The 68,998-nt window shown below is 37.2% G+C and overlaps 8 protein-coding genes and 1 long non-coding RNA gene across 14 annotated transcripts in view; 6 read left to right on the top strand and 3 right to left on the bottom strand.

The window, feature by feature from the left end:
* Window positions 1-481, bottom strand: part of arhgap17a (Rho GTPase activating protein 17a) — a 23,170-nt gene extending 22,689 nt beyond the window's left edge. The window contains exon 1 of the mRNA XM_057357717.1: window positions 1-481. This exon is cut by the window's left edge and continues 219 nt beyond it. The gene's annotated coding sequence lies outside the window, so the exon portion shown is untranslated.
* Window positions 482-790: 309 nt separating this feature from the next.
* Window positions 791-9,463, top strand: lcmt1 (leucine carboxyl methyltransferase 1). Of its 4 annotated transcripts, none has more exons than XR_008964741.1 (12): window positions 791-1,376; window positions 1,668-1,759; window positions 1,850-1,971; window positions 2,133-2,209; window positions 3,516-3,548; window positions 3,907-3,968; window positions 4,059-4,161; window positions 4,947-5,067; window positions 6,114-6,215; window positions 7,390-7,481; window positions 7,548-7,670; window positions 7,788-7,813. XR_008964741.1 is itself a non-coding variant. In XM_057357721.1 (12 exons), coding segments are annotated over exons 1-12 (927 nt in total). In that variant the 5' UTR covers window positions 801-1,071; the 3' UTR covers window positions 7,811-9,463. The 4 variants fall into 4 exon arrangements, 3 of the variants coding, with proteins under 3 accessions (XP_057213704.1, XP_057213702.1, XP_057213703.1); XM_057357721.1 differs by having other exon boundaries at window positions 801-1,073; window positions 7,573-7,670; window positions 7,788-9,463; XM_057357719.1 differs by having other exon boundaries at window positions 803-1,376; window positions 7,573-7,670; window positions 7,788-9,459.
* A 178-nt stretch (window positions 9,464-9,641) lies between these two features.
* On the top strand, window positions 9,642-11,900 carry aqp8a.1 (aquaporin 8a, tandem duplicate 1). The gene is made up of 5 exons (XM_057357722.1): window positions 9,642-10,473; window positions 10,681-10,807; window positions 10,944-11,158; window positions 11,334-11,468; window positions 11,719-11,900. Exons 1-5 carry the CDS (start codon window positions 10,211-10,213, stop codon window positions 11,759-11,761), a joined length of 783 nt encoding a protein of 260 aa, XP_057213705.1. The 5' UTR covers window positions 9,642-10,210; the 3' UTR covers window positions 11,762-11,900.
* Window positions 11,901-12,064: 164 nt separating this feature from the next.
* Window positions 12,065-15,477, top strand: aqp8a.2 (aquaporin 8a, tandem duplicate 2). Its single transcript, XM_057357723.1, has 5 exons — window positions 12,065-13,022; window positions 13,903-14,029; window positions 14,162-14,376; window positions 14,460-14,594; window positions 14,687-15,477. The coding sequence occupies exons 1-5, from the start codon at window positions 12,772-12,774 to the stop codon at window positions 14,727-14,729; spliced, it is 771 nt and encodes a 256-aa protein (XP_057213706.1). The 5' UTR covers window positions 12,065-12,771; the 3' UTR covers window positions 14,730-15,477.
* Window positions 15,478-15,898: 421 nt separating this feature from the next.
* Window positions 15,899-17,995, bottom strand: hbae5 (hemoglobin, alpha embryonic 5). Its single transcript, XM_057358191.1, has 3 exons — window positions 16,531-17,995; window positions 16,237-16,444; window positions 15,899-16,122 (listed from the first exon to the last, which is right to left on the bottom strand). Exons 1-3 carry the CDS (start codon window positions 16,623-16,625, stop codon window positions 15,994-15,996), a joined length of 432 nt encoding a protein of 143 aa, XP_057214174.1. The 5' UTR covers window positions 16,626-17,995; the 3' UTR covers window positions 15,899-15,993.
* A 9-nt stretch (window positions 17,996-18,004) lies between these two features.
* Window positions 18,005-19,514, top strand: LOC130568932 (hemoglobin subunit beta-like). The gene is made up of 3 exons (XM_057358189.1): window positions 18,005-18,106; window positions 18,210-18,432; window positions 18,773-19,514. The coding sequence occupies exons 1-3, from the start codon at window positions 18,015-18,017 to the stop codon at window positions 18,899-18,901; spliced, it is 444 nt and encodes a 147-aa protein (XP_057214172.1). The 5' UTR covers window positions 18,005-18,014; the 3' UTR covers window positions 18,902-19,514.
* Window positions 19,515-19,621: 107 nt separating this feature from the next.
* On the bottom strand, window positions 19,622-23,051 carry zgc:163057 (Hemoglobin subunit alpha-D-like). Its single transcript, XM_057358192.1, has 3 exons — window positions 21,327-23,051; window positions 20,688-20,892; window positions 19,622-20,523 (listed from the first exon to the last, which is right to left on the bottom strand). The coding sequence occupies exons 1-3, from the start codon at window positions 21,416-21,418 to the stop codon at window positions 20,395-20,397; spliced, it is 426 nt and encodes a 141-aa protein (XP_057214175.1). The 5' UTR covers window positions 21,419-23,051; the 3' UTR covers window positions 19,622-20,394.
* On the top strand, window positions 20,909-34,577 carry LOC130568935 (uncharacterized). Its single transcript, XR_008964767.1, has 3 exons — window positions 20,909-21,108; window positions 32,846-32,909; window positions 33,788-34,577. It is a non-coding gene; the product is annotated as an uncharacterized LOC130568935 (long non-coding RNA).
* A 2,400-nt stretch (window positions 34,578-36,977) lies between these two features.
* rhbdf1b (rhomboid 5 homolog 1b (Drosophila)) lies at window positions 36,978-66,413 on the top strand. Of its 3 annotated transcripts, XM_057359276.1 has the most exons (20): window positions 36,978-37,234; window positions 48,336-48,483; window positions 48,639-48,781; window positions 50,568-50,681; window positions 54,967-55,180; window positions 56,993-57,199; window positions 57,885-58,007; window positions 58,972-59,135; window positions 59,277-59,331; window positions 59,419-59,528; window positions 59,961-60,072; window positions 60,147-60,221; window positions 62,448-62,609; window positions 62,704-62,804; window positions 62,893-62,956; window positions 63,059-63,153; window positions 63,367-63,442; window positions 63,644-63,744; window positions 63,889-64,042; window positions 65,680-66,413. In XM_057359276.1, exons 2-20 carry the CDS (start codon window positions 48,364-48,366, stop codon window positions 66,097-66,099), a joined length of 2,610 nt encoding a protein of 869 aa, XP_057215259.1. In that variant the 5' UTR covers window positions 36,978-37,234; window positions 48,336-48,363; the 3' UTR covers window positions 66,100-66,413. The 3 variants fall into 3 exon arrangements, with proteins under 3 accessions (XP_057215259.1, XP_057215258.1, XP_057215260.1); XM_057359275.1 differs by having other exon boundaries at window positions 59,277-59,528; XM_057359277.1 differs by lacking the exon at window positions 50,568-50,681 and having other exon boundaries at window positions 59,277-59,528.
* The last annotated feature ends 2,585 nt before the right edge of the window (window positions 66,414-68,998 follow it).

Genomic DNA, 68,998 nt, shown 5'->3' with positions numbered 1-68,998 from the left:
CAGTAACGTTAGTGTGGAAAAAATTAGCTCCGGTAAAAGCGGTGCTCGGTTCATGTCACTCCGTGTTGCAACTCTTCTCATAAGTAAGAGTGAGGGACGTTTTCCACATATGCCAGCCCGTGACATCTACGGGAGACGGTGGAAGTGCATGGCAGCGGGCTGATCACTCCAACCGTGTCGGGTAGTACTGCGTTTCACTGCTCCATGATGGCATTATGTGGATATAGGGGTTGTCTCAAAACTAGTGCGCTGACTCAATGGATTGCATTTAGGAGCATCGAAGGCGCGTTTCAAGTCAGCTGGTTTGGAAAGCGTCTCCGGTGCTGCCTGTGTAACTTTAGACAGCTTCTGAAAGTGTTGTTCGTGTAGGCAGCTCAGCAGGTTTTTAGACACAGCCAGGAAGTCTACGTCGAGTTCTCAACTCATACTACCTACTGTAATAACCGTACACTCCCTATCTTTTCTATTTATAAAGTCTAGTGTAAGATTTTACATCATATTGGGATGTGTATTAATACTAACAAACATACAGATAAATATTAAATGACTTTCACCCCATCTAAATTTGACAGCTCGCACAAGACAAACCTTTCTTTTTCAAACGCGGTTAGCACTTTCTCAAGTTATACAGATAGTACTTTAATAGGCGTCTAAATGACAATTTAACTAGAACTATAAGAGAGATACTAATAATCCTTCTTTAGACACGTTTTTATTTCTCATTTTGTAACCCCTTATTAATAAATCTGTGCTAACGGAACGTTTTCCGTTATCAGTGGCATGACTGGGGCGTATAGCTTAAAACCGAAAGCAAATATATAAAACATTAACATGGTATTTATAAAATAACTGTTTCTAAACGACGTGCAGAATCAACAAGGGAATATATCTGAATAACCAATGCGAAAGTTACACACAAATGTGAATTAAATTTAATGTCATGCGCAGTCAGGTCTCGTCGCCACCTCGAGGTGCATTATGGGAAAGTCACTCACCGGAAGTAAATGTAAACGTGATTGTCATCGAGAGAGCTTGTAGGAGTGTTCTTTCTGTTGTGCGGCTGTAAATAAAATGTATGTATTCCGTGTTAGTAAATGTGATTGAAACGTATTTAAAGAATCTGCTAATGCCTGTGCAGTGAAATGCTGATCCACAGCTGCGTTTAGCCTGCTCAGTTTAGCTAACATTTAGCATTGGCGTTTCAAAGAATAAAACATGAGTCACTGACGTGCTGTGTTTAACAGCAGTGATTGTCCAAGATTTCTTTTTTTGCTTTAAACCGGAGAGTTTATGGCATCCAAGCAACCATTTGCAGATTCTGACACTGCTGATGAAGCTGTCAGAGCAACATGCGACGATGCATCTATATGCAAAAGGTAGCACGACGTACAAACACAATATAAAGCGCATTTTGATAGAACGAATCGTTATAGTTTATATTTATCGTTTATAATTAATAGTTTGATTAATGCTTATTATTTGTTACTGTGTTTCATTCATGGCATTATATCACCTGCAATTGATGAGCATTTAAAATACCATCAAATGGGCAAAATATTATTGCTGGAGTAGTTGTAATGGTTTCATGAACATAATTTAGTATTCATTATACTGTTTGCAATTGGTGACATTTTGATTTAATAGATGATTACTGGTTTGGTCCTTAGGTTTGCTTCCAGTAAAGGTTACTGGACTGACCTCTACCTTCAGTATTTTGTGAGGCAAACAGGTGAGCGTAAAGCGCCTGAGATCAACAGAGGTAAGCATTTTTGTTCAAATGTCTCCCCCTACTGGACAACGTTTCGTTTGTTGTAATTTAATGTAAAACATTGTTTTAATGTTGTTGTAGGTTATTACGGTCGTGTTAAAGGGGTTAATCATCTTCTTGATGCTTTTCTGAAGAAGACACAATGTGACTGTCAGGTGGTGAATCTTGGGGCAGGACTGGATACTACTTTTTGGAGATTAAAGGTTTTTCTTGTTGTAGATTTTTTCTACATATTGCATGATAAATATTTTACAGTGTAATGTATAATTTTTGGGATCCAAAACGACAACAGTGTTAGTTTTGGTTTTATGAGGGATAGGTGTGTTCTTTTTCACATGGAAAGCCTTTGTGTTTTCAATTTTAGGATGAGAACATTATGCCGAAAAAATACTTTGAAGTTGACTTTCCAATGATTGTTGCCAGAAAAATACACCACATCAAGTAAGGTGTACATGCCTCCCTTATGTCATATATTTTTTTAATTGCATGTTTTAATCAATTGGTCATAACATTAATTTTATGTGCACTGTGTTGTTTAAGCCACATTCCTATAGAGGGCGACAAAGTGTTAACTGACTCGTTGGCATGTGTGATACTGCTCGAAAGCACTGTTTGGATTTAATATAATAATAATATCTGTGATTTTTTTCGTAAAGTTTTAATTGCTTCTAGACATCTGGCTTGAGGCATTTTTAGAAGACAGTATATAGTCCGTTCCTTTTATGTTACATTGACTATGGATGGACCTCTTATTTTGATTTCTAGAAATTGCCAAAATATAGACCTCTTAAAAGTGAAAATGACCTATTTGTCAGGTATGGTGACCCATACCCGAAATGTGACCTCTGCATTTAACCCATCCAGAAAATAGTGAACACACGCACGGCAAGTGGTGAACACACGTACACCCGGAGCAGTGGGCAGCTATCACTCGAGGAGCAAGTAGTAAGGTGCCTTGCTCAAGGGCACCTCAGTCGTTACCCGCCGGCCCTGTGAATCGAACCGGCAACCTTCTGGTCACGAGTCCGACTCTCTAACCATTAGGCCTCCGAGTTCTTGGACCCTATTGACTACCATAGTAGGAAAAATACTTTTTTTTAACACAAAAGAAGATATTTTGAAGAATGTAGGACAGCAAAAAGTTCTGGGACACTTTTGACTACCATTGTAATTTGTCCTATTATGGTAGTCAGTAGGGTCCAAGAACTGTTTGGTTACAAGCATTTGTCCAAATATCTTTCTCTGTTTTCAACCAAAGAAAGAAATTTATAAAGGTTTGGAACAACTAGAGAGTGAGTAATTCATGACAGAATTTTCATTTTTGGGTGAACTATCCCTTTAAAGTTCACGTTTGCCTCTTTATCGCCATCTCTATTTGAAGCATAAAATTGCAGGTTGCTTTATGTCATGTATGTGTTCAATTGACGTCAAACTGATATTCACCTTGAAACCGAACCTGACAGCTCAATTTATGAATTGTAATCCTAAACTTATTTTTGCAAATGGGGTTAAAGTGATAGTTCACCCAAAAATAAAGATTCTGTCATCATTTACTCACTGTCTTGTCATTTCAAACCTGTATGACTTTCTCTGCAGAACACAAAAGAAGATATTTTTAAGAATGTTTGTAACCAAACCATGGTACCCTTTGACTTGCATTGGTTTTGTGTCTATACAGTAGAAGTGAATGGGGACCGTTGTTTGGTTTCCAACATTCTTCAAAATCTTTTTTTTGTGTGTTTTGCAGAAGAAAGTCATACATGGTTAAAATGGCAAGAGAGTGAGTAAATGATGACAGACTTTTCATTTTTGGGTGAATTATCACTTTAACAAAGTTTTTATGTACTGTACTTTTTAATTTTCAGCCATAAAGAGTTATGGATTGCAGGTTATACTATTGCAGTGATATTTGGAAGCAGACGGGTCTTTTGGTGCGAATGTATATACAATAGAGTTTATAATCTACTTTTCCTGTTCCTCAGTCAGTGCAGCATTACATTGACTGTACAAAGACCAGGAAACGCACACACTGCACAAAATGTATATCTTGAATGCATTGCAAGTGGCTTTGAATAAATGTGTCTGCCAGATGGATAAATATAAAAACACTCTCTAATTATTATTTTTTCTTTTAACAGGGCAAAACCTCCACTGTCAAAACCTTTAATAGAGACTCACTCCAACGATTCACTGCTTCTGGGTACTGCAGTCAAACTGTAATGTTGCATTTGTTTGTTGCTGTTGTGTATAGTTAATACTACAACCTCTCCTCTGTATGTTGCTTTGATAGAGGGCCACAATCTGGACTCAGACAAGTTTTGTGTCATCAGTGCTGATCTAAGGGACCTCTCAACTCTAGAGGACAAACTGAAAAAGTTTCATATAAATCCAGTGTATGTCAAAACCTTGTTTTAATAAAGAAAAAAATGGAATTATTATTATTTGAAACCATACATTTGAATTCTGAGCATCCTACATAGGGTTTATCCATCCTGTTTGAGTAACTAGCATCTATTGTTTTTTTTGTCGTGCATCTCTGTTGATGCCCTTGACAACAATAGTACACTTGGGAGCATTCAGAGGTTCCTTAGATGCGTCAATAAGTCCTTGTTTTTTTTGATGTGAACTGATGAGACCTGAAGGAAGTTACCGTTCCAGTAGGTGTATGACATCAATAGCGTCATTTTCAAGGTCCTTCACCTTGAATTTTTTTCTTTCTTGCTTTCCTGTTGCGTTAATGTTATGTCCACCCTAACTTGGCGCCTGGATTGCCAGCTTGCCTGCAAATCGCATCAGTGTCTCAGATTCTAAATAAAAACCAGTCTGGACCTCATTGTCATAGCGTGCAAACCTGATTTCCTACCATGTACTTCAGTATTATGCTACTGGTTTTGTTTTGGCTTCCAAGAACATCTTTTTTTTAATGCATATAAGCTAATGGAATCATGATGTTCCCAATATGTGTAAAAACAGCCCTTGCTCCATTTTGAAACTGATGCCAAATAGCTAGTATTTCAAATGGTTGTTCTTTCATGCAGGAAACGTCATTTCGAGTTAAGTTAAGTTTAGCTTTCCTTCAAAAGGAAGCCACATCAGAAATGAGTCACTGGACACTTTCCCACCATTGATATGAACTGAATTATGTATATCACTCTTTTATCTGCTTCTTTTCACCCAGGTTGCCCACTCTGTTTATGTCTGAATGTGTGCTGGTGTACATGACCGCTGAGCAGTCCTCGAAACTCGTGCGCTGGATTGCAGATACCTTCCCCACTGCCATGTTCATAAACTATGAACAGGTGAGGCACTTACACAGTTTTCATTAATTATTAGAGTGCTAACAACCCTTTATACCTGGTCTGCGAATTTAGAGCTAAGCAAAAAAATAGTGTGCTGCTCAACATTTACATTAGGAAGTTTCACAAAATCTTAACTACTTTATTCTTCTGCTTGAATGTGTCAGTGAAAATATACATTTTGTATTTCCAAACAATAATTCAATTAGAAAATCATTAAATGGATAGCTTCTAATGATTCAGTATATTGATTGACACGGTGTTTGCATCAGAAATCACTTTTATCCTTTCAGTTGTAATAGACATTATAAAATTACCGTAAACTTTGAATAACACAAATGTAACTATGAGAATTATGTTGACTAAAAATGCAAAATAAATCAAAACTTTGCAATATTTTAACATCTTCAGTGTAGTCAGCCTTTTTTAAAAATCTTGGCATTTTATCAACTTGTTTATTTTATCTAATGCATCACCCTTAGATGGTTTTAAAAAGTATTGAAGAAGTTCCCATCTATTGTGGGCTCTTGCTGGGTGCTTATAAAAGATATTAAACACAAATGTTGTTTTGTAAATATTTGTATATGTTAATCATAATGCATTAATTCACAATTTAAACATTTAGGCTTTTACTTTCAGAGCATAAGATTTGTAAGATTATGAGAAACATTTCAGTCAAATGACCATAAACCTAAAAGAAGGGATAGTTCACCCAAAAACTACAATTCTGTCATCATTTACTCACCCTCAAGTTGTTACAAAACTGTATGCATTTCTTTGTTCTGTTGAACACAAAAGAAGATATTTTAAAGAATATAGGAAACTAGTTTTTTCCCTACTGTGGTTGTCTATAGTGCCCCAGAACTGTTTGGTTGCGAACATTCTTCCAAATATCTTTTTTTGTGTTCAGAACAATGAAATTTACACAGGTTTGGAACAACTTGAGGGTGAGTTAATGATGACAGAATTTTTTATTTTTGGGGGAACTGTCCCTTTAAACTTCAAAGTGTATTGTAAGTGTTCAATCCTAACTGTCCATATCACTTCAGGTAAACATGGATGATCGCTTTGGGCAAATCATGATCGAGAACCTGCAGAGACGTCAGTGCAATCTGGCCGGGGTGGATTTGTGTCAGTCTCTGGACTCTCAAGTACGACATTCAGGCGTGCCGCTCGCGTTCTAACTCATTGTTCAGATGTATATAGCACTGACATTCTACAGAACATACCCAACTGTTAAACTGCTGTTACACCCCATACAGTGAAGCTAGCACTATCTCAACATTACACAGGGTATTGCTCACAAGTTGTTTTCCTGCTCGACATACAATAGGTGATCAACATTCAGGAAAACAGCGCTGTTAAGCCTTCAGTCTTTGTTTACTGCAGCCGCTGCCCGAACTGTTTAATCTCGCATGTAGTATCAAGTCTCTCAAGGTCAATTTAGACTTAAGCTATGATGACCTAACGTGGACACCTTTTAATAAGTACAGTGCAGTGACAAAGTATTTGGCCCCACTTGATGCCCTCTGTTTTTACATCAAATGTTTATATAAGATGGAAAAAAGCATAGTTTTTAATCATTGTTTTTATTACGTAACAAAAAAGATACTTGAAATTTACTCAACTTTAGGGGACTAAACGCAGGCAGGATTTACCACAAGCAGCACTTTTGAGTTAAAATTACACTTAAGTTGACCACAAAATTTCTTCAAGTACACAATGCTACAATCAAAGGAAATTCCAAAACAGTTGAGAAAAGTGTTTCAGAAACATCAGTCTAGAAAGGGTTACAAAGCTTTTTCTATGCTTGTTTTGGATACTAATGACTAAAGTGCAAGCCTTCAAATCTAAATGGATGAGACTCAGAGCAGTGGTGGACCTTCCCAGAAGTAGCCAACCGCCCAACGTTTCTCCAAATAGCTCAGCGGCACCTCGTCTAATGTTTTATAACCGCAGCTTGCCAAGATTGTGAAAGCTCATCTCATGTTTGCTAAAATGCACCTGGATGACGGCTGAGATGAGCTGGATGATATTTTATGAAAAGATTTTATTTATTTATTAAGTTTTTGCATTTGGACCTGGAAGACTTGGAAGGATGCAGGAATGCTGATGTGTTCAAGACAGTTTTTAAAGAGACAACCTTGTGATGGGTTTTTTCAAATAGGCAGTAATAGAGAAGATGTAAAGGGTCAAATACTTTTCACTGCAATGTGTTTGCTCTACATATCTACCCTTATGGTCATTATATTAAAATATAGTGCAAAACTTGCGTTCTTTGCTTGAATTTTGCCTCCAGTTCAAGTTGACAGTGTGTTTCAACAGAAAGAACGATTTTTGTCGACCGGCTGGGAAAGCGTAAACGCACTAGATATGATGGCGGTCTACAGCATGCTTCCTCAGGAAGATGTAGCCAGGTATGCACATCATTGTTTTAAAGTTGACCTTTATAACCGGAGGATTTGGCATCAGCATCTTTGCAGTGACCTGTGTGATATACATTAACAGAATTGAGCGGCTTGAGTTTTTAGATGAGAAGGAACTTCTTCAACAGCTTCTGCAACACTACTGCATCTGCTGGGCTGTAAAAGATAAACTTAATTTAGGTGAGGCTTTCAAAGTCATGTTTTAATTGTGTTTGGTTGGATTCAAACAATTTCACACCTTTTCATCTTTTACAAAACAGTATATCACTGTATCTAATAGCAGACTTCTCTTTTCAGGCCTCACGCAGATCGGGTTTTAAACGCCAGTAGGGACTTTTAAAGTTTGCTTTGAGACGACAGGATATAAGGAATCTAAGGAGAGAAAGGGGAAGTCATTTTTATCTGTTTTTCCATCGTTGAGCCCAATAAAAATAAAGACTACTGGCATCAGCGTCTTTTCTCTTCTTTTCTCGGATCTACCATGTGATCAGCATGTTTTGCTGAATTGTTTATAATATTTTGTAAATGGGCAATTCCAGCGTTATGGACGTGACATTTTGCGTTATGGACGTGACATAAAAATGCTCAGAGAATGAATTTGTTGCGATTATATTGAACCATCTGTTTATATTTTACTGAACCCTTGTTGATAGAGTCTAAACATCAAAAAATGTCACTCTATGAAAAAAATGTATATTTAAAAAAAGGGAAATAAACATGCGTTATGGATGTGACAAAAAAAGGACGCTGTTTTTGGGAGACGATGAACTTTGTAGGATTTCTATAAAATAAAATGCACAATTCTGAAGCAATAATACCCAATGAATGGAGAAGGGATGCCTCTTTATAGAACATAAAATAGTTACTTTATATTCAATTTCATGTGTCCATTTATGAGGAATATGTAGCGTTATGGATGTGACAATCCTGAAAATGGCACTTACCTGACTATGAAAAATCATGCACTAAAATGAAAACAAATGCTTTACAAATTTGAAGAGAGATCTCACATGGTTATTTGAACCACCAAATGTTAAAATCTGTGCTGTTACCATAGTAAAAACCGCTGGTAAAAACGTAATTTTTTCGTGGTAAGGTTGACATTTTCACGGAATTGCCCAAATGTAACACTATAGATGTCATTCAACCATCATCAAATATTTTAATGATACATAAAACACAACTTTATATGAAAATACTTTGTTATCTGCATATGGGCTTGGAATGGTGATGATAAATAAAGACTATTGTGAGTATGTGCATGATTTACTGGTGCACTTTAGAATGCCTTTGATCTTAATTCTGTTATGCAATGCCAAGTACATTAAAATTGCGTTTTTGATAAAGATAAACAAATTGTGGAGGTCATACAACCGTATGTCATATTCTCATTGGAACGAAATTGCAAAGTGTATTGATACTTCATAATAGATTTATTTATAAAAACATTTATTCATAACAAAGCAAAGCTATGACCTTTTAATGTAAAAATACACTCAAATATTATGCGTCACTCTTTATCCTTAATTTACATTTTTCCCCCAAAAATCAAGAATACTACAAATCTGAGGAATATCTCAAATGTAACTATATGGAAATATGTTAGGACCAAATAAATGAAAAATAAATAAATCAAAGCTGTTGTATTTTAGCATCTGTAGAATTTGTAAAATGCCATTTTCTTGGGAATGGCAAGTTCTTACCTTGGGATGCTTTTTAAACCGTACTGGAGGAGTTCCCATCTATTTTGGACTGCTTTTTTCTTTATTATTTAGTCCAAATCATGATTAATGAAATATGTATAGCAGTTTTGTTTTGAAATGGAAAGTTTGAAAAACTTTAATGGTAATGTGGCTACTACTCAATTAACTGTATTACTAGTATAACATGTCAAGGACTATACATTCTAATGGAAGGATACAAAACATTTCTGTGAACAAGTCGTTATTTTTTTAATATGTGGTAACTGTTTTATATAAGCAATAAGGCATTCAAGCCATTTTATAATATAGTTACAATTGTGGTTACATAAAATATAATTTGATTATATAAATTTAAATAAGTATTAAAATAAAGTGGCGTCGTGTCTTGGATTTTCTTCTGATGTTTATTTTTTTCTGAAGTCGAAAATAATCACCAGGAAGTAGTTTTGGAAAACAAAAGGCGATTAAAAGACACAAAAAAAGGAAACGTTTCCTTTTTAGCCATCAGCCCCAGGCATCCTGCAGTCTCTCTGTGTATTCCATTTTGTCACTGAATCCCTCTAGAGAAACATTAACCCACAGCGACCTTGTGTTTTTATTTACTGCCGCAGGATTTCTAAATTACTTCATGAGACAACCACACAGACAAATCTATAATATGCCATTGCAAATAAAAAGTTTGGGAGACTGCATTAGGGTGGATCAATTGAATTACATAAAACAAGCGAGAAGACCTTGAGTGACATGAGTTTTCGCTACACAAATTTTTTATTCCCCTGTTGTGTAATAACAGGCCGGTGGATGATAAGCAATATCCTGGACCCGTCACCCCTTAAACAATGCCCTACACTACTTTAATTGTTAAGTGAATTTTCCCAAGCCGCCGTGAGTGACGAAGGGGAGGGGAGTCAGTCCGCCTCATGACCACCCCACCCCATCCTCCGTACACCTTTATCAGTACAAATCTGCAGCGTTTGTACTCTGGAAAGAGTAGAGGACGAGTGACAGACTGGCAAAATGACTTCAGCTGAGTCAAAGTCAGAACTCTTTACTGTAGCCACAGGGGATGGAGGAGACAGCCATCAGAATCAGCCCAATAAGTTATCTTTTTATGAGCACTACATTCAGCCGTGCCTGGCCGAGATACTCGGCTCCACTCTCTTCATGTTTGTGGGTTGCGTGTCAGTCATGGGCAACGTGGGCATCAGCGGGAGCATCCAGCCGGCACTGGCACATGGACTAGCACTGGCTATTGCAATTGCGATTTTTGGAGAAGTCAGGTAATTGTGAAACATTATTCAGTGTGAATTGAATATTGTGTGCTTATGCATTTAATGTGAAGTAACTTTGAGTTGTAACTTGACATTTTAAAATTGGTTTATTCTTATGTTTAAGGAGAATGCTTTTTTTCCAACTTAATGTGAGTTGGAGTAAACTAACTGTACAACACCTATATTCAATTTTGATTCTCTTTTGTCATTTTCCAGTGGTGGTCACTTCAATCCAGCTGTGTCTGTGTGTGTTTATCTCATTGGAGGAATGGAATTCATTCTCTTGGTGCCATACATGATCTCACAAATGCTTGGTGGGGTGATCGCTGCCAGTCTGGCCAAAGTATGTGTTCCAAAGAGCATAACACTATATCTTTTATTCGCCTTCATTTTTTACTACTCAAATGTATGAAAATGAACACACATTTACACTTACAGCAATATATTAAAGCATTCTCTTTTATATTTTTTATTTTCAGGCTGTTACTACAGAGATGGCATATGGGAATGCAACTGGAGCAGCATTTGATGCAGTTCTATCCGCAGATGTTGTTGGTTCAGCGACTCTGGCCGAGATGATAATGACCCTCTTTTTGACTATAGTTGTCAGCATGGGTGCCGTGAACGGAAGGACCCTGAGTCCACTCGCTCCTTTCTGCATCGGACTGACTGTGACTGCAAATATCTTGGCTGGGTGAGTAATGGTTATTGCGTGCCAAAGCACAAACATAGTATGTACTATTTACACTTTTCTTAAATGCAGTTTTACTTTACACTTATTCATTTTTGCAATTCTCATAAGAAGTATAGTTTTGCAGAGATAAAGATCAGTTCTTTCTTTTAAATATTTAACTCATCTTTTTAAACAGAGGAGGAATCTCAGGAGCATGTATGAATCCGGCACGGGCTTTTGGCCCAGCGATAGTGTCCGGTCACTGGACCTACCACTGGATATATTGGGTGGGACCTTTGACTGGGGCTCTGGTCACTGTCAGCATTGTCAGGTATTTTGCTTCTCATCTTTTCCACACGTGATTTATTTCTATTATGTATTAGAAAATAATATTATGTCATTAAATTATGTCATCATCATTGCCATAATTTTATTGGCTGTAAATATATTGTAATCCATATATGCTGTGTGTAGACGTTAGATTGTAGACTGCTAAAATTTTAATAGATATTAATAATGTGATTATAATGTGAAAATCCGCTGTTATGTTGTTTTCTTATCAATTATGTGATTTATTTTAGGTTAATAATGGGTGATAAGAAGATCCGTGTTGTTTTCAAATGATGGAGATAAGACTTCAGATGATCCCAAGCTTTTTAAAATTGCATGTAAAGCACTGTGTAATATTGTTAAACATTTATATTACTGTTGTTATTTTTGATGTATTCTAACGCTCCGTAGTCTCTTTTCAAAATGTATTTGTTGTTTTACTTTTAAAGCTTTCTATTATGTATTCTAAAATTTTATTTAATAAATAGTCTTTTGTTACTCTGTCTGAATGTATATGATTTGTTGTAGTATGTCAATATGAAACCCCTCAAAACAAGAATGATGATGTAAGTTTTCGTATTGAATTATCATCATTATCACAGTTTCGGAACAACATAATATAAGCACTTCTAGCTATTGTGCATGAGTATTCATAGGTCATATCATAACTTTCCTTTTCATTTATTATTTCTGCAACATTAACACTTCATAATTCCTCAATCAACACATAACAGGTGTCAGCACAAAGTTCACCCTAACAACTGAGCCATGTGCTTAGTTTTATCATGTAATTTGTGTTGACAGCATGCACTCAAGGCCAGGCACTTATGATACTGCAAATCAATAACAGAGTTAATCTGATAAGGGAATAAACATTTATCCATGGGATGGGACTTCCATCGTTAAACATATAGTATACTTCATAAATAACATTTATGGATTAATTGCTGCTTCAAAAACATTGCTGGCCTCAACCATATGCTGTGTTTTTCCACGAAAGTGTTATCTATTGCTCATGTTTTAACATGAATGTCAATATGTGAATAACCTTCCGTTTATTCCTGTTATAACGTCGGGGTCCACATTAATCTGACCTAAGGTGTCCAGGAGCTTACATAACTGGCTTGTAGACATTGTTTGAATGTACCTTTTATTACTGAATCATTCATAACAATCTACACAGCACTGTATCACGTCTGCAGGTGTAAACGGGTGATTTATGGTGTTTACAAGTTCACTTGATTTTCTTATCATAAAAGGAAGCATCTACTGCTAAGTGACTTGCATTTGTGCAAAAAGGAAAGATGACGACGGAGGAGAAAGTAGAGCTTGAAGAAGTGGACAAAACTTTACTAAAGAAGACAGAAGCTAAGCCGGTGGGCAAGTATGTGAGAATATTTCAACCCTGTGTTGCTGAGTTGGTGGGCACAACGTTTTTTGTCTTTATTGGCTGCGTGTCTGTCATTGAGAATGTGGAGGCGGCCGGCAGACTTCAGCCGGCGCTGGTACATGGATTGGCAGTGGCTGTGTTGGTAGCATGTATGGCAGAAATCAGGTAAATGTAAGGGTATTTGAAGAGTTTGGTTCCAAAATGAGATAACTCCGTTTTTAAAAAAAATCATGTTTTTTATGTTATCATGTTTTTATTGTGTTAGTTAGCTGTATGTTTTTAGTTATTATGGCTTAAATCAAAACAAACCAACTGCAGTTTGATTAATATTTAGTTATCTCATTTTGGAACCAAACTCTTAATTTTTTTGATTATTTTGAAAATATTTTAAATGCATTAGCCTATCTAATAAAATGCATGATGGTTTAATTTCAGTGTTTTTTGCTTGTCTTACGATTGATTTCGGCTAGTAAATTGATTTGATTTAATAATAGTTATTATAATTATTTATTAATTAAATAAATAATAATTATTTATTATTTAAAATAATAATATATAGGGCCTATATAAATAATAGGCTATGCCATGTAAATAATAATATATGATTATAGCCTATAATTATAATTCATTATAAAATAATTTAAAAATGATAATATAATTTCACATTGTAAAATGTCCTTCTCCTTAATATTTTCATGTTTTTTTATTTTACACCCAACTTAAACATTTGCAGTCCTTTTTTTAAATTTGACGTGTTTTTATTGCATTTCAAAAATACGTGAAAATTCGGGAATTTTATTAATATTGAAGTAGTAGTAGTAGTAGTAGCCTAGTAGTGGTTTTATTTAGATTATCATTTAAAATTGCGTGTAAGCTAACGTGCAAGCGTCATTCCAAAACTCAAGGTCGCTTTACAAAATATGGGTAAATAAAACACAATAAATTTTATATTTTAATTAGTTAAATAGAAAAAAAATATTTTACGTGCAATCTGAAATATGACGACTTCTTACCATAACGTAAATAATTTGTGACTTTTTTGCAGCGGTTCACATTTCAACCCTCCCTTCACCATTGCTATCTATCTATGTGGTGGAATACCGATGCCAATGGTCGTTCCATACCTTATCAGTCAGCTTATCGGAGGTGTGCTTGGGGCCGCTATGTCAAAGGTGTGTGCAAAAGGCACGTATTTTAGAAAGACAGAAAACAATGCTCTTTCAGCACGAGACAGGATGTAGTACCTACACTCTGCATTTTTAACGAGACGATTGCAAGACAATAAAAACAAATATATTTTGAAGGTTATGACATCACATGAGAACTACGAGAATGCCACTGGGGCAACATTTAATATTCTTCAATCTGATGACCAACTTGGGAAGGCTGTCTTTGCTGAAATCTCCATGACGTGTCTGATTACTATGGTGGTTCTGCTGGGGGCAGTAAATGGAAAGAGCAAAAGCCCTATGGTGCCGTTTATGGTGGGCTGCACTGTTATTATTAACATTCTAGCAGGGTGAGTCAAGAACACAATAGACCCTATACAGCATAATGTCGTTTATTAATTTTTTGAAACTGTGTCACTCACTCTTTTTATAGAGGTGATATTTCTGGCACGTGTCTGAACCCTGCAAGAGCTTTTGGGCCTGCATTGATGACTAACTACTGGACTTATCACTGGGTGTACTGGGTCGGTCCAATCACGGGAGGTGTGGTGGCTGCTGCTCTTGTACGGTCAGTTTCAATTGTTGCTGTCAAAATGTAATTGTTTAAATGTTTTTTCTTGTTATTGTTGCATAAATATTGTTACTTTACTGTTTTAACAGGCTTCTGCTTGGAGATGAGAAGATGCGAGTGATACTAAATTAATATAGGATCATTTTAACGTGTAAAATTCCTCTGTCCATGAGGTCATCTGTAGTTTTAAAGGTCCTAAATATTCTATATTTTGAAACTGTGTAAGTCACAGAGTCACTACTTGGTTTTTATGATACTGCATAAAGACTGATGTCACCCAGAGCCAACCAAAATGTTCGATGTTTTCCAGTAGATGTCAGTAAAGTACTTCATTTGGGCATATTTTTATTTTTGCATAGACAGTTCGTTGAATGAATCGATCATTATATGTTGAATGAATGTTGAATGAATCGATTAGAATATAACTGGATACGTAATTTTAAATGATAATCTAAATATAATGATCTTCGTGAAGTATTTGTTTTTCTTATTTTACTTTAAATAAAGTTTTCTGCAAACCATAAAAAAAACATTTATGAATGCAAACTTTTACGGCAGCCCAAAGCAGATTTCTGAAAATGTGTCGTACATTTGTTGAGAACGTGGTGTTTTTAATTTAAGCATAATTACATTCATAATGTCATTCACTAAATAAATAAAAAATAATGTGCTGCTCTAAATGTTTTTATTATTAACATTGTTGTTAATTGAACTCGGCATGGTGGTGTGGCTGCTGTATAGACAATCTCTCCTATGAAAAGAAAAATTATAAGGAACTACCAGAAACTGTTTAAGACATTGCACCCGTATGACGTCACATTAAGACGTAAATAAAGTTGTTTGCAAATGCAAAGACAGATTGTAGATCAATGGTTGTGCCTCGTCTTGTGAGAGTTTAGTTGACAGAATTGATTAATAAAGGATTTTTATTAGTAAATACATTTATCATTATACTTTTTATTAAGGCCGTTTTGTAATTAAATTTGAGGAAATTTAAACTGTTCATCATAAAATACCCCCCCAAACTCTTTTATCGTCTACTTTTTAATATATATTTTGTAACATAAAATAAATAAATCTAGAAGGTATTATGTTTGAGCATTCTAAGAAGCAGAAGGCTTAATTTTGGGGAATTCTGTCTGCAGACGTTTTTATGTTTGATCGGAGTTTGCATCGCTAAAATGATCATTTTGAGAATTCTTAAGGAAATGTTCCGTGTTAAAGATTGTGTAGGTCAAAGAATTATATTAACCAAGAGTGTTTTATATCGGATAATAGAAAAGCACATTTATGGAGGTGTCCATATTTTTATCATTTATTTAGGTCATGTTGTTGACCAAATCAGCAAGACAGCATTCAAGCTGGTTCTCAAGTTGTCAAACAACAGTCAAACTGGTTAACGATATTTGTCAGACAGAGCCAGGGCCACTCTTGTAAGGAACTTGTCCATGGCCATATGTGCTTCAGGTGTGAAGTCGTCAGGGAAGAGCATGGCAATCACCACAAGAATACAGTGGGACAGGATCTGTGAAAATTTAACGAGAATAAGACTTTTACGCAGTTTTGAGCAAAACCTAATCTGACTTTAAAATGTCAAGCAAGTTTATCAGGAGTCAAACTCAATATACTGTTTGTTTACCTTGAAGTTAGCAGGATCGACTCTCAGTTGAAAGGCATGCAGCTCGCTGAGGGTGAGCAGTCCGCCGAAAAGATCGTCGATTTTTTCAACAGCCAGGCCAAGTCCTCCAATGACTTTCTTTCCATGGTTCCTCACGGGAGCAGAGCCGGGTGTCAGGTCGCTCCAGTGAGAGAAGTAGGTCTTGGTCTGAGGATAAACCACGAACAGTCTGCAAAATGGGGAATAGGTACAATTTAGACAAAGTTTTTGAAAACCTACTATAGAGAAAGACTCTCAGAAAGGCCTATGACTTACCTGGACAATGCCTCATTGCCAATTTCAGCACCTTTTGGTGCGATCTTAGCCCAGAGGGCCTTCACGGTGTCTTTGTCTTTAGCAGAGAGGCTCATGTTGAGTGAACAGATGTACCAGGGTATAAGATGACTTGCCCATCTAAATGTTGGCCCTCTTTTAAAGGGTTTGAAGCTGAGTGGGCACACCCAAGATAGGGTGTAATTACGTGTCAGATTACATTTTTTGCCAGTAAACGTTGAAAAAATGTTACATTTTAGGTGAAAGTGACAAAGGTTGCGTGCACAAATGCAAAATGATATCAGAGTCGAGCGGGTTTAGATCCCAATCACCCCAAGTTTGCATCTTCAATATTAAGTAAAAACCCACAATTTGAATTGAATTATTGTCTTTAAGAATTGCTTTAACGCTGTTTTGACTACTAATTTAATTCTTAGTGTGTTAGATGGATGGCCCAAATTCACTCATGTAACAGAATCATAGATTGAATACGATAAATATAGTTGCTAATTGTTGCAAAATTATGGCTATTAATAATTTTACAAACTTTTTCAAGTACACTATAAAGTCATCAAAGTTTAAAATGTTTCGCGTTCAAAACTAGGAAACATTAGGCTATGTATGTTCGTGCACGTTTAAAACTGAAAACATTGGTTTTATGTGTAGAATTTTCTGATTTAATTTTTCAGAATTGATTTATAAATCGCACATTTCATTTATTAGGTTTGGTTGAAAATAGATATAACAGCCACGCCCTTTTCAAACAGGGTTTTGATGGACAGTTTTTTAATAAACGGGCCAATCTTCTTTATTCTCTGAGTGCACGTAAATGAGAGTCTGGGAATAGAGATAAGCGTTTTGAATACGTGTGCATGAGATATAACCAACAGCTGAGATCACAGCAATAAATTATTTCACGTATAGGCCATTTTGTGGAGTCATGTTACAGAAAAAAAATGAAAATCTAAAACAATTAAGCCACGATATAAAACTTTAGGAAAAATTTCTAACATTTTTTTTGTTAGCCTATATAAAGCCATTGCACGCTATTGCAATAATCATATTTCAAGGTTAATCAATGCAAAGACATAATTAATAGTGAAATGTAAAATTCAAAAGTAACTTTTCGCTCTTAACAAACATTCACGTTTGGGACTTTTACTATTTCTCCTGCAAATCCATGAATGGTTGTCTTTGCTTTTTGAGGTTATAGGCTATAGTCCATGCATTTTCTTTATTCGTTAAAAAACATGTTGTTCATTAAACAATGGTGTTTTTACACCTAGATCAAAACTATGTCAAACATCTAGAAAAATACAGACGTGACATTAATCGCTACATCTTTTGTGCCCCGCCCATGCGAAGTTTTAGCCATTCAGGTGAGCCCAATACTCTTAGCTTTGTAACCCGATGACATAAACACTGTCGACAGAAGAAGAAAAGTATGATTCTTATTCCTAAGAAAGAAGAAGACATAAACTGACAACATGGTTGTGTGGACCGAACAAGAGCGTGCCTTCATCCAGGAGATTTTTGGCAAGCTTAATTATGAGGAGGCTGGTCCCAAAGCCTTGAGCAGGTATTGTCTTTGAAGTCTAATGTCCAATGTTAATATTCAACATATGTATTTTTACATAATTATGTACTCTCATTTAAAACTAATTTTGCATTGTTTATTTTAGGGTCTTGATTGTCTATCCCTGGACTCAGCGGTACTTCGGCAGTTTTGGAAACTTGTGCAATTCAGAGGCCATCATTAAAAATCCTAAAGTCGCTGCTCACGGAAAAGTTGTGCTTCGCGGACTTGACAGAGCCATGAAGAACATGGACGACATCAAGAACACCTACAAAGAACTGAGCGTGCTGCACTCCGAGAAACTGCACGTGGATCCTGACAACTTCAAGGTAAGCAAATCACACAGTCAAAAGTGGAGTTACTCCCAACACATTTTCGAATGCATTCATGTCGATTCAGTCGAATTAAATTCACATTTTGACCTGATTACATCCAGCCAATTTTGAGGACAATAAAATCCCTGCCTTGTTTCAAAACGCAAAATAGGCCATGAGTAGAATATAATAAACCCAAAGCGTTGGTTGAAGTTAACCTTGAAAATATTTGTAAACATATTGGAAACAAGCAAGCATTTTAGAGTGTGTACATGCATATAAATACAGACACAATTTAACATTACATACAGTACAATACCAGCTGACTGGTGACTCATTATTTCTGATTTTTCAGCTGTTGGCCGATTGCCTGACTATCGTGATTGCCACCAGCATGGGTACCTCCTTCACACCTGAGAAGCAGGCTGCCTGGCAGAAGTTCCTCGCTGTTGTGGTCTCTGCTCTGTGCAGACAGTACTATTAAGTCCTCTAAACATATGGACAAACATTGTCTTCGTCTAAAGCTTTGTCTCTAAAATTAATAAAGAGGACTTGATGTGCAACTGTGTCATGTGTTTCGACTAAATATGGTTAGAAATCACTACTGTACCTTCACATCGGGAATTTGTTGAATGCCTCGATTTATTAGATTCCAGGGCATTTTCAATAAAAAAAAGCTTAGCGAATATCAAGACTTTTTGACCAAAATACTTTAGCACTAGTTCAGGACCAGACAGTTCCGATCGGGGATTATAGCATCTATTCACGAATCAACTGTTTCTTGTTTTTCACTGACATGTCTCTTAAGTGTTGAGGACTAGTGCTTCTTTGAGCCTACATTCAGTATGAGTAAAATACTCAAGTACTGTTAAAATCAGATACTCTAAGACTTTTACTGAAGTCGTTTTGGAATTGGTGACTTGTAACTTGTATTGGAGTAATTTTCGCTGCAAGGTATCTGTACTTTTACTTAAGTATGGTTTTCAGGTACTCTTTACACCTCTGTCAATATCATACATTTGTATGTGTACTGAAAACAATAACTTAAAATATATAAATATTATAATTAATAAACGAATGAATGAATAAATAAATAAATAAATAAATATTGATTTTGATTATTTTGACGCCCAATTAAATGGTTCACAAACTATATCTCTAAATGTGATTTATTTGCTAATAATCAATACGCTTTAAGTGAAGGTTAAATGACGGGTTGAAGGTTTTGTATAGCCTTTGCCCTTTTATCATTAGGAAGCAGCGGAAGTTTGAGGCCGACCACTTCCTTCCCTTTTCGGACAAGAGTTAAACAAGTAACTCTAATACTTTGCAACATAGGCCTATCGATAATACAAATGCAGACATGAACTCACTGAATGCACAATTAATAATGCGTTGATGATTTCAGCACAACGGAGAGCGCCGTCCATTTCGATGGACAAGGTTTCAGCACTTAACTGGACAGCACCACACCTACAGTCTATTAAGCACGTCACTGATGAAAAAAACTCACTGGTTGTTTTATTCATATATTTATTCACCGCATTTTAAGTACGGTTCCTCTAAGAAGTTGACATGCATTTGGGCACCAATTTCGCAACGTCAAAGTCATCGATTAAGAAACCCAACCGTTCTACAAAAACAATAATGTACGTTTATTCATTTGTTTGTTTATTTAAAAAACGCATTTATGCATACCTTAATCTATCTTGTTTGCCACCTTGCCTTATTCTTGAAACGTAGCAGTGAGATACAGACGATGTAGGCTAACTCTTGAACTGCATTTATTGTGCATTGGCAAACCGTCCAACAGAGGGCGCAATAAGAGAGGCTTTCAATTAAGGTTTATTGGCTTTATGTTCTTTATTAAATATAGCCTACCATGGCATTGCATTCAAGAATAGACAACGCGTAAAAGACACTCTTCAATTTGATTAAATTAAGTTCGCAGAACCATTTCATCGTCTTCTGAGGTCTTCATCGGAATTTCTCAGCCAAAACTGCCGAGAAAGCCGAAAGAAACTTGTCGATGGCCGCGTGTGCAACTGGAGTGAAGTTATCACCCATTTTGCAAGCTAGCGTCACAAGTATGCAGTGATTGAAAAGCTGGAAACAAAAGTGACAGGTTAACGCTTAGGCTGAATAATGAAAATGTAACAGCGTTTTGGGTACGCTGACACTGCATCAGTTAAGGTAGCCCAACTGGCAGTCAGCACTGAGCAGTAATAATGAATGACATATAAAGTAAACTCGTGATATGCAAGTGTCACCTTGAAGTTCGTCGGATGTATTCTTAATTGATACGCGTGAAACCTGCTGAGGTGTGCCAGCGTAGTGGTAAGTGTGCTTATATTTCTGGCACCTTCAGCTAAAGCCTGGATGATTTTCTTCCCGTGGCAGCGTAAATGCTGTGAACCGGGACTGATGTCTAGATGATTGAAGTATGTCTTTGTTTTAGGGAACGTTGTGAACATCCTGTAAACCGATGAACAACGGAGAAAACACAAACGCTTTGAGGTTTATGCAGAATGCAAGAGAACGCAATCTCCTCCCACTCCCACTGTGGCTGTGCTTGCGTAACTACTCATGAACAGCTGCCAAAATATGACAAGACCATCAATCAAGACTTTGATATTACAATATCAGAAAATTAAAACGACGAACTATCAAGGATCCACCAAAAAGCCTACTGTAAGTCCGACTTTAAATTCTTTGATAATTTTTCAAAATTGTAACTTTTTAGCACCAGCCTAGAGACGTTTAACAATGTAATAGTTCAGTACCAAAATGTGAGATTTAAGAGGAAAAACATTTCAATATGAAACTTTAAATACGTACAAATATTCGAATAATTATTACAGTGCTTTATTGGCTATAGACCTATAATGGTTTAGTCAATTAAATCATACCTTAAAAGAGCTTCAGATCCAATATCTTCCGCCACTGGAAGCATTTTTTCCCAGATATGTACAATAAGCTCTTTTTCGGTTTTTGAGAGCATTTTGAGACGTCGTGACCCAAATGCAGTATATGTTACCTGTGACTATTCCAAAACTTGTTACCTGAACAAAACGCAACTTAAATTGTCGTGTGCGGTTCCTGGACCGTTTTTCCATGCAGTTTCGATCACATATTAAGCATGAAATAAAATGATACGCACCCCAACTCGTTACAAAATTACTAAAACGAAAGAAAATGGTTGAAATGAGTTTCTGTCGGTCCGTGTCTTCGACTCACAGGCGATCCGGAGTTAATCACGTGAGAGTCGATACTGCGCAATACTCTGCAGAGGCAGCAAATTCTCTGCGTCAAACATATCCTACTGGCAACAATTCATGAAAACTTATGCCACAGTATCTTTTCATTAATTACACACAATATATAATGCAGATTTATATTACATGGATTATAACATAACATCTATTCATTTTACAATAGCTTGGATTTACAGAACCAGTAGTGTACAAATCTTAAATTAATTTTTGCACAGTGTCAAAGTTGTTTAAATACTTTTATAAAACTATATATACTGTGCAAAAGTCCCAGGAATTTAGTATTTTCACCCGCCCCAAAATAAGAGTTATTTTATCTTTTGCTGCAGTGTGTCAGGAAACATCATGCAGTTTCCAAACATTCCTTTTGCCTTTATTTGTAATAATCCAACTCTACATTGAGATCTGGTCTTACCATCATTAGGACTGTCTATTATTACATAAAGAAAGATAAATGAGACAGACTAAATCCAAAAGAACTGTGGCAATGTCTCCAAGAAGCTTGAAGAAACCAGCAAAGCTGAAAAACTATGTGACAAAAGCAAATAAGGGGTCACACCAAATGTTGATTTGATTTAGTTAATAGAAGTTAATTGATAAAAAAATCGACTTGTGGCATTGTTTTAATTTGAAAGCATTCCCACATTTCTAAAATTTTACCTAAATATGTTTATTAGTAGCAGCTTTGCAGGTATGTGTCTTTAAAGGATATAAATAACTGGCTTAAAACCATTTTGGGGGTAAAAATACTAACATTGAATTCGGTAAAATGTTCTTAAAAGATCCATTTATATTTTAACTTTTTATAATCTAAGGCACCCTTTTCAAGGAGCCTTTTGTGAAACAAAAAGGTTCTATGTTGAAGGTTGTTTATATACACCCAAAAAGGGTTCTTATATGGCACTGTGAAATAGAACTTCTATGGCATCTGGTGAAACACTTTCACAGATGAAAGTTCTACAAGGTTTTTGATATTAAATATCAGTGACTCTTCTTTTGGCTATGTATGAGACACGTCTGTAAAAGGGAGGGGTCATTGCATTGGTCTGATAATGATAGCTGTCCCTATCAGTGGCTCAAACTGGGGCTTTAAAACGGGTGGGAGCTGAATGACGGTATGATCACATATCTCATTCCTGCCCCGCCCTCCTGCTGACATACATCATATACAGCTCTGCTTCAAGATGAGCAGGAACATAATGACTCAGCTAAATTAAAAAGGCCAACTCTTCAAAATATGTTTAAAATCATTTTATTTTTTCTGGTTGCACACATACTGGTAAAACAGAGCTGTAAAGCACTGTAAGTCATTTTGGATAAAAGCGTCTGCCAAATGTATAAACTGGAGATTTAAAAGCTTATTTACACTTCCATTCATATACCAGAAGTGTCCAGGTCCCACCGTCTTGTTTATGAAATTCTAGTCGTGTGGTGGGATCGGGGCAGAGTTCTTGGGTTTTATGTGGGAAGACCATGAGATGTTTATGCCTCTCGTGTTTTTCCAGTGTCTCGTCTCTGTTCCCGCCATCTCGTTTCCTCGTTATCCTTCCCTGAGTGTTTATTCCACACCTGCCCCTGTATTATCCTCGTTTGTCTTCCCTATAATACCCTCTTGTTTCTTTGTCTTGTGCTTTAGTATTGCGTTGTGTATGTGGTCTCGTGGTGTTGCTACCCGTGCGTACCTGTTCCTTGTCCTGTTCGTGTTTTGTGAGTTGTTCATGTTTATTTAGACGTTTTCGTGTCATTTAGTTTAGTTTTATGTTCTTGTTTTCGTTTTGCCCCCTGTGGAAGTCTTTTGTTTTCTGTTTGTTCTTAGTTTAGCTCTTGATTCATACCCCCTCGTGGGTTTTTGTTTTGTTTTGTTTAATAAAGTCATTTGTTAACCCCTTCACTGCCTGCCTGCATTTGGGTTCTTCCCCTACCATCGTGACAGAATACAAGAGCCTTCTACTGAACCCAGCAGGTATGGACAGTTCCCTGCGAGCCCGCCAGACCCGGTTATTGGTCGGACTTCGCCAGGGAGATCGGGGGGTACGGGAGTTTGCCCGTACCTTCCTGGATGCGGCGGCAGAGACGGGGTTCGGTGAGAAGGATCTTACCATAATTTTTAACAGCTGTCTCACCGAACCCCTCAAGCCCAGCGAGATGAGGATGCTGAGTCCCCTGTACTTTGGTGACATGCTCAGGTACGTGGTCAACCGGGACGAACCTATGGCCTACGCCATCCTGGGTATCCTCTCCGCTGGCTACTGTCCCGGAAGACCTCGTCCTGGCCACCGTGACCTTGGGGACTCAGCTCCGCCCACCTCCAGCTCCGCCGATCCATCTCACCGTCCACGACCCTCCGTGGCAAGCGAGGAAGGAGGGCGTCCGGGGAGGTGTCTACAGACCCTCCGGTGCGGAGCTAGCCACCCCTCCACTGCTGCCTCGCAGCCGACCACAGGCCCTGCGGTTCGGTTGACGAAGAAGAGGCAGCGGAGGGGGGCGCGGACTCCAACCCAGCCGGTGCAGCCGGCATCCCAGTCCGGTGCGCCGGCGTCCAGTCCGTGCACCTGCGTCGTCAGCCGAGTCCAGTCCGGTGCAGCTGGCGTCCAGCCGGTGTCAGCCGGCGTCCAGTCCGGTGCAGCCGGGTCCAGTCCGTGTCAGCCGGTGTCCAGTCCGTGTCCAGTCCGGTGTCCAGTCCTGTGTCCAGTCTTGTGTCCAGTCTGTGTCCAGTCCTGTGTCCAGCTGTGTCAGTCCTGTGTCCAGTCGTGTAGCTGTCCAGGTCGTGCCAGCGCGTCAGTCGGTGATCCAGCCGGCGTCCAGTCCGGTGATCCAGCCGGCGTCCAGTCCGGCTGTCCAGCCGGCGTCCAGTCCGGCTGTCCAGCCGGCGTCCAGTCCGTGTCCAGCCGGCCCCTGGGAGACTCCCAGGGCAAAGACTGTCCTCCCAGGACTTCCTAAGTCCCCCAGGACTCCGCGCCCTCGAGCGCAGCCGGGGACTGGGACTTTCCCCACCCCCATGGACTGCCCCCTATGGGCCCTTGTTTGGCCCCACCCCCCTCCCATGTTTGTTATTTTTGATGTCCCACCCCAGTCCTGTGTCTTGTTTGTCCTGTCTCCCCTTGTCTTGTTCACCATGTTTGTCTGGTTTTTGTCTTTGGTCCAGTCTGTCAGGTCTTGTTAGTCACCCCTTGGTGAACACCTGGAGGTGTTCATTAAGGGGGGGGCTCTGTCACGGTCCCACCGTCTTGTTTATGAAATTCTAGTCGTGTGGTGGGATCGGGACAGAGTTCTTGGGTTTTATGTGGGAAGACCATGAGATGTTTATGCCTCTCATGTTTTTTTCCAGTGTCTCGTCTCTGTTCCCGCCATCTCGTTTCCTCGTTATCCTTCCCTGAGTGTTTAATGTCCCACTCCTGCCCCATGTAATTATCCCTCTTTTGTCTTCCCTATATATACCCTCATGTTTCTTTGTCTTGTGCTGTTGGATTACGTTTTGCATGTGTATGTGGTGTATGCCTTGTGCTGTAAAGTTCGTGTTCCATGCTGGTGTTCTTGTATGTGATGTTTTCGGTGAGTCTAGTTAGTGTTAGTTTATTGTATTTGGTCTTGTGTTGTGCTTAGTCTTTGTTGGTTTAGTTTAGTCAGTTTATGTTCCTGTTTTCCTGTTATTTCATTTCCCCCTGTTATCGTGTCTTGTTTTCCCCACCGTGGGTTTTTGTTTTACGTTTTTGTATTTGTAAATAAAGTCTTGTGCATTAACCCCTTACTGCCTGCCTGCATCTGGGTTCTTCCTGTGATCGTGACACAGAGTCACTTGACTGAAATGTTTTGCAAACATATGTTTGAAATCAGTTATGTAGAGAAAAATGCCAACTTATTAATTTTTATTATAAAAATGATGACCAACTAAGGACCAAATATTTATAGATTATTTATAAAGTTTAGTCACAGCATAATTCCTATACTCTTAAAAAGGGGCTTCACAATCACAAGAACTATTTTTGGCTGAATGGTTTTATTAAGTAGAAAAACTTTTCTGTTAAACAAAAGGTTCTTTGTAGTCTATTTTTAGATTACAGAACCAGTGGTCTAAAAATCATAAATACATTTTTGCACAGTGTCAAAGTTGTTTAAATACTTTTATAAAACTATATATACTGTGCAAAAGTCTCAGGAACATTAGGATTTTCACCCGCCCCAAAATAAGAGTTATTTTATCTTTTGCTGCAGTGTGTCAGTAGGAAACATCCGTTTCCAAACATTCCTTTTGCCATTATTTGTAATAATCCAACTCTACATTGAGATCTGCTTTTACCATCATTGGGACTGTCTATTATTACATAAAGAAAGAGAAATGAGACAGACTAAATCCAAAAGAACTGTGGCAAAAGCTATTTTTAGATTATAAAAAAGGAAGAAAGAAGTGGTCCTTATAAGAACCTTTGAGTATGTTTCACTGGGGAACCAAAAATGGTTCTTAGAAGAACCTTTTGTAGCCTCTTTTATAGAAGTTTTATAGCAGGAAGTTAACTCCCGGTCAGTGTTTGTTGATCGGTCTGGCTAGTGGCTAATATAGAACTATTTATATTTTATTTAATCTATATTACCATTAATTCATATTTTATTGCATAATAATTGTATTAAATAAACAATTTGTTGAATTTTATTGAATGTTTATTTTAAATAAACAATTTGTTAAATGTGTCATAAAATTTAAGTTTAGCTAAGTAAAGGTCCTTCTACTGGTAACGCAAAATAATACTAGCAAGACATACAGTTCTTTTAACTTGCTAGCTAATGTTATTGACTTGTTATTTCTTTTGTTTATAATCAGAAATAATCTGCAGGGATTTTTAACAGTGTAGTTTTGATGTGTTTACTATTATTCTAAAATAATTGTTTATTATTTAACTGATTAACCGGTTATTTAAATTAATATTTAACATTGACATTTTGTGCATTTGGCAGATGTTTGTGACTTACAATGCATTCAAGATATAATTTTCAGCACTAGGCCTACTTTACTTTATGTGTGTTCGCTTGGATTCGATCCCATGATGCAGATTTGATTTAGTTAATAGAAGTCAATTGATAAAAAATCGATTTGTGGCATTTTTTTTTATTTGAAAGCATTCCCACATTTCTAAATATTTACCTAAATATTTTTATAGTAGCAGCTTTGCAGGTATGTGTCTTTAAAGGCTATAAATAACTGTCTTAAAAACACTTTGTGGGTGAAAATACTAACATTCAATTCAGTAAAATGTTCTTAAAAGATCAATTTATATTTTAACTTTTTATAATCTAAAGCACCCTTTTCAAGGAGCCTTTTGTGAAACAGAAAGGTTCTGTGTATGTTGAAGTTATACTTTACTTTTTGTGTGTTCTCTAGGATTCGGTCCCATGATGCAGATGATGCATCAATGATACTAAGTGAGCTACAGGAACACTTTTGTTAAATGTGTTGTGACAGTTTCAACCCTATACGTTTTGAAGTAATATAAAAAAATGATAGGTCTATAGGATGAATTTGGGGAAAGTTTATCCATTTGTTTTACCATTAAGTCTAGTTTAATTTATTATATATTTATTTAGTTTTCCTATCATATGTTGCACAACTGTTTTCATATAGCCAACCATGTCGAAATAATTTGATTTTAAAGTAGTATTTAAAGTAATTGTGTTACATTCTAACACAATTGTTTGTGTTGCCATTTCTCCACTAGATGGCAACAGAAACCAAATGCTTACTGCTCACCTGCTGCATAAAAAAACAATTGTCTTACAATGTGACTTCATGGAAAAATAAACCTGAATGGCCTTTTATGTGTGCTCATATTTTCCAATCATGCACGTAAACAAATTACCAAGAAATATTATGTAAATTTGGGCTTTTCTAACGTTTGTATGATAATCTGTTTATTAGCTACTAAACCAAAACTGCCCTTATTTGAATACTTTATATTATTTGAATCTTTTTAATAACATGCAATAGCTAAATATTGAATTAGTATTTACAGAGAAATAAAAATAGGAAATTAATTACAGTAATTGAGTGTTAATTTCACATATAAACTGAATTATACTGTATATCAATTATTATTCCTGGCAACAATTCTATTGATGTGTTATTTGTTGAGCTCTTTTTGTCTGATCACACGCACCACCCACTCTGTCTAGTCTCAGCCTGTCAAAGACATAGACATATTCCTTTGTGACACATTAGGGTTCAGAGAGCTCTAATGAGAACTGCAATGATGGGAAAACTGAGAAAGATCAAAGATCAAATATCAAAGAAATAATTTAATCTATAAATTTGGACATTTTTTCTTCGCACGCAAATATAATCTGACATTGATGGAAATGGTAGTTTGCATCCTGCCCAACAGAGGCGATAAATCATGTATACATCTTTTAACATGCCCATCTATTTCCTCACCTTTTAGACCATGTAATGTCCCCTCATCCAGTGGATGCCCCCATGAGGGCCTTTAAACATCTATCATTCCATGACAGATAATTCTCCTCCTCTGTTTTTCATAATGAGTAGCATGTGTGGAGATTCTGCATGGTGACAAAGGCATCTCAATCCAATGGCATTTGTTGTAGAACCTTGAACTTCCATGTCCAGCCAAATCAATCAGTGTGTGCACTTGTAATCGAAGAGTTCCTTTGAAAAAGATAACTCTGTTTAAAAAAAATAATGTTTTTTTGCTGTGCATTCCAAATAATGTCAATCAAACAACAGTTCGGTTATTTTGATTAAGTAATAATAACAACAACAAATACAGCTAACTACAATAAAACACAATAAAAACATGATAACATAATAAAAAACGAAGTTTTGACTTTTTCACATATTAACTCTTTAATTTTAAACATAAAACATAGTTGACCTGCACATTACAATAACTCCTATGCCGGTTTCACAGACAAATCTTAAAGCTAATCCCAGACTAAAATGAATGTTTGAGCAGTCTTAACTGAAAATAACTCACTTTAAAACATCTTAAAGTATGTCAGCGCCATTGTTTTGTATCAAGATTCACACCAGTAATGTTTTTACCCTTGCATTTTTATAAAAATAGCTTAAATATCCTAATTCAACTAAGGCTTAGTCCGGGTTTAAGATAAACCCTGTCTGTGAAACCGGGCCCTAATGTTTTTAAACATTTTATCAGGGGCAAGTTGTCACACATTTTCACTCCACTGAATATTTTTTCTTGTTAGGTTTAGTTTTTAAATGCCAAATTATGTTTAGGCACATATCACTAAAACATCAAAACGCATACAAAAAAGCTACGGAACATACCAACATTATTGCTTAAAAATATAGATTATACAATCTGACAAACACTGCTGTCATTTACAGGATTAACTCTAATTCTTAAATTCAGAATGATTCACTGACCTTGTAGTTTTTTTTCCTCTTTTTTTTTATCGTTCCATTCACAAAGTTCAATGAATGCCCGTTTGCTTTTAGCTACGCATTGTAAGCACACCACACAAAAGGGATGGGGATTTCGGATTTCCTGCACATAGTTGAGTCAATATGGTAAATTAGGGGCTGAAAGAAAGCAACAAAACAGAGCTTTTCAAATGAATGAACTCTCACATTGAACACACTTTACATTCACCAATAGTGTAAGAAAGTGTTTAAAATAGTGGCTTTACAAGCACTGAATTAGGAGGAATAAAAATATAAGTCTGATAAAATAATATAAATACAGTAAGTCTTATTAAGAACACAATATTTATGTTGTTTGCTGTATACATACAGTATATATGCATAATATACATACACACACACACATGCATATACACGTGTGTATATATATATATACAGTATACTGTATATATGAAGAGTTTGGTTCCAAAATGAGATAACGCCATTTTTTAAAAAAATTCAAAAATCATGTTTTTTATTTATGTTTTTTCATTCAATATCAATCAAACTGCAGTTGGTTTGTTTTGATTTAATTTTAAAAACTGAGTTATCTCATTTTGGAACCTAACTCTTCATATATGTATATAAAATCCATCATGTGTCTTTAGATTGTATGCTGTGTATACAAGCACGTGCTCTTCTTCAAATTGTCCAGCCTTAGAATGCTGATGGATGACTTCAGTAATGAATGCTGAAAGTCACCAGAGATCTGAAACATCTCTATGTCTATGTCAGTGTATAGTTATAGAGACAAGGAGCAGATTTACGGTCTGCACTGCTATTTAGATAAAAACATCGGCAGCCGACTGCATCTCTCTCCCCCTGAACAGAAAAAGATCTTGTTTCCCTCTGTTCTTATGCTAGTCAGTAATTTATAATGCTTTTATAAGAGATCTTCCTACTTTTGCTTAAGTTGCAAATAAGTAATGCTTAATTGAGTTACTCTTGTTAGTAAAAGCAAACAATACTCTGTTTATTGTTTATATATACATGTATATATTTATATAGTTATGTAGATATATAAGCAGGGATCTAATAAACAGGTCTTAGGGTCAGGTTTTCCCAGGCTGCATGGGCATGTCATCAGGAGAAAGACTACTGTAAACTAGGACTCCCTTTTGGCCCCTGTAAACTAGAAGGCCAATGGGGAACATGAGAGAGGCAAAACTTCCAGTCCCCTGCTTTCTTCTGAAGAGCTGCCAGCTGTGCTTCCTGTGCAGGGCCTCTGCAAGAGAACAGGAGCCTTTGAAGTGGTCATGGTGTGTAGGTGAGCAACAGGCCCAGACAAGAAGCTTGCAGTGTGTGTGCGTGTGTGTGTGGGAGAGAGAGAAAAGGGCTTAAATAAGCTAATTCATTATGGCCTGTTTGTAAAATAATTTAGAATCGTGTAAAGACTCTATAAGTCCAAATGAATCATCCCTCATATTTGAGAAAGAAGTTTTATATTTTGTTGCAATTTATTGGAGCTGCCAGAATTTTTTTATTTCACGTTGATTTAATTTTTTCATATCGGTTAGCATTTTCACTCTTAAATTATTATATTTTTAATAAAAACGTTGGAAAAATAATCTTATTATGTTATGTATTCTGACCGCTGTGTATTTCTTCACACACAGGCTTGCTAACCCATCTAATACATCTGATAAAATTGAACACAATCAATGGATGAAATTAATAACCAGTAAATGATTTGTCTTAAAAAAACTACATTTACAATTAATCATTTAGCAGATGCTTTAATCCAAAGCCACTTACAAATAAGAGAGAATTTAACATTTTGTTGGTTGTTATCGTAGAAATAAGATAGCCGGCTACTTGCCACATGAGAAAAAAGTAGACATGAAATGTGAATTTAAAATATTTTATTAGCTCATTTTTACAGAATGCAGACCTTTCGTAAGGAAAAGCCGTTTACTTTTGGTGTTAAGGTAAGAAACGACGTTTAAATGTCACGAACAGCCAATTTGGTTCAATCATTTGTAAATATAATGTCATATATGTTATTAAAAGACATATTTATGTTTAATTTGTCAAAAAATTCTGTCATAATGATTTGCTGCATCCGGGTTACCGTGTGTTATTAGTTTTGAGAGGTTGTTATCTGGGAATAACGAACCTGCAAATGTCACGACTGGCCAATCAGAATCAAACATTCCAACGAGCCGTGTAATAAAACTAAATACCAGATGAGATTTCAGTCCACCGCACATAATCTGAGCTCTGTTACGGTTGTAAATGAATCCAACACATGTGTTTGAATTTTTACTAAGAGAATGGATAATACGTTTTCTAAACATGCAATCATTGCAAGGATAATTGCAGTCAGCCATCACATGGTGCATTAGGGATTACACGATGCCTCCAATGGAACCACGAGTGTATAATGTGTACGGAAAGTAGAAAAGCTGGATCTTAATCATAGGCGTGTGTTGTCCTGATTGATCTGATGAGAAAGGGAACAGGAGCAGAAAGTAGATTGGATAGTTGAAACCTTTCTTTGAATATCAAGAAGATGAACCGTCGTTTTCCTTCATTTTTGGTTAAACTGGGTCTGTTGGATTCTTTTAAGCGAAATATATTCTTTTTTGATTGCATTATGTCTTACTGTGGTTCAGTGAACATTCATCCAATGAAAACACCTAATAATATTTTAATTACAATTTATTTAAAATTCTACATGTAAGTGTCTTTATCTGTGTCAAACATATGAATTTACTGAATTTATCTGAAACAACTGTTTTGGAAGTTTTGAATGTATACATAAATTCAGTGACCCCTCAATCACCTCCATTTATTTTTAGCACAGCGGAAACTAATTTAATCAGCAGAGTCCTTAAGAAACCGTGACCATAGTAAACCCTTCTGTAATTTCTATTAAAAAAGAAAAATACCTTTCCGATAGGCATGTTATGTACAGTATGGTCAATAATGATTTGTAATAGCTGTGGCCATCATGTCCATGTATATTATTAATGTGCACTTTAGTGTTTCAAAGGAGTCTGTCTTCAGCTGGGATTAACTCCTGAGATCCATCTCACCCTGAGATTCTGGTTCACAGGGTCAACGGTCCGATGCTAAATCTTGCTAAACACATCCTCTACTCAATTTAGACGAACCTCTCTTCATGCTGTCATGGCTCTGCTTCATTTAGTCATGTTTTCTTGGTCCTGTAGCAGAGCCATGACAAAGTCTTTGGTTAGGTGTGGAGAGAAACATATTATTGTTCTTTTGACAATAATATGCGTTCTCTCCAGTGTCTTGTCATTGGCCCCACTCCTCTCGTTTCCTTGTTATCCTTCCCTGAGTGTTTGATTAACCACACCTGCCCCCTGTCGTTATCCCTCGTTTGTCCCCTATAAATACCCTCTTGTTTCTTTGTCTTGTGTTCGTGGATTTCGTTGTGTACGTTGTGTTTGTGGATGTACCGTGTCGTGTGCCTTGGACCTTGTGTGCTACGTTACTCTGTGGATTACCTGTTGTGGATACCCTTGTCTTGTCTCGCATCGCTTTTCATTTAGACGTTGTGTCTCTAGTTTGTTTGGTTATTTTTTGCTCCCCTGTGAGAAGTGTTTTGTTTTAATTTATGTTTTGTTATCGTATCCGTTTTTCCCCATCGTGGGTTTTTGTTTCGTTTTTTGTGTTTAAATAAATATCCTTTTTTTGTTAACCCCTTCACTGCCTGCCTGCATTTGGGTTCTTTCACCTCGACCGTGACACATGCCACCAGGGGGACGTCTTGGTCGAGGCAGACACTATACTTCAAAACCTGAAGTGAAGGTGTTGGGAACCGGGTGAGTCATACTTATTTGTTGATTTTATTAGTATAAAAGACCAAAATCAGGTCCTGTAGTTCTCTGGAGCGTCTCTCATTCCTCAAAGGTCCTTACGTTTGTGGTCTCAAGTTAATGAATTAAGAGTAGATGGTTTATGAAACGTAATTTCCCAGTTCCCCTGAGGTACTGTAAGTTTAACAGTGTTTAAGCCTCCAGCTGTTAATAAACAAATGTTTGCAGGGAGCTACAGTATGGAAGCATTTACCCCTTTAATCATTTCCTTCTCTGACCCTATTTTGAGGGCTGAAGCAATAAAGTTGCCAGTTAGCGGAGACATAGACACAGAAGCCGCAAGAATAACTTTTAACCTCAAATTCCCAACACAGTGACAGATGACTGACAATAGAGAAATAGACACAATAGATATTTAAAGCTTTTAAAATGCCACAGGATAAGCTAAAGCACATGTGCCTGGTCATTCAATTCAAACATGAGCTTTGCAAAGGTCTGTGGATGAGCCTTTTTTTTTAAAACTTTTTTCCGTGAGTCTCTAAAGATGAAAAAATAATTTGCTGTCACAACAAACTGTGAATATTTTTGAGTGTTAATTTCACATTCAAGTTCATCCAGTGTGGCATATAAACAAAATCAAGATGATGTGAAATTAGCCTGTGATGTCTATAAATCAAGTCCATTAAAAAAAGGAATTTAATCAGGTACATTTTTGGCCCATTACACATGCCTGTGTGTAAACCATAAACATGCAGTACAGTGCATAAGCCATAAAGCCAAAAAAGCACATAGGCTTCAGAGAGGGTTCTTACTTAGGTCATGGTGTAATGTCTTCCATATGCTGATAGAGCTAATGCCATCTCTGCTCTCTTCTCTTTTTTCAGTACCTGCATTCCTTCATAAAAACAGAGCACTAAATCTCTGACAGTCCCTCACGAACATGGATTAATGAACTGCAAAGATGATCTTAAGATTTCTGTTGCTTTCCTCCATGTAGCAAATGTGCCCTTATATGCATCGGCATATCTGATTTGTTCTGCTTTCAGCTGTGACCTGGTTTTGTTGCCCGAACAGTTATATCAGCATGTGATTTCAAAAATATCCACACCTCACAACACAGGCACAAGATTGAGTGAAGGGACAGTTCACCCAAAAATTAGAATTATGGCATCATTTATGTCTTCATTTACTCACCCTCAAGTTTGTTTGTTCTGTTGAAAGCAGAGAAAGATATTTGGAAGAAGGCTTATAACCAAACAGTTCTTGGCAACCACCATAGAAGGAAAAATAGCAATGGTAGTCAAAAGTGCCCCAGACCTGTTTGTCTTTCTACATTTTTAACAGAACAAAGAAATTTACAAAACAATTTTTCCTACTATGGTGGTCATTCTATGGTAGCAGTTCAATAGAAACGAAAGCTCTCTGTTCAGCTTTAGAAGTTGCATGTGGCATTAACTGCATGTAAACGCATATACAAATGTAAAAATGATTAAATAAAAGGCTTTAATTTATTGAAAATATTAAATATGAAGTAAAATGTGTAAAATGTATAACATGTTCACTGGCCATATATTAACATTATACAGTATATTTGAGATATAAAAATGTATACAAATTCCACTGTTTATTGACATATTGCAAAGTATATGTGCAAATATTAAACAGTTGTTTTTAAACAGTATTTGTATCTGTATTTGTGATGTATTTAAGTATATATAGTATCTGTCATAGAGTTATATAATAGAGTGTTATGTAGTGTTTTATGAAACATATTTGTGACTATAAATCCATCCATGAACATATTATATACATATATAAATTTTTTTTCCAAATGTTTATATAAATATGATATATAGATAATATAGATTTTATTTGTCATTTTCCATTTCTATGGCTGGCCATAGAAAATAGTCAGTAATTTTGAAAATTATGGTAAGACTACAATTATAAATAAAGTCATCTGGTAAATATATCAATGAAAACGCAAGCCTAAAATTTGGGCCTAAGCTATACGTATTGGAAAATCCCAGGCGGACGTTTGTCCTTCCTGCAGGAGGAATGCTGTTAGTTTTCAGGAAGAGGAAGAGGATGCATCCACATGCAGATCCAGTCAACATGGTGACCACCACAGATGTCTGGTGCTTCAGTGACAACATTACTTGGTTTACATTGAGTTTATTTGTGCCTGTGTATGCAGTGTTGGGCAAGTTACTCTGAAAAAGTAATATTCATTAGTGTATTCAATAGTGTAATAAGATTACTGTACAAACTACTCTCTCCAAAAAGTATTTAATTACTTATTACTAATTACTTTCTATATCCTTTATCAACCTTGATTAGTTAAGTGATTCAAGGATAGACATGAAACGGCTCTTTTAATTCATTCAAAGAAATAATAGAAAACTACATAAAGTAGTATTATTAATTGACCAAAGTATTACAAATGTGAGAATTAAACATTAAAGCACGGATTTTAGGATTTTGATGTCAATTCCACTATAGCACAAACATATATTACAATACACACAGTATTTCGTTTATTTACATCAGAAGTAAATTACAGAAAAAATAAGTGTAATCCCTTACTTTACTTTTTCAAGGGAAAAGTAATTAAATTACAGTAACTAATTACTTAGTAACTGGTTACACCCAACATTGCTTGTATGCCTCTGACAAAGCAAACTTTAAACCGGGTCTGGTATATTCTCAGATTAGTTTTCCTCTAACACTGTCAGCTTTAGCTCGCATTGTCTAAATCATTGTGATGGGACAATTGCTCTCTTTTTCCTATAACTCTACACTAGCTCTATTATCCTCTCATTTAGTTCATTTTAGATGGCACAAATCCCATTTTGGTTACACAGGTACTGTATCCAAATTCAAAAGTGAATAAACAGAGCTGAGTCACTTTTCTGAAAAGCCCTTAATATAACTGTGAATTAGGCAAACTGGATCCACAGATGAGGGATCAGACTTTACATCTCATCACAGTGACGTTTACTCCATGGCCACACAAAAAATCTCCTGGCACCAGGACCTGCCAGATTGAGTTGCTTTAAATTTCCTCATTCCACCACATTGTGCTGTGATTTACACCTGACCTACAGATATAAACATTAGTGAATGGAACAATTTGCATATTACGAGCCTTGGAAATGGCAGAGAATCACTGGAGTCTCGTATTTTATATTTTTAAACCATAGATGCAGAAAATGGCACTTTATTTATTTAGGATATGTGCAAAGTGTTTTAAGGCCATTTCAAAGGCCCCCTTAAAATTGACTCCCTGACCCTGATCCCCCTTTACCCCCATTTCCAGCCCTGCAAATGAGAGAACATAACATACAGTTGTACAGTTGCAATTCAGAGTGTTTGCAAATATACAAATATATACATGTGCTATTATACATATTTCATTTGTAAATCTGATGGGGTAGCAAATAATTTGATTAGTTGTTGGGTGATTCGTCAATGTGTCACTGCATTACAAGGACTCATTTGGAATTCTGAGGTGAGATATTTCTCCCTTTTATAAGCATTCATGGTTTTGTTACACTTTCATTTTGAATTGAGGGAAAGATGGAGTTAATGGGAACTGAAAATAACCACAGGCCAGACCCTGTGTGACCTTACAGCTCTACCTACAGTACAGCACAACACACTTTCAGCTTTAAGGATGTGCACCATTTTAACCTTGCACTTTATCTAAAACAAATATTTCACTGCTAAAAACCTTCTTTGTCATGCACAAGAGTATATTATGAATAAATCATGTTGGATGTTAAAATTTTAATTAAAATACAATCACGATCAATGGAGAAAATGTCCTATTGTCAATATACAATACGTCAATCCTGCCTCAAGGCTATGCATGCCCGTTTTATGCACTTCATGTTTTTTTGCCATAAATGACGCCCACTCTGGTTTCGGCTTCCTTTGTGGTTAAGTGTATAAAGAAAAGAAAAAGTCATCAGAGAGCGTTTGTTTACGCCCATGGGCGCAGCTGATTGGCTAGCTCGCGTTCACATCTCGACAGTCTCCGCCCACTCAGCTTCATTCTGTGAGTGTGGGTGTTACAGCTTGAAACTGAACTAGACAGAAACTGTCCTCCCGGACCTGCTGGAATATACCGGGCGAGCATGTTTATATCTTTGCAACAGTCCGTTTAATGCTATTTCGACCACACTTTGAGTTTAGTAGGTGTGTAGATCACGTTCTGCATTATTTAGTTATGATTTGACAATGTGTATGCTCTGAGAAGAAGGCGCATCATACCTAAACGCCGGTTGATGAAGAAATACAGTCGTTGAGACCTGAAAGTCCATCAGAAGGTATGGTCTTACATTTGGAGTTTCAAAGTTGCAATCATGAAGACGGATACATCATCAGTTGGGTGGGGGTAGAATATATATAATGTATATCGTGCATTTAGGTGCAACCGAAAGTGATTTTCTCATACGGTGTGATGTGTGGCGTCATGTACAGTAGCAGCGAATACCGCACATTCATTTGTTAAATTAAAAACCTGCTGAGCTGTTACCTAGACAGCGTGTTTGCGCATCATATGTGTGTAATCTTCGTGTTGTTTCTGTGAGATGTTTTTGCATGCATCTGTAATGTGGCTGCATGTTAATCTGCAGTTGGATGGATTAAGTGCAACGCGCGTCACTGCTTTAGTTGTTTTAATGTACGTGGATTCCCCTGACATGGGTTTTTCTCGATGCTCTAGCAGAGTAACACGACTGCAATAAAAATACTCATTTTATTTTGTTCATGTTTTTATATTTGTTCACGTAACAGACCTAGAGAATTTATTTGAATTATGCACCGTTTGTCTGTGCTGTTTTAGCTCAGTTATGGCACAGTAAAACGGAAGCTTCATGTTTATGAAACCTGTGTATCACATTTTAGTGGTTACAGCTGCAGGACTGCTCAAGATGCAGTATATCATGGCTACAACTAAGGGCTTCTTGAAATTACATTGTGACTGATTTCTTCATTACTTTGTGGAGAAAACGTTTCCACATTAATTAGTTCCCACTTTTTTCCCTAATAATTATACTGGAAGCACGGATAATCTAAAACAGAAGCAATAGAGAACATTATTGTGAGCGAATACAGGAGTATTTCTCTTTGCACTGCTGAAAACCAGACATATGCCCGGTTAACCGAAAATATCTATCACGTGATTTATGCACAATTTATGAGTAAAGTACGGTAAAATGCTGCTGCATCCGAAAGCCAGAGGGCGCTCTCGTGCAGAAACTCCAAATACGCACTGCAGAAGAAGACCATAACACACGTAGTTCTAGGAAATGCGTAAGGACATGTTTTTATCACTGACCCTCAATCCTCCTCAGGTATTTTTATGATAATAAAGTATATTTATTGTGATGATGTGGAGTTCACTACATTACCCATACTGCTTGGCGTATGAGCGTGTTACGTCACATACGGATGTTGTGTGAGATGTGTGCCGGTAGCCGAGAGTATGTGACATGTGAGCCTAACTCAGGCTGTGTTCAAATAAAGTTATTATTTACATATAACGGTGTGAAGTTATATGACATGGTGTCAGAAGTGCGTCGTACTCGCTAACTCAAGTACCAGAAGATGTCGTTGTTTCAAGCTCCGGAGAAGTTTGACTTTAGTCAGCGCGCCACATGGCCCACGTGGATACAGCGTTTCAAGCGATTTAGGATTGCTACAAAGCTGGATAAAGAGGACGAAGAGGTCCAAGTAAATTCACTGATGTATGCTATGGGGAAAGAGGCAGAGACTATATTCGCATCATTTCGAATTTCAAAGGAGAAAATGAGTGGGCGTGGCTTGCGTTTTTCACTGCGAATTGATTGGATGTTTAAAAACAGCTGTTGCGTTGATTTTGAAATGAAACTGGCAGCTAGGGCTGTCACGATTATTGTTAAATAATCGTCTCATCGCGATTGTTTGACCTCATCGCGATGGTTTCAGATTATCGCAATTATTTCTCATCTCTATAGAAGACACTAGGGGGAGCTGTAGTGCATATTGCATATTTTAGTGTATATATTGTTACTAAAGCATGGTAATACTTGTAAGATGTACCACCACAACATAATCACTTAAAAAAAAAAACATATACAAATTTCCTTACGGTACAATTTAATATTATTTAAGCAAATCTCTGTGAAAACCAGTCTACCAAAATTTCATTAACACACAAGTAAAATTTTATTGTAGTCTTGCAAGTGAGAAAAAAACAGACTAGAAGCTTTTCTATGACTGATAGTATTTTAATGGTGGCTTCAATACGCCCTTTTCACATGACGTCACGCATCTTCCGTTCTCCCGCGAAGCAGTGTATCATTTCTTCCGTTAGCACTCCAGTTCATAAGGTGGCGGTAATGCACCTATAATCTGGTTTGCCAACCGCCAGTAAAACTCAAGAAGAAGAAGTTACTTCCGCTAGCGCCTCAGAATGGAGTTTACCAAGTGGCTTGCACATCTGCCACAAATACGTCTAGATGATGTACAACGTCTTGCAGACAAATTTTCGCTAACGACAAGCTCAAAGCTAGAGAAAGGATACAAATTCTTCGTTGAACAGTACCTGTTTGATTATGAAGCTAAGTGTTTTGTTTTCTTTTTGTGTTAGTGAAGGTGCTAGGATAAGTACTTGAATACGTGTTCTGTCAGTTTTTTTTCTCACTGTTGTTAAATTCCAGCGCGACGGCGAAACGGAAGTTCTTCTTCTTTTTCTTCATGTTTGTTGCAAGACGGATGTTATGATACACTGCTTTGCAAAAAGGCGGAAGTTAAGTGACGTCATTGTGAAAAGGGCGTATTCACACCTGATCAATTTACTTAATTTACAAGTATTTGGCGGTTGTATTATTGACAGGTAAATGTCTAAACCTTAAATATATGATGACCCAATTTTTTCCTATGTATTTCCAAGAAAAAAACGTAGTCTTGTATTCAGAACAATATGGTCGTTTCATCGCTGAATCAAAAATGTATGAGAATTAAATGCCAAAGCTCAAAAACAGACAATTAATTGTCATAATCGCCAAAGCCCTAAAACAGACAATTAATCGTCATAATCGCAATGATTTATTAGACAATTAATCGTCAGTCAAATTTCATAATCGTGACAGCCCTACTGGCAGCAGACTGACAGTTGAAGCGGAGGAGTTAACGGATGCTCTGGCCAAGCCGTCTAATTTACGTCATTTGAGATGGATAGTCATTTGAGGGTGGAAGTGCATTTTCAGATTTTAACTGCAGATTATGAGGGTAAATGAATTTTAAAAAGAAAATGACCAACATTGATAAGCTATTTACTATAAACGCTGCAATATTTCAATTAAAACATAAGAATTGTCATTTTTAATTTCATTGGGACTTTAACATAATAGGAAGTAAATAAATAACAACTAAAAAAATCTTTGTAATAAAAGTGTTTCTTACCTTCTCGTTGTTTGAAAAAAATGATGTTGTTTGTTTTGAACTGATTGTAAAACAACCGCCTATGTCACCTATGCCATGGGCCGGCCCTCATTATGACATTACAGCAGTGTTCCGTTTCAGTAGACCTTCACACACACATGTGCGCACGTTGTCTCCATGCATCTCCCATCTCATGTTGTCAGCTACTCCTCAACTTGATATTTACATGAATTGGTATAAATGAATTCCCAACAAGCGTGTTAAGAAATGTGGTCATCAGTGAACACACTTTCATTTTTGCTGTAGATTCATCAAATGTAATTGATTCACATAGAAACCTATTTTGTGTAGTACTAAGCTTTTCTTCAATGACATTCATACTTTTTGATACATTTGTCAGTGCAAGCTGTTTTTAGTTTAGACAGCTAGCTCACACATGAACGGAAAACCACTACTTTGTGTGTAAGGTGTGAGCACTGAGCATTCTGCAAAAAAGCATCCCTGAAAAAAAGTGTTCTTGCAGCATTCAGGAAGTACAGGCTAGTTCAAACCTATCCCAGATAGCATACAGTACAAATAAGTGCTGCTGTCAGATCCCAGGAAACACATTCAATTCTGCATTCTTTTGCACAATCCATTCTGTTAATGAGAGCACTACCTTTGGATATATGTTGTGTCTAATACTATTTTGCTCAGCATAACAAACTTTTATGAGACTTCAGAGAACGAATGGATGACTTGATTTTCTAAAGTCTTAGCCACGAACAGCAGATAAAGTCAGTGTGCATATTTCTTTTTGACTAACAATATTTTTTTACTTTGCTTTAAAAAGAACAATTTAAATGTTATCCTCAATGGGCTTTTGAAATCATATTCCCAATAGCCACTGTGTTGCTGGGCGGTGTACAGTAGCAGAGACATGGGTTGTGTCTGGGCCTTGGGCATTAAGACAAGTTCATCTGCTCTCAGGCAATCTGTGTGTTGTCATATGTGTCACACAGGCTTTTAGTGTCCTGACAATGACCTGAATATATCTGATCATATAACTCAATGCTCATCACTGCAGATAAAATGTTTCTTTTAAAAAAGGAATATCATGCAGTGAAGACAAGAATTTTCAAAATTTCACACCCACTTCTTTGGTTTCAAGACCTCTTTGTGTAGGAAAATGAAATGTCATGAGGATGTTTCTTGAGGCTAAAGGTAAAGTGTGTCACCAACCAGAATCATATTTTTTTTATACTGCCCTGGCTTTTTACTCTTCCGTTGTTTATTCAAACAAGTAGTCCCACCCCAAATCCACACCATTGGTTGAGCCAAAAGTACCATATAGATGCACAATTTTCAGGGATCTCAAAATATGAAAACTATTTTCGAATGTCTTTGCAATGTATGTGTTTGAAATGGGATGCTTTGCCTTTCAATAGAGTAGCCAAATTCACAGTCTATTTTTGGCTCTTCCCTCAGGGCCTTTTATTGAATTGATGTGTCAAAAATGAAAACCTTGAATAGATTTACCCTAGAGAGACATTCTGTCTTTTTCCATGAGCTTATACTTATTACCTGATTGCCCGAACAGGAAAAATGTATTTTGGAACTGATGCAGTTTTTTCTCCCATAAAAGTTTGGGAATTTATGTAAGACCTTTTGCATCCTTTTGGTGTCATGGCAACAATAAGCATTCTTTCTTGAAAGCTTACATTTATAGACAAATCATATTAATATACAGTTTACTAGTAAATCATAAAGATTGCAGTAATAATGCACATCATAACACCTGCTCTTTAACTTGCTCCCATATAAACAAATGCGGTGGTATGTTGTGGGCTAATGAAATTAGTCTGATGTTATATTGACGGTTTTGACGGCATGCTGTGACCTGACTTTAAGGCTTGCTTTCAATTAGACATGACAGTGACTTCCTGTTAAGATTGGAAGGAATTTCTACAGTTTCCATGACTCTAATTTAAATTACACATTTATTAGATCATTTTGTCAGATGTTGGTCTATTCTAAAATATTGGATGCTTGTAGATGATGAATCCAAAACAGTTAACATCTAAAATATAACAATAAACCAACTTTTGTGAAGTAACATGAATGATCAAAAATGTTTATTGCTCACTAATGTCAAATTTGTGGTGTCTTCTGTTTTCTTCCTAAAGAAATGTAGGATAAGAACTGACTATTTGATCTTGTATGTCAGATGTTCATGAAATTTTCATTTTATTGTCTATTTCAAACCCTCGCACCATCTGCGTACAATTAAACATTTTCTTACAGTGTGATCCAACAGAGGAAGTGTTCATGTCACATTCACAGCTTGAAGATGCTTCATAATGAGCACCATTGTGAAAACAGCCTCTTGTTAGACAAAGGCGATGAACCACCCCGCAGATCTCAAATAGTCCCTTATTCAACACAATTTGCCCATCTGCTGGGCTACAGATAGAGAATTCAACGCACGCTGTGATTTGCTCTGAGAAGAACTGGTAAAAATCTTTCAAAGCACATTCTGCAGTGTAATCCTGGTGCAAGGCTTTGCCTGTTTGTTTCGTGTTTCTACATGTTGAAGGAAACTGGGATTGTGATTTACTGTATAAAAGAGAGCAGACGCTTAGGGGTCTGTTGTTCTTCGGGTGTGTTAGGCTCACATTTGAGAGAGTTATCTGGGAATTGAAATATCGGTTGACACAGACGGCTTTCTTTTAGTCGAGCTCTTGGCAGACTGACGCGAGTTACAGTAATAGAGACCAGACAGGTTTTTTTTAAGAAGTTGCAGCAAAAGGATTAAATGTTGCTTTGTCGTATAGCGGGTGCTGCGTGGCTTATGTTTGGATTAGGAACGTTTTATACCACGGTGTTGTCTTTTATGGTTTCGACTGGTTTTAATTCCTGGTTTGACACAAACCCCAGGACTCCCCAAGACTGACATTAGGATCAGTCTGTGTTGTGCGTCATTCAAGTTTTCTCATTGAAGTCCTTTCAATTTTGGCCTATAAAACAGTCTGCTCACAGTTGTGTCCGTGCCATTTGGAGAAAAACGTACTCCTCAGATTTGAAAGAGTGTCGCTCTAGCGGTTTATTTTCAACCTTTATAGTTCTGTCACCAGCCTATTAAATACAAAAAATCCCGCCAGACCAGCCACCAAAACCCTCTGTCTGCTTAACGTTTATTTAGAAGTTCATATTATTCTCAATTTGCTTCTTTGGCAGTTGCACAACTGAAGGGAATTTCCACAAGAAAATCGCTTTTTGCATGTAAAATATTTCAGTTCTCATCCAATCGTGATGTCGTGGAACCATTGTCTCCCGCAGAATAAATGAGCAACTTTATTAAGCAGAGCTTTGACATTTCCATCAAGAGCCAGTGAGAATATCTAACAGCCCAAATCAATACAGACAGCCCACACAGCGAGTCCTCTCTATTGGGAAATGCTCCAGGCAACCATCACCCTGGAAAGTATTTAAATGGAGATCACATGTTGCTTGGGCGTGCGCTGCTCAAGTCCACCTGGCTTGCGTCTGACACAACCGAGACAGAAAGATGTTTGTTGGCAGGTCAGATGTTGAATCCAACAAGTCTCTAACGGAGTCATTCAACACCTCTGCTTCTCACAGGGTGCATTCTGGGATCATCACCAATAACCAACAACCTGTCAGCACATTGATATCTAGAGACACTTATTCAGATGTTTCAAAGCAGCCTCATATTGAAACACTGCTCACTCAGTCATTGAGTTTTAATGGACTATTTTGGTCATTTGTATAGTCTGTTAAAAAGCTATAAATGTGTTTTTATTCATCACCATTTGAGTTTTTTCCTTTTCGGACCTCGTTTAAACTTTGCAGTTTAAATCAGCATGAATTGTCTGTTCCGACAACAAAACCAAAAAAATGGGTCTTCTCTGTGAAGCCGGTTGACTATGTATGGAAACCTAGTGAGGGACGGTCAACTGACGGATCAGCAGGTCAACTCTACATAAGTAGGCTGACCCATCACACAGAGGTCATCCGAGTCAGTTTACAATACTGAACCACTTGCCAATGAAATAAATGCCACAAAATAGTGCAGAACAGCCCTAGCAGCCCAGAGGCATGCAGCATTTCCCAGAATATGATGCGAGCGTTCTGCCCAGTGTCCTGCCAGAGCGGCAGTATGGCCTGCTAAAAATCCATTTTCATACATATTTATTTGGCTCCTAGAGATACTTGCAAGTTTGCTCAACATCAGTATGTTGCACTTATCATTAGGGTGTCGCTTATTAAGAGTCAAAATGACACGTCTGTTTTTTTATTTACAATGTGAAAAGAAATTAACTAATAAAATGAACAGTTAAACTTCTAATGCGAGGTTATGTTGACGTCAAAGGGACGAAAAAAATCCCAGATCAGATTCCTGTGGCTTCTTTATGTCTGTGTCTTCCCTCTTTTCTGAGAGGAACTATTGTGTCTATTGTTGATCATGGAATGAATTCCAGAGAAAACCATGAGCAGCCTATGAGACAGTCAGTCATGGGTTATTGTCCACTTAGTGGGAGAAGAGACACTTTCTGTAACCATTTTGACCCTCTACATTTCAGTTATTTAAGATATTTAAAGGGGAGTGTGTCATTTTCGCAACACTGGTGGTGTCACCAAATAGGTTTGCATAGTAATATGCAAAAGAGATGTTGTCTTAACCTTAGACAACTATTTTGATATTAGCACGTTGCAACGTGTTTGAAATAATTGTTTAGGGATAGTTACAATTGACACAGGAAGATTTTTCTTAATGTTTAACAAAAATCTAAAATAACATTTTAATAATAAATTGGATTTAAACCCATTTAGTGGCGCTACATTTATGTGCCCGAGTGTAAATGTAACATAACATACCCAATCAGCTAGCAGTGTGATTGATCAAGACCCATATCTGTCGTGGAGGACAGCTACTGCATTGAAGTACATTCTTCATAGAATTGTTTGTGTGAGAGAAAGCAGAGAAACAGCATCCATGCTCAGGAAGGAAGTGCTCTCCAAATGAGGTCATTCATCATTAGCCGACAACACACAGACATCTGCTGCCCAGTTCTGTCCACCAAAACCAACTCGGTGTCTCACTGGAACATCTGGGCCGATTCAAAACACCTCCCATGTCCTTTCCAACAGACCTCCCATATCAGAAATAGGAACTGCAGATTATGAAGGGGGGCAGTTTTATTTAGGAGAGAATGCAAAATGTTTGTGGCACTGACTGCTTCTGTGCATATTTGTGCTGTTTTGATTCTTGACTTATTTAGCAACAAATATAAAATATATTGTTCCCTCCAAATGTTTAATCAACAATAAAAGAAATACTAAGAATTAAACATTTCTTACTTAGAAAACAGACCGTATGTTAGACAGTGTTAGGCTGATAAATGTGTTGTGTAATAAATCACTGCGTTCTTGTTTGATGTGCGGTTATTGGCTAAAATGCTGTGGTCTTATTGATGCTTTTATTTGGTATTATTTAGTATATCTACAGTATTTATTTTACTGCCACAAGGATGCTTTTGATGTTTGAAAGAATAGAAAAGATCTGTCACAATCATTGAATGGTCTGTCAATCTGGTGTGGACTGAGCTTTGATGAATAAAGCAGAATAACAATATATATTGCTGTCAGTTTTTTGAAAGACAGGGCGTTTATTACATTAAAAGGGATAGTTTACTGAAAATAATTAATTCAATCTGATGTATAAATATAAAATCTGCCTTTCCTACTTGGAACAGGTGTTAGACAGCCTTTAAAAAAACTAGGGGGATTTGGGTAATTTGGGGTGACTTGCAAACCAGTAGATAAAACCTCAGCAAAGGTTTTTAGGTGCTCATATATAGAAAGTAAATTTACTGTGAAAAAAAGATTTTTGAAATATTACAGAAAAGACTGCAAATTTACAGGACAAACACGTCATTTTTTACATGAAAAAAAATATTTTATGGTATTACAGGATTTTTTTCTTACAATTTAATATTTTAAGTTTTTCATGTTGATATGTTTTATCTCCTCTAGTGTCCTGTGTTTGCATGATGCTAACAACTCTGAACAGAAAGAAAGCCTAGCCTTGTAGTTAGCATTTATGTTACTGGATTTAAAGAGTAAATATTCCTTGATTTTTAAGGTCCTGTTTTGGTTTATGTAGTGTCCAACAATAAGTAGTTTACGTACATACAAGGTGTAAAAACACTATTATTTTGTTATAATAGGCAGTTTTTCTTACCTTACTTCTTGACTGACTCTCAAATGATTAGTTCGCCGAATCATCCGTCTAATGCCAGCCTACTCTGATCTGATTGGTCAGATGGTCTAGTCTGCTGTGATTGGTCTACCGCGAATGAAGCTCAGGAGCCACAGTGTTTGGGGAAGAAGAGTGAAGTTTTCGCAGGCAGTCCTAGCAAAACGTAGGCGGAGACTATATGTGGTGACTTAAATCCGTTGCGGTTCGTGAAGGCTAGGGCACGACTCGTTTTCGTGATTCAGAGTCGACTCCCTTTTTTCCGAGCCAATAACTTTGTTATTCATTCACCTTCGGCTTAACATCTTGGCAGACTGTTTACATTCACACACGGCAACATTACACACTGCATGAAATGTCATTTTCATGATCTCGTAATATGTACTCTCTGTAAATCTGCAGAGTTCATCTAATGTTATTTTTCTGAAGTGGTTCTTAGTCAATTACTGTGGTTAAAGTTGGTTTTATCACTAGTGTAGTATGCACTAAAAATCTGCCATTTTTGCTGTATTTTTTGCTGTAAGTTGTATGTAAGAGTGTGTATCTGTGACCTGTATATGGAACGATAAAGCCAAATGATGGAGTAGTTCTGGGAAATGTGGTGCAAATTGTTGGTTTCATTTTGGTTTGTTAGGGTCACTGCTAACCTTTTGTCCAAACCTGAAATTTCTACGACCACATTTAATGTGTTTGTTTGGATAAAATGTGGTCTGCAGTAGGATGTCGTAGAATTTTCTCCACAGAGTGTTATTTAAAGGATTATGTTAACTTTCTGTAAAAATAAGTTCCGTGGTTTTCATAAGCAAAAAGACAAAAATATGAGCTAGCTAGTCATTGATAGTGGCTATGTTATGAGGAGGACAATAGTGAGTCAAATAGTGCTTGCTGGCTTTGGCTGATGCATCAGGACCGTTGGTGTTTGGAGAAGTCAATGGGTTCAATAATAATCGTCAGTCTCTAGACACTATTCAGTCCCAATCTTTTTTAATTCAGAACACTGAAAACAGGCTTTGATTTGTCCTGTGACCATCAGCCACATTGAAAGTTTTTTAACTTGGCTTCCTGTTCATGGGCACACAAAAGATTTGGAAACTTTAAATAATTTTTTAAGGATTTTGTCAAGTCCCTGGCTCCGGTTTAGCTTGCAAGGATTGTGTGATATACAATATGTATTTGAAAAAATAAATGCATACATTTATTTGAATAGTAAATGTATACATATCCTTTGGGAGTCTTTTAATACAAAGTTTACAATAAATGATGAAAATGGTAGAATTTGCATCCTCTAGTGGAGGTGTTAGGTAATGCACTTCTAGTAAATTTCACACAGGTATTCATATTTTATATTTTTATAAAATTTATTATTATTATTTACATTTATATATATATATTTTTTTTTAATTTACATTTATATTATATTATGTCCATAGAAGGTTCTGCATAGGGTTTTATTTCTGCATCCAATTCTAAAAGCAAATTCAGTCAGTGTTTAAAAGGGGGAGTGAAATATCTTAAGCGCCCACTATCAGTCCCAGTAGCTGAAAAGCAATCGTAGTTTTACTGCGATAGAAGAAGCACATCGCTGTCTCAGCAATGTACCATCAGGTCACAGCAACCAGATGGAAATGCAGATTATTGCTGGCACGGCGTGTGTCTTACATAAGCCAGCACTGTTGCGTGTATTGTTCACCCATATCTTGTATATGTGTGATTAAGTTTTTTGACCCTATTTGATGTTGCAGCTGACTGGCAAGTGGAGGGGCGGCAGACATGGCCGACGCTGAGGATGAGAGCAAGAGCAGCAGCCTGAGGAGGAAAAAACCACCCTGGCTCAGAGTGGACGTCCCTAGCACTCTGAACTCTACGGAAGAACACAATAATTTTCTCCAGGTAGACAGCAGTTTATGCTGAACATATGTGAACATGTTGTCTACCAATAACCAGTTAAATCCCAGAAAGTTTAGATCTGAAAATATACAGCTGTCTTGTATGCTCTTTAGTTGTGGTCCTCTGAATAAATGTTTCAATATTTTCATGTCCTACAGCCCGTCATGCGTAACAGCTTGTATCTGCGCAGTGCCAGTGTACCCACTGAGAACATCCAGCTCAGATGCCCGCCAGTCGACCCCAATGCCTACCGAAGACCCTCGGTCCTGCGCAAATCCTCCATCTCTCAAACCATCAAGAGGTAAGATCTATAAACTCTTACAGAAACTACTGCAGTTTTTAGGTTTCCCCCACACATTCCATGTCTTCTGTTGGTTGGAAAAATAGGTAGTCCTGCCCAAAACTCATGCCATTGGTTGGCTGGTTGGGATTAAAAAATAGCAATATTTTGATGGCACCACAGATCCAAAATGCTTATACTTTTGATAGAAATCAATACATAAATGTCTATTTGTGCATATTATATTTCTCTTATTTAGGCCAATGGTCTTAAATGGTGTATGTCTGTTGATGTACACTACCGTTTTACGTCGTAGTGACCTGTGCAATGTTTTGTAGTGTTGGGTATTTTGTTTGGCTGTTTATCCCCTTTGTTGATTTTCTTTTTTTTTGTATATTTTTTATTTCTTTTCCAAAAAACAACAACAACACAAAAACAGGAGCATCCTACATCCAGAGTATAGGCATTTCACAATACGAAAATAATAATAATAATCATCATAATGATAATAATAATTAAAAATGTAATAAATAAAAATTAAATATGTATATGTATAAATACACATAATGTAAGAATAATAATAATAACTAAATACATAAGCTTTTGAGTTGGGAACACATGTATACACTCGTACGATAAATATAGCGTTTTGTATTGATCACAAATTACACCATACTCATACACCCATACTAGTGCAAAACATAACATTTTCGTGTCTAAACAAAACAGTGATTGAACATGCAAAATTTCAACAAAAAAAATTTTTTTTTAAAGGATAATAATAATAATAATGATAATAGCTATAATAATAATAATAATATGATAATACAAAATAATTAAATACAACCTACACAGAGAAGTCGGAACATCTCCCTCCCGGAACCATCCCAAGACCCAAAAAGCTACTAGTTGAGGCGTTCTATCTATATGATTCCAAATATTTAGATGTTATGAGAATACTTTCTCAACACTATAAGCATGACACAGTCAAAACACACAGGGCACACATGTATCCTTACCTAGTGACTCCTTTAATTATAACTCAAGGTTACCAATCAATAATTTTATTGGATTCCATATCTTCCCTTTGTTGATTTTCACTTTAGCTCAGTATATTAGAGTTCAAACAGGTCAAGCAGCTGGCACAACAGCAAATGTGTGTGTAAAGCTGAATGCTTAGTAAACCCAGCCGTTTCATATTTGTCTTGTTTCAGTGTGGTTTTCATGCCAGGGAGATAAACTCACTTTATAAGTAATTGTGCTTTGTTGCATTAATATGAGGAGAGGAGATTAATTTAAATTTGGAGAAAGACATATTTTAGAGCAAGATTATGGGTTCAATTCACAGGGAACAATCAGATGATAAAATATATACCTGCAGTGTAAATTGCTTTAGATAAAAATTGTGTGCCAAATGCATAAATGCAAGTGAACTGAATAAAACTCAATAAGCATTAGTAGCCAACTTTTGTTTAAACGTGTGTTTGGTTTTAGACTCTTGGGCAGTAACAAGCGCTTTTTATTTTAATTTCTATTTCTTGATGTAAGTCTTTCACTGCAGCTACACTGAGACACAACAATAAATCATGCTAATATTCCTCTGCTTTCTAACTGCATGTGTGCCTCATATTTCTACTAGTATAATATATGGCCTGTCTTCTTTATTTACTTGTTCACCTGCTTTCTGAAATAAACATACACCTGTGAACTTTCTGAACTTTCTGAACTAATTGTCTTTATCTCATCTGTAACTAAACTTCTCCTATTTCCTCTTTCTTTTCCATGTTTTCTCATTCCCCACACCAAGTCCCACAGGGAAGAGGGTTCGCTTTGAGCAGATGAGCGCCATACTGGTTAAAGGCCAGTGTTTCTCACGGCTCGAGCCCCCCAGACGTCAGTCACTGCCCCAAATTGTCCTCAGGTACTGTAGAACCAATAGAAATAACCAATAGAAATCTAAATTAATTTAAAAGCAGTTTTTACTGTATGCACCCATTCTGTAGGGTATGTAATTTCATTTTTAAGCATTTGAAAAGTTAAAACTGTTTGTAAGTGTAGTTATCTTAAAAACTAATTTTAATCAAAATCTGGTTCGCATTAATTCTCTCTGTAACCTAGAATTAAACAAACTTGTTATTCTATCCAACACAATCACAAAGCAATTTGTAACTACTTTTTGAGCAGGGTATATATACTGTATATATATATATGGTCACACTTTATTTCAAGGTCCAATTCTCGCTATTAACAAACCATTAACTATGACTTTTGCCTCAATAAACTCCTAATTTGGTGCTTATTAATAGTTAGTATGATAGTTGTTAGGTTTAGGTATTGGGTTGAATTAGGGATGCAGAATATGGTCATGCAGAACATGTGCTTTATAAGTACTAATAAACAACCAGCATGCTAATAATACTGTATTCATGCTAATAAGCAACCTGTAAATATACTTATATTACTGTATATTATAGGTTATAATAAGGTTGTTCACAAATGGAAATGTTCACAGTAAAAAAAAAAAACGTAATAATTTACGGTAAAAAGATTTTTAAGTTGAATCAAATTAGCTTTATGAGTCATTTAAACTGAAATATTGAACTCACTTAAAAAATCGATTTGTGAAATCAGTTCAATATAATTAAGTTCAATTGACTCATAAAGCTAATTTGATTTAACCTAAAAACTTAAGGCAGCAGAAATTGGTGACATTTTTTTACTGGGTGGACAGGGAGAGGGTTTTGAGTTCTGATAGTACATCAAACTAAACAGAACAAGAAATATTCAGTTTACCACATCTTAACCCCTTTTATTATTTTTTCATCTAGTTAACCCATTCATTCATAAAAAAATCACTGCCCCCGTGCCATTTAAAAAAATACAAACCACGAAACCACAACTATATATGCTCCGACACCCATTCTTTTCGTTAATACACAAGCCACTCCCTGAGCCTTCGTAATTCTTCAATTGGTTTTTAAAGAATGTCACGTCATACATCCCCTACTCAAACATGAAAGAGAGACCTATTCTTCCTCTCTACACACAAAAACGGAAGAGCATCAAAGCCCTCCCATCTGTCTCTAAGGCTTGGGCTGGTTTTAAAGTTAATCATCTGATAGTGTATTGGCTTTGGAGTCCACCGTGAGTCTACCATCAAAGGAATATCTGAGGGAGAAGAACATGTCATGGCAGAAAGTATTATTATTCACAATAGAAACAACATTGCCTTCAGTATGTTGGCCTCTTTTGTCTAGTTTTGTCAACCCAGGCGCCGGTTGTGACTCATGCCATATTAATGCAAACTTTGTTCTGGACACGTCTGTTGTCACCTTCACAGTGTAGAAGATTGGGCTTCTGACTTTGGAGATCTTTTTGGGCGATGAGTTGGATAGACGGGTCTTGTTGTTTTAGTCAGGTGCATTGATTTGAACTGTTTTCATGTCAGAATTACTATAATTGTGAGTTTGGATGGGTTTTAAAGGGGTGATATGACAGGGCTAAAACGAATATTATCGTTTGTTTTGGATGTAATGCAATGTGTATACACGATTTAAGGTTCAAAAACGCTGTATTTTCCACATACCGTGCATGTTTATATCTCCTCTTTGCCCCGCCTCTCTGAAACGCGCAGATTTTTTACAAAGCTCATCGCTCTGAAAAGCGAGGTGTGTTATGATTGGCCAGTTAACCAGCGAGTAGTGATTGGTCGTATACTGCAAGCGTGTGACGAAAATGTAACGCCTCTTACCATATTTGGAACATCAAGTTCCAAAGCAATTTTACTGACAGGTACGTCCACCTTACTTGCGTATACATTTGGGCGGTCTTAGTCAAATCATACCACAAACTGACGTAGATTTGTGGGGGTGTGGTTACACGAGGCGTTTCAGGCAGGTCTGGGTGAGCATTCGCTTTTAGATAGAATGCATCTTTTGTTCCCACACTTTAATTTTTGCAATTTTACGTGTCTAATACATGCATGGGCAACTTATAACACACCAAAGACACAGAAAAACATGTACTGTATTCGCGCCATATGACCCCTTTAAGGCTCACATCTTTGTTGAACTGAAAATTACAAGTTAGAATCTTGGAATTTTCTAAAGGTTTGACTAAGCTGTTGTGATGTAATGGAAAAAGAACCAAATTGGCACTGAAATAACATGTTTGATATGTCTATGGACACCGTTATCCAAACTTGTTTGTTTCCCTGGGCACTGACAATATTTCTGGACATATCATTGCTTTATTTCAAAGTAATTGTCTGTTTAAAACTGTAGCATTTGTCCTGTATATTTCGAGGTGGACTTGTAACATCTCTCTAATTTACCATTATGCTTATTTATTATATTTTATACATTAATTAAAAACAAAAGACAAATAACAAAACCATCTGACTGTTTATTTGGAACTGTGGAAAATGACTATCAACAAGAACAAACACGTATCTATAAACATTATGTAGACAACATTTTCGTTGGGCTTCCTGTCAGTGACTGACATCACATGTACACCTGAAATCAGCGTGCTTAAACTTCTCATGTTGCGGCACGTCCTTCTACACTGTCCTTCTTCATTCAGTCAGATGAGCTTGTAACAGAGAGAGAGATGGAGTTTGTTGGACTTTGGGATCCTGTGTTTTTGTTGAAGTATATCGTGATTCTTTAGACTCATGCGCTATGTCATGACAAGAAAAGAAAATATTTCAGGATATATATTTGTTGCCTCTCCACATCAGGGATGACGTTTCTCGCCTCCTGGTATGAGTTAGACAGGTAGGTAAATCCAGTGATGTTGCTTGCGACGGTTTGATATTTTTTTGACAAATATCAAAGCTGGCTGATTTGTAAAATACATTGAAGTGCAATGAGGTTTTAGATTAGCTGTGGGGTTTGCAGCAGTTTAAACCAAGCAAGCCATGTTTTATGAAGGTGAATTGATGTGGTTAAGTTTGTATGTAAAGTGTTTGTACTTTTTTTGAGTACATGGTATGTATTTGAAATCAGGTAGGTCCTCTTTTGTAGAGTCTGTATTACATTGACTTACGTCCTGTCTGCTCTATCTATTCAAGTTTATGGGTTATTATTATGCGGCTGCCTGAAATGCTTGATTTTGGTCAGTTGGTGCATAAATAAATTTGATTGTGTCCATGGCATCCCATTGCTGCGCTCATTCTTGTCTTATAGGCTGTAAAATAACTATTTAAACCTGATTCAATAATACACATACATTTATCAATTACTATAACTGTCTGTGCAATTATTAAGATAACGTCCACATATCCAAATAATTTTTTCATGTCATTTCAATATCATTGATTTCAACAGCAAATGTTGATAAAATGAACTGAAAAACAAGAAACACAAATCCTTGCACCATCCTTTTTTCATCTCTGCTGCCTTAAAAGGCCTCTTCTCAGCTGGCTTTCCTTGTAGTGATGCAGAGTCATACTCTGTTATTACTATACACGCTTTACTCTAAACACTGCCGGTTTCTCGCTGTACTCCCACCATTTACACACACTTCAAACACTCAGAGAAAGAGACGTGTAGAGAGAAGGAGAAGGAGAAAGAGAGAGAGAGAGAGAGAGAGAGAGAGAGAGAGAGAGAGAGAGAGAGAGAGAGAGAGAGATACTTACAGATTGTCACTCTGCATGCATTAGCTAACATGACCTAACAATGAACAACACCTCTACATCATTTATTAATCTAGTTCATATCAAATTCAGTTGACATTTTTTTAATAAAAAATATTAACTGTTAACATTAGTTAATGCACAATGAACTAACATGAATTACTGTATTGACTATGGTAGTCAATGGGTGTTGAGATCTGTTTGGTTATAAGCATTATTCCAAAAATCTTTCTCTGTGTTCATCAGAACAAAGAAATGTATACAGATTTGGAACAACTCGAAGGTGAGTAAATGATGACAGAACTTTCATTTTTGGGTGAAGTATCTCTTTAAGTAAAGTCTTACCGTTTGTTCAATCTCTAACACACTGTTTAAGAGTTACACTTGTTTGTGATTGACCACAGATTTGAGTCATGAGACTGAGTACTCATGGTTTGTTCTGACTCTTTATTGTCTAAATGGTTTTTTTCCTGCTTTTCCATTATTCCTGAGGGCCTGTTACTTTGTATGCTTGGTGTGGTATAACTGATGCATTACGCCTAATGAATCAGTGCTGCTTTAACTGCAGGGGCACAGCAGACTGGTTCGGGGTCAGCAATGACGTGGATGCCACACAGAAATGGCAGCGCAAGAGCCTGCGGCACTGCACCCAGCGCTACGGCAAGCTCAAGCCGCAGGTGATCCTTGAAATGGACCTTCCCAGTCAAGACAATCTCTCCATCACCAGTACAGAGACCCCTCCTCCTCTATATGTCCCACCCGCTCAACATGGCATGCAGAGGGTAGGCTGTTTTTACATATGGACAGATTCAGTGTGACTCCATTTCTGTTTACACCAATGAGTGTCGGAAAGCACATTTTAACAAACACGCAGTAGATTTAAAGGAACAGTTCACCTAAAAATGGACATTGGTCATCGGTTACTCATCTAGATGTCCAAGCTGCCTTGTATACAGCCGTGAAAAATTAAGAAATCATTCCAAACTTTCCTTAAATCAACATTTCTAGATGTATTGTGGCTGTCGGTACACGATCCGGGATGCCTGCACGATCCGTCCGCGCATGCGCATAATGACGTAGTAGGTAATTCTGTTTAGCGACGACACTGCACGATCTGTTCCACGCTTGAGCACCTTTGTACCGCGACTTTCACTACTGTCCACCTCTGGTCTCATGTCACTTCTGTGTGCACACTATGCGTTGAAATACTCTGTAACGTTTCCCCAGACTTGTTTGTAGTTCTTTCTTCATGTGCAGATAGTCTAGGCGGAAATGCATATTATGTTCCTTATTGTGTTCTGTAAACAGCATTGAAGGGATTATTCCTCATTTAGATTATATAGATAGATATATTAGCCTATATATAGACCCATACTAATACAAAATGAGTCGATTTAAAGTTAACTAATATTAGCAGCTTTTAATAAAAACCGTCTTTGACAATACTACTGACCTCAGATCGAAACACAGCAAGTTAAGTAGGCCTAATGCCATGCAGCAATGAATCGCAAAGGGGAGTATGGAGGAAACTGAAGGTTTGCAGTGACAGACTCTCAAGACTCAGACTTTATTCCACATGTAACCAAAATCGTGTATGTTCATGTAACAACTCCTTTATTATTTTGGATTGGCAACCACGTAAACACATCGTAATGCATAGCGTAAGCTACATTTTAAAACATCAAAATAGACCCGCCATGAACTGTTAAATGAAAAACACGATGCAGCCTACAAAAATATGCCGCCAGTTGTGCCGTCTGGCCGTCAAGTGTTTCATCGCATGCTTGATACCAATAGTGTAGGGAAACCGTGACGTTGTTTACTACGTCATTATGCGCATGCGTGGACGGATCGTGCAGGCATCCCGGATCGTGTACCGACAGTGGCCATTCCACTCCAGTGTATGTTGAATTTCAACAAAATCCAACCTCAGGAGTGACATAACGTCATCCAACAGCAATGCGAAAGACTGACAAGACACATGGAAACTGATAAAAATAACAGGTTATCACATAAAAAAAATATTTTTGCACTTTTCCAAAATACATGTACAAATATTACTGTTGTATTGCTTAAAAGTGAATATGAACTTGTTTTCTTTGCAGTATTTGAGGTCTGAAAAAATAACAGAGCATATTTTCTGTTATTTTAACCTGTTTCTCCAGTTTTCAAATAGAAGCAATATTTCGATTGAAATTTGGCAGAAATATTCTTAGTAGTTCACAGAATCAAATAAATATAAGTTGATATGGTCTCTTGATTTTTTTCCGCGGTTGAACAAAATAAGGAGAAAGAAAAAAATAAAGCAGTAGTTAATACAACTTCTGAACAGAATTTTCATTCTTCTGAACTATCCCTTTAATGGCCATTTAACATTACCACTTTATATAAAATGCTCATAGAGCCACTCTTCTACCTGAAACCAGAAAAACAACTTTGTTTTCACAAACTTCTGACATCCATACACATAAATATTTACTCATCTGCTTTTGCACTCTAAAGACATCTCACAGTTTAAACACACAACTTGTAATACACACAGGGCTGGAAGAGACACACTTGAATGATCGTGACTCATTCTTTGGTCTCTGCAGATTGTGGACCCGCTGGCTCGGGGCAGAGCGTTCCGTAACACAGAGGAAGTGGACGGCCTCAGCGTACCACAGACCCCCATCCCCCCGTGCGCCGCCTCCCTCTGCTCCTTCACCAGCTCCCGTTCCGGCTTCAATCGACCTCCCCGGAGACGCAAGCGCGAGTCCGTTGCCAAAATGAGCTTCAGAGCCGCTGCAGCTCTGATGAAGGTACATCCAGAAATACCGACCACTCTCTTTCTCCACCTGTGCTGTCCATCTCAGAGCACAAGTTAAATGCATTCAACATTTAGATGATTTAAACAGAGCTAAACATGACCAGAAAAAACAAAACAAATCAAAGGCAGATAAGAACAAATAACAGGATTTTAAACCTTTTAAGTCAATACTCATTGTGACGTAAATGTCACAGTAAGAGAGCAGCGGGCTTCCAATAAACCAGCCGCAGTGACTATCATACTTCAGATTACTTTGGAGGCTCACTTGGACGTCCTCGTAACAAACAATAAATATTACGCTCGCTCAGATAATCTGTTATGTAAATGTTTATCTCTGGCTTGACCTGTTGGCCTGGGATTTGGCCTACTTTCATTTAGTTCCTCTGCCCAGATGACCAGCCCATAGGTTTGGATCAGTGCTGACAGATGACCGTGATAGAATGTTCAGCTGTCGGTCAGATAGAATATCTTAGAGCCGGTTCAGGTATCCCTTCTCGTCCACGGAACAACGGCACAGTTGGATTGAAAAGGACAATTCATCTTTCTTACCCATTGTTGCACATGTTCACAGATGTTACATTTTTTATTTGTTTAATGAACGTTGATGGTTATTGTATGGGTGAGGATGATGATAAAGAATTATAACTGATGATGATGATTGTTGCTGGGGGTTTTAGGGACGCTCTTTGCGGGAAAGTACCTTTAGACTAGTTCACCGGCGCAGCTTTGCCACAGCAAGTTTCTTGGATGAGGACACTGTGGATTTTCCAGATGAACTGGACACGTCATTCTTTGCCAAGGTAAAGACAACTGCAGAAACATGTCATTACAATGATTTTATACATCTCAATGCTGCCACCTAGAGGTTGGTATAAAGACATCAAGCTGTTTAAATTGTTGTCCAAGTAATTTAGATTTAAAGTTATTTTTAAAATTAGTATTTTGTTTATTTATTCACCCTCATTTTGTTCAAAACCTGTATATGACTATTTCTTCTGTGGAGCACAAAAGAAGAGATGTTGAGAAATGTCTCAGTGTCCATACAATGACAATAAGGGCCAATGTTGTTTGGTTACTAACATTCTTCAAAATATCTTCTTTTGTGTTCTGCAGAAGAAAGAAAGTCATGTTTAAAATTACATGAGGGTGAATAAATGATGAAAGTACAGTATTTCTGAAAAAAATGTTAGTGACCCTCAGACAAGTAATGACAGACAACAAGTCTTTTTGGGATAAACATTGTCGCATTCCACACTTAAAGGAACACTTTACCCAGAAATGAAAACTCTGTCATCCTTTATTCACCCTCAAAATGTTCCAAATCTTTATACATTTCTTTGTTCTGATGGACACAGAGAAAGATATTTGGAAGAATGGTTATAACCAAACAGATCTTGGCCACCACTGACTACCATAGTAGGAAAAATAACTTTATAAATGTATTTGTTCTGTTGAACACAAAAGAAGATATTTTGAAGAATTTAGGAAAGCAAACAGTTCTGGGACACTTTTGACCACGTAATTTTTCCTACTATGATAGTCAATGGTGGACAAGAACTGTTTGGTTACAAGCATTCTTGCAAATATCTTTCTCTGTGTTCATAGGAACAAAGACATTTATACAAGAAACAAGAAAAAATATACTAGTATTTGCCAGTAAGGAAAATATACATAAAACATTAATATATAATGATAAGCAGTTTCGCATCTCAAATAAATGATTAAGAACTTGGTTTTATTTCTGAGCTTATTGTGTCCCTTCAGGATGGTATTCCTCATGAAGAGCTGTCCACATACGCAGATGAGGTGTTCGAATTGCCTTCTGAGGCCGTCATTAAAGAAACTGATGGAAGCACAGTGGCAGATGAGAGGGATCTGACAGGAAGTGCCCTAGATAAGACAGCACTAGAGAGGAGTCATCTGATGCTGTGAGTCACACATGCACTTGCTTACTAACAACACAACACACGTGCACTTTTATAAAGAGCTACACACAAGATTCTTCTAGTGAACTTTTCCTCTATAAAGCTCCGCTGTCTGTCCGTCCATCTCATTCTCCTCATATACAGGCCTCTTGAGCGGGGCTGGCGTAAGGGAAAGGATGGCTCTCTGGTTCAGCCTAAGGTACGTTTACGACAGGAAGTGGTGAGCGTTAGCGGGCAGCGCCGTGGACAGCGTATAACCGTGCCTGTTAAAAAACTCTTCGCAAAGGAGAAGCGACCGTATGGGCTGGGCATGGTGGGCCGGCTGACCAACCGCACCTACCGTAAACGCATCGACAGTTATGTGAAGAGACAAATAGAAGATATGAATGACCACAGGTAACGCCAACACTGCGTTATGGGTTCCTTTAATAATGCTGTTAAAGGGATAGTTCACTTAAAAAATGTCATTATTTACTCACTCCCATGTCATGCCAAACCTGTGTGACTTTCTTTCTTCTGCAGAACACAAAATAAGATATTTTGAAGGTTGATAAGCAAACAACATTGGCCCCCATTGATGGACACAAAACCACTGAGACATTTCTCAAAATAACTTCTTTTGTGTTCTACAGAAGTAAGAGTCAGACAGGTTTTATAAACGCTTCACAAACTCTGAGGGAAGTTGTATTTCAGATCTCTAATGAACAGTTAACGATAAAAGCATTTCTTCCTTCACACACAGTGCTTTCAGAATAATTGCTTGTTTCAGGTACTGAATTATAGGTTTTCTAGTACAGCATGATGAATTAGTGTTCTTTCATCACACAGGCCTTTCTTCACTTACTGGATCACCTTTGTTCATTTGCTGATTACCATCTTGGCAGTTTGCATCTATGGCATCGCGCCTGTGGGCTTTTCACAACACGAGACCGTAGATTCTGTAAGCGATGCTGAATGTTTTGTTACAGTGTCTTTGTGCTCAGTTTGGTGTGTAACAGATTATATCTGTTGCAGGTCTTACGAAATAAAGGAGTTTACGAAAACGTCAAGTTTGTGCAGCAGGAAAACTTTTGGGTTGGACCAAGCTCGGTGAATATATTTACAATATTTATCACCTGTAATGTCATTGCATATGGCAACTATGGCTACTATATAAATAAAAATACAATATAAAAATGTTGTAGCATCAAGATATTGGGTTAAATGATGTATATCACTGTTTTTTTTCTATTTATTACTATAGTCGTCTCTGTATCATACAGACGTGCTCAAATTTGTTGGCACCCTTACAGCTCATTGAAATAATGCTTCATTCCTCCTGAAGAGTGATGAAATTAAAAGCGATTGTATACTTGCATGCCTTTGGTATGTCATCGAATAAAGCAAAGAAGCTGTGGAAACAAGATGAATTAATGCTTACAGTATTCTACAAGATATTCTAAAATGGCCTGGACACATTTGTTGGTACCCCTTAGAAAAGATAATACATATTTGGATTATAGTGATATTTCAAACTAATTAGTTTCTTTAATTAGTATCACACATGTATCCAATATTGTAATCAGTCATTCAGCCTATTTAAACGGAGAAAAGTAGTCACGGTGCTGTTTGGTATCATCGTGTGCACCACACTGAACATGGACCAGAGAAAGCAAAGGATAGAGTTGTTTGAGGAGCTCAGAAAGAAAATAATAGACAAGCATGGTAAAGGTAAAGACTATAAGACCATCTCCAAGCAGCTCGATGTTCCTGTGACAATAGTTGCAAATCTTATTCCATGGAATTGTAGCCAACCTCCCTGGGCGCGGGAGAGGAAAATCGACCCCAGATTGAACAGAAGGATAGTGCGAATGGTAGAAAAAGAACCAAGGATAACTGCCAAAGAGATACATCTGTCGCTTTTTGAGCATGGAAGAAGACCCAGGAGGACTCCACTTTTGAAAGAAAAACATAAAAAAGCCAGACTTGAATTTGTTCAAATTCATATTGACAAGCCACAATCCTTCTGGGAGAATGTCCTTCGGACAGATGAGTCAAAACTGGAGCTTTTTGGCAAGTCACATCACCTCTATGTTCACAGATGAAAAAATCAAGCTTTCAAAGACCACCACACCTACAGTGAAACATGGAGGAGGCTCGGTTATGTTTTGGGGCTGGTATGCTGCGTCTGGCACAGGTTGCCTTGAATCTGTGCAGGACACAATGAAATCTCAAGACTATCAAGGCATTCTGGAGCGAAACGTACTGCCCAGTGTCAGAAAGTTCTGTCTCAGTCGCAGGTCATGGGTCCTCCAACAGGATAAAGACCCAAAACACACAGCTAAAATCACCCAAGAATGGATAAGACCAAAACATTGGACTATTCTGAAGTGGCCTTCTATGAGTCCTGATCTGAATCCCATGGAACATCTATGGAAAGAGCTGAAACTTGCAGTCTGGAGAAGGCACCCATCAAACCTGAGACTGCTGGAGCAGTTTGCTCAGGAAGAGTGGGCCAAACTACCTGTTAACAGGTGCAGAAGTCTCATTGAGAGCTACAGAAAACCTTTGCTTGCAGAGATTGCCTCTAAAGGTTGTGCAACAAAATATTAGGTTAGGGGTCCCATCATTTTTGTCCATGACATTTTCATTTGTTTTATTATTTACAATATTACGTTGAATAAAAAATCAAAAGCAAAGTCTGATTTCTATTAAATATGGAATAATCAATGGTGGATGGCAATTACTTTTGTCAGTTTCAAGTTATTTCAGAGAAAATTGTGCATTCTTCGTTTTTTGTGGCGGGGTACCAACAAATTTGTGCACGTCTGTAATTATGCAAAATTTAAAGGGACAGTTCACCCAAAAATGAACATTCTGTCATTATTTTCTCACCCTCAAGTTGTTCCAAATCTGTATACATTTCTTTGTTCTGATAAACACAAAGAAAGATATTTGGAAGAATGCTTGTAACCCAACAGTTCTTGGTCACCATTGACTACCACAGTAGGACAAATGACAATGGTAGTCAACAGTGCCCCCAAAACTGTTTGCTTTCTTACGTTCTTCAAAATATCTTCGTTTGTGCCCAACAGAACAGAGATATTTAAACGAAAATCCTACGATGGTAGTCAATGGTGGCCAAGAACTGTTTGGTTACAAGCATTCTTCCAAATATCTTTTTCTGTATTCATCAGAACAAAGACATTTACACAGATTTGGAACAACCTGAGGGTGAGTAAATGAAGAATTCTCATTTTTGGGTGAACTGTTCCTTTAACTTGTTACAAGTCATTCAGACTGCTTTTAAGACCATTTCTTCTGATTGGCCTGCAGGAGGCGCTCATTCACCTCGGGGCCAAGTTCTCACCCTGCATGCGGCAGGATCAGGAGGTGCATGAGCTCATTCAGGAAAAAAAGCAGAGCGAGCGTCACTCGGCGTGCTGCGTCCGCAACGACCAATCGGGCTGCGTGCAGACCTCGCAGGAGGAGTGCTCAGTCAGTTCCTGCACCTTACCTCACCGTCGTCATGACACATATCTTGACCTGTTTTCATACAAATGACCTGTTGCTTCAATTTGCATGTCCTCAGAGCACACTGGCATTATGGGTAAAGTGGCCTCAGAACCCAAGTGCTCCATATCTGGAAGAAAAAGAGCGTCAATATGGCTCTGTATGCCATCAAGACCCCAGGTACAACACTTATACTTCTCTCTCTGTTTTTTACCCATCAACACTGTTTATCAATAAATGATTTTATTTCACACGTTTATGATGTTAGGATTTGTCTAGAGCCCGCCTCTGTGACTCCTCACGAGTGGCCTGATGACATCACCAAGTGGCCAGTGAGTATGATGCAGAGACTTCTCGTGTTTCTCGACCAGCAGTCACAACTTTTAAGTGTATTACATCATTCTGTACTCCTATACGCTGTGTTCTCCTCTCAGGTGTGCACCAGGTACAGCACAGCGAATCACACTAACCTGCCACACATTGACTGTGTCATCACTGGCAGACCCTGCTGCATCGGTACCAAAGGAAGGTGAGAACCCACAGTCACCCGTTACGTGAAGCCACCATTAGTAACCTCATTCTTGTGACACACTCTCTGGATTCTGTTTAAAAGAATAGTTCACCCCAAAATGAGAGCAACATCACCTCTAGATGCTGCTAAAAACTACACACAAGCGCACCTTTAACTTGGGCCAGGCAACAGACTGTATAAATCCAATAAATGTGACTTCTTTTTGAACAGGTGTGAGATCATATCAAGAGAGTACTGTAACTTTATGAAAGGGTACTTCCACGAGGAGGCAACGCTCTGTTCCCAGGTCAGTAAGAATATATTTTTATTGCATAGAGGTAGTTTTTTTCAAATGATAGTGCATTAGTGCAATGTGTTATTTTACAAACCGCCAGCAGGGGGTGTAAAGCGCTGCCAGCAGCTCTTGCATACAAACCTTCAGACTCAAAATTGAATTAGTATTTTATGACTAAAGCTCATTATCATGATAAGCGCTTGCCTCTTTCAGGTTCATTGCATGGATGATGTGTGTGGCCTCCTGCCTTTCCTTAACCCAGAGATCCCAGACCAGTTCTATCGGCTGTGGCTCTCTCTCTTCCTGCACGCTGGGTGAGTAGGTGTGATTCGGCACAGGGGGTCCAGTGTCAATTACAGTTTTACGATATATATGAAATGCCGTGTCAGATTACCGAATGCATGGTTTACAAAGGTGAAGCTGTGCTTGATTAAACCGCTTCCTGGTTTTCTCTGCAGGATCCTGCACTGTCTGGTTTCTGTGTGCTTCCAAATGACCATTCTGAGGGATTTGGAGAAGCTAGCAGGCTGGCTGAGAATCTCCATCATCTACATCCTCAGTGGGATTACAAGCAACCTCGCCAGTGCCATCTTTCTGCCATACAGAGCTGAGGTACAGGAGGATTACAGCTTCATTAGTCCAGATCAGAGATGCCAGCTGAAGTCCAGAATCTTCAGCTGGCAGGCAGCAGGCCAGATCCAGACGCTTAAAAGACCCAATGAAAAAAAAGTGGAGATGTGGGGTTTTCAGTCGTTTGGTGGCTTTGAAGCCACCTGTATGTATTCTTAAAATTTGACTAAATAAGTGGCTGTCTCAAAATTGCATAGCTCAATTTGTGCTCAAATACTTTTGGGACCAGGGGTCTATTTCCTCTCTAAATGAGAGATGTGAAGAAAGAAAGAAATGTAGCCTATTATTTTTGTACACTTAATGTTCATTTCCGTTATTCCTATGCAAACTGAAATAGTCAAATAGCAGATCTTAAAAAATTATTTCACATTACAATTGAAGTCATCATTTACTCACCCTCTTGTCATTTCAAACCTGTATGACTTTCTTTCTTTCTTCCACAGAACACAAAAGAAGATATTTTGAAGAATGTTGTTAACTGGCATCCTTTCACTTGCATTGGTTTTGTGTCCATACTGTACAATAGAAGTGAATGCAGTGCTGTTCAGTTACCAACTTTCCTTAAAATATCTTCTTTTGTGTTCTGTGGAAGAAAGTAAGTCAAACAGGTTTGAAAATGACAAGAGGGTGAGTAAATGATGACAAAATGTTCATTTTTGGTACAATATCAGTTTAAAAGTAGTTAATTTATTAATTACCTGTCTTTACCTGTTGAACCTGTCATGTTGTAAAAATATGAATATGAAACACATGAATGTGAATTAACATTTTTTATAGTTACTGTAAAAAGTATTATTCCCCCCCACACACACACACACTGCAAAAGATGAATTTCTTATTAAATATTATATATATGCATTCTTGTTTTCCGTTTAATCATGATAGTTTATCATTTTCAAGTCTCTTTTTCTGGATAAATAAATAAAGGAATCAGGGAGTTTATGCTTAAAAACATCTGCCAATGGGGTAGAAAAAACTTGAATTAAGTTTTACTTATTAAATTTTTTATGTATTTAATTTAAGTACTAATTTTCTTACCCCATTGGCAGATATTTGAATTTTTTAAGCAAGGTATTTTTTTCAGAAAACAAGAGCTACCCTGCAAAGAAATGAACTTCTTACAAAGCATTTCTAGCCTACAAATATCTAAAAAAAAACAAGAGACATTTATCTCTCATATGAAAATATAAAAAATATATGAAAAATAAGTATATTTATTTTTAATTCAAACAAAACAATCCGCCAATGCGGCAAGAGAAATAAGCTTTATTATTTTGAACTTTTTCTTAAATAACTAAATCAATAAAACATAAAACACCAGGATATCTTAGGTCAAGTAAATGTATCTTGATTTAAGAATTTTTAGACGTTTGTACTAGAAAACAAAAATAAATCTTTGTAAGAAATTCATTTTTTGCAGTGTAATATCTTCATCCAGATTCCAGATTCAAGTTTTTTTCAAATATTTGTACTTGAAAACAAGACAAAAGTTGCGAATTCATTTTTTCCAATGTGCAATCAGTTAAACATCTTGATGGATTAACACTAGAGTAACTGTCAATCTATATAAAGCATGTAAGTAAAACCTCCTTCTTCCTATATTCTTCTTCTGACGACAGGTGGGTCCTGCAGGTTCTCAGTTTGGCATCTTGGCGTGTCTGTTCGTGGAGCTGTTCCAGAGCTGGCCGATCCTGGCACGACCGTGGAGAGCCTTCGCCAAGCTCTCATGCGTAGTGCTCTTTCTCTTCGCTTTCGGCATGCTTCCCTGGATCGATAACTTCGCCCACATCTGCGGATTCATCTCAGGCTTCTTCCTCTCCTTCGCCTTCCTGCCCTACATCAGCTTTGGGCGCATGGACATGTACCGCAAACGCGTGCAGATCCTTGTGGCGCTCTCGCTTTTCCTGGGCATCTTCTCCGGCTTCGTCGTGCTCTTCTACGTGTACCCAATTAAGTGCGAGTGGTGCGAGCTTCTCACATGCATTCCGTTGACGGACAAGTTCTGTGAGAAGTACGACCTCAATGCACACATCCACTGAGGCCTTGAAGAATGGAGGGCGTTCGATTCTGAACTTTTCTTTTACTTGCAACAATCGACATTGGAAACCTTTTAAAATACGTTTTTATTGTTTTTTATGTCATAAAAAAAGACCTCCCCAGGAGGGAAGGATTATTCCGACAGTGCCTTCTCAGTCTATACCAACTACTGCCATAGCTTTCAGATTGGAGCACTTTTAAGTCAGACCTGTATGTGTAGGGCTACTACATTGTTGTTTAATACTCGGTAGTGTTTTAGCTACCAGCACGCTTGTAATACAGAATACAATGTGAACAAATGAAGTCTACGCTCTTTTTTTGTCTTCCACTTTTGATAAAAATAATAATGGCTCCATTCCATATCCTACTGAGCTGCCTACATAGGCAGCATGTTGCAGTGTCATAGGTGTGGATAGACTTTGTTTTGAAACAGAGCCATAATAAATAGGAAAACATGCATTAAAAAAGTGCATTAAAAACATTTATATCATCAGATCAACATCAAAAAGTATGCACAACATATCTAGTAACATACAAAAGAATATCATTTACGTTCCCCAAAAAGCGCGGATTTCCAAAACCGAGGCCCCAACACGTGCACGTGTGTTCTTCAGAGACCCGCATGCGTTTGCATACTCATCTCAACCCTCTTTGACAGACAGAAGAGAGGCACAGATGATTGGTCCTGATCTCAGAGCAGCTCTTTGTGCTGTAAGTGTGTGGGGGAGGTTTGCGCGTGGTTAGCGTGTACCGCGCCGCCAGCCATCAGCCTGAAGGATCTGCGAGAGTCTGGAGAGCACATCAGCGCATTAATGGAGCTCCATCTTCACGGTCCAACGTCTCTCTCTTCCACCTCTTTTAAAAAAACAAGACAAGAAGGCTCCTCTATTGTGAGCTATGCTAATTAAAAGGCTCCCATCCCCCGTTTCCTTAATGTAGTATACACAACACAGCAAACCCTGCGTTAGTTTAGCCGAGATGGTAATTAAAAGCGAGCTAATGAATGTGTGCGCTGGCCTCCAGTCTGCAGCAGTCACTCAAGTGCTCTTCTGTCGCCGTTCACTGATCTGTGAGCAGTGCCGCTGTGGCATCGAGTCTAAGATCTTTTACAAGGATCGAGGCCCAGCATTCCATGCAGTCATAGTGCGTTTTGTGTTATTAAAGGAATAGTTCCTTCAAAAAATGACAGTTTTTCATGTAGTGAGCGCTTTCTTTCTTTTGTGGACAGAACGATAAATAAGCTATACTCTTGTATTCTTAATAGCTGTGTCACAATATCAAGACAGTATTGTCAATAACCGCAATTTTAAAAAGCAGTCAATATCATGATAATTCTACACATATGATAATAGGCTAATAAATAGCCATTTAAAGTTTTACCTTAAAAGCCACAATGGTTACAACCTCTTTGCCTCACTTTATTTTGATTGTGATTCATTTGCGAAACAAAATAACCAAAAATAATACTGACTGTTAGCATTTTTTTCAACAAAGTTTTCAAATATTTTTCCAACTAACTTTCAACAGATATGGTGATAATATCATCATATCAAGGAATTATTTTGGTTACAATAAACATGTAGTCAAAATAGGATATCGTGAATGTCCTACATGATATTTACAGGTGTGTCTTGCAATGTTTGGGTCAGGAGTCTTTGACAAAATTAAGTTTAAATTGCTTGATGAAGATTCATGAGTGCGATGTAATTTGTAAAAATGTATTGAATTTAAATGTTAAGCTTGTGGCTGGTGTGGGACGTCTCCCTTAACTTTTACCTTAGTAAAACGGTAGCCTACACTGTAAAATTACAGGGTTTTTTTACAGTGTAGGCTACCTTTTTACTAAGGTAAAATGTCAAAAACTGTAAAATTACAGGAAAAGACCGCAGATTTATAAGAAAACAGGGGAAATTTTACAAGGAAAACTTGTTATTTTACAGTTTATTTCTGGCGCCCCTACTACGCCCAGAAAATTTCTGTTTTTTTAACAAGATTTCTTTTTTTACAGTTTATTTTTTAAATATGGTCAAAAACTATAAAATTACAGAAAAAGACAACACATTTACAAGAAAAATGGGGGAAACAATTTAATATATATCCCTATATCCTGTAATTTTCCGGGGGGGAAATATATTTTACGGTATATTTCTGTTTTTCCAGTTTACAGAAAATTTCATTTTTTTACAAACATTTTTTACAGTGTACATTTCTTATGATAATTTGGCCAAATGAAAATAAAACCCCAAAGCTCCAAAAGAATAAAAAACATTAAAATGGTTAATGTTATTGGCATATATTCCAAGTTTACTTAAGCCATCGATTAAAACAAAATTATTAAATCAAAAATGAAGTTATTTGAATCTTGACATCCACCCCAGCTCTCTTTGACACATTAACAAGGGTTCATTGGAGAAGAAACTGTTTGATTTGTGAACAACAGATTCATTTGAGTCTGATCTCTCATGCAAATCATTTGATCAGAACAATTTATTTGCAAACACACTGAACTGGTTGAGTTCAACTCCCTGAATCACTGGTCACAGTGGTTTCAGCGGCAACAACATAAAAAATGTCTATGTGGCCCAAACTTAACTTCCAGAGACCCTCCGCAAAGAATCAATAACTGTTGAGTAGTTTTAATTTAATACAATTAGCATACAATAAAATATTTTTAAAAATTTAATATAAAATAAATTGTTATATTACTAGCCACTAGCCAGACCGATAATAAAACAGACCGGAAGTTAACTTCGGGCCAGGCGCGTATGTCCGATAAAACTGTCTATAAATGAAAAACTATAAATTTCAATTTCAGACTTTTTCTCATACCAAGCTTATTCAGAAGACATTTACAATTTACCTTTATAATTCTTTAAAGACACATTTTTGGTCATTTTGACA

Source organism: Triplophysa rosa, linkage group LG18 (genome assembly GCF_024868665.1).
Source record: "Triplophysa rosa linkage group LG18, Trosa_1v2, whole genome shotgun sequence".
Lineage (NCBI taxonomy): Eukaryota > Metazoa > Chordata > Actinopteri > Cypriniformes > Nemacheilidae > Triplophysa > Triplophysa rosa.
This window is presented reverse-complemented; position numbering and strand designations above follow the sequence as displayed.

What these genes read in the sequence shown, in the direction of transcription:
- aqp8a.1 (XM_057357722.1), top strand. Translation starts at nt 10,211, where the DNA reads ATGACTTCAGCTGAGTCAAAGTCAGAACTCTTTACTGTAGCCACAGGG. An exon ending in GCGATTTTTGGAGAAGTCAG is followed by an intron (nt 10,474 to 10,680) that starts GTAATTGTGAAA and finishes GTCATTTTCCAG; the next exon opens with TGGTGGTCACTTCAATCCAG. An exon ending in ACTGCAAATATCTTGGCTGG is followed by an intron (nt 11,159 to 11,333) that starts GTGAGTAATGGT and finishes CTTTTTAAACAG; the next exon opens with AGGAGGAATCTCAGGAGCAT.
- aqp8a.2 (XM_057357723.1), top strand. Translation starts at nt 12,772, where the DNA reads ATGACGACGGAGGAGAAAGTAGAGCTTGAAGAAGTGGACAAAACTTTA. An exon ending in ATTATTAACATTCTAGCAGG is followed by an intron (nt 14,377 to 14,459) that starts GTGAGTCAAGAA and finishes CTCTTTTTATAG; the next exon opens with AGGTGATATTTCTGGCACGT. An exon ending in GTGGCTGCTGCTCTTGTACG is followed by an intron (nt 14,595 to 14,686) that starts GTCAGTTTCAAT and finishes CTGTTTTAACAG; the next exon opens with GCTTCTGCTTGGAGATGAGA.
- zgc:163057 (XM_057358192.1), bottom strand. Translation starts at nt 21,418, where the DNA reads ATGCTCTCAAAAACCGAAAAAGAGCTTATTGTACATATCTGGGAAAAA. An exon ending in GGATCTGAAGCTCTTTTAAG is followed by an intron (nt 20,893 to 21,326) that starts GTATGATTTAAT and finishes ATCGGTTTACAG; the next exon opens with GATGTTCACAACGTTCCCTA. An exon ending in TACATCCGACGAACTTCAAG is followed by an intron (nt 20,524 to 20,687) that starts GTGACACTTGCA and finishes TTTTGTTTCCAG; the next exon opens with CTTTTCAATCACTGCATACT.
- LOC130568932 (XM_057358189.1), top strand. Translation starts at nt 18,015, where the DNA reads ATGGTTGTGTGGACCGAACAAGAGCGTGCCTTCATCCAGGAGATTTTT. An exon ending in GGTCCCAAAGCCTTGAGCAG is followed by an intron (nt 18,107 to 18,209) that starts GTATTGTCTTTG and finishes TGTTTATTTTAG; the next exon opens with GGTCTTGATTGTCTATCCCT. An exon ending in TGGATCCTGACAACTTCAAG is followed by an intron (nt 18,433 to 18,772) that starts GTAAGCAAATCA and finishes CTGATTTTTCAG; the next exon opens with CTGTTGGCCGATTGCCTGAC.
- hbae5 (XM_057358191.1), bottom strand. Translation starts at nt 16,625, where the DNA reads ATGAGCCTCTCTGCTAAAGACAAAGACACCGTGAAGGCCCTCTGGGCT. An exon ending in GGCAATGAGGCATTGTCCAG is followed by an intron (nt 16,445 to 16,530) that starts GTAAGTCATAGG and finishes CCCATTTTGCAG; the next exon opens with ACTGTTCGTGGTTTATCCTC. An exon ending in TCGATCCTGCTAACTTCAAG is followed by an intron (nt 16,123 to 16,236) that starts GTAAACAAACAG and finishes AAATTTTCACAG; the next exon opens with ATCCTGTCCCACTGTATTCT.
- lcmt1 (XM_057357719.1), top strand. Translation starts at nt 1,291, where the DNA reads ATGGCATCCAAGCAACCATTTGCAGATTCTGACACTGCTGATGAAGCT. An exon ending in TGTTCATAAACTATGAACAG is followed by an intron (nt 5,068 to 6,113) that starts GTGAGGCACTTA and finishes ATATCACTTCAG; the next exon opens with GTAAACATGGATGATCGCTT. An exon ending in GTCAGTCTCTGGACTCTCAA is followed by an intron (nt 6,216 to 7,389) that starts GTACGACATTCA and finishes GTGTTTCAACAG; the next exon opens with AAAGAACGATTTTTGTCGAC.
- rhbdf1b (XM_057359275.1), top strand. Translation starts at nt 48,364, where the DNA reads ATGGCCGACGCTGAGGATGAGAGCAAGAGCAGCAGCCTGAGGAGGAAA. An exon ending in CTGCCCCAAATTGTCCTCAG is followed by an intron (nt 50,682 to 54,966) that starts GTACTGTAGAAC and finishes CTTTAACTGCAG; the next exon opens with GGGCACAGCAGACTGGTTCG. An exon ending in ATGACATCACCAAGTGGCCA is followed by an intron (nt 62,957 to 63,058) that starts GTGAGTATGATG and finishes TTCTCCTCTCAG; the next exon opens with GTGTGCACCAGGTACAGCAC.